The 71,199-nt window shown below is 45.7% G+C and overlaps 1 protein-coding gene and 1 long non-coding RNA gene across 3 annotated transcripts; one reads left to right on the top strand and one right to left on the bottom strand.

Moving 5' to 3' along the window:
* The first annotated feature begins 18,279 nt into the window (after window positions 1-18,279).
* TMEM268 (transmembrane protein 268) lies at window positions 18,280-48,151 on the top strand. 2 transcript variants are annotated; one of them, XM_060251488.1, is made up of 9 exons: window positions 18,280-18,492; window positions 24,209-24,404; window positions 27,561-27,670; window positions 34,033-34,140; window positions 35,122-35,271; window positions 38,825-38,935; window positions 41,377-41,457; window positions 43,622-43,807; window positions 47,821-48,151. In XM_060251488.1, the coding sequence occupies exons 2-9, from the start codon at window positions 24,296-24,298 to the stop codon at window positions 47,998-48,000; spliced, it is 1,035 nt and encodes a 344-aa protein (XP_060107471.1). In that variant the 5' UTR covers window positions 18,280-18,492; window positions 24,209-24,295; the 3' UTR covers window positions 48,001-48,151. The 2 variants fall into 2 exon arrangements, with proteins under 2 accessions (XP_060107471.1, XP_060107472.1); XM_060251489.1 differs by lacking the exon at window positions 18,280-18,492 and having other exon boundaries at window positions 24,135-24,404.
* A 1,847-nt stretch (window positions 48,152-49,998) lies between these two features.
* On the bottom strand, window positions 49,999-59,208 carry LOC132580583 (uncharacterized). Its single transcript, XR_009556059.1, has 3 exons — window positions 59,017-59,208; window positions 56,248-56,337; window positions 49,999-50,347 (listed from the first exon to the last, which is right to left on the bottom strand). It is a non-coding gene; the product is annotated as an uncharacterized LOC132580583 (long non-coding RNA).
* Between the last annotated feature and the right edge of the window lie 11,991 nt (window positions 59,209-71,199).

The raw sequence follows: 71,199 nt of genomic DNA on the forward strand, positions 1-71,199 counted from the left end.
AATGCTATGCTGCAAATTTAGTGCCTCTACCTCAAAACACAGGCCCCCTCCCAGAGCCTGTATATCCATGGGTCAATTCTCCGTTATACCCTACGGGAATCGATCTCCATAGGGAATAATGAGTGCCCAGCAGACATTTCCATCCCCCACCCCACTTTCTGATGACCCTGAGGGGGAGGAGGGCTTCCAAACTGGGGGATCCCCTGCCCCCACCTGAAGATTGGCAACCCTACACGCACCCCTGCACTGATAATGTCACCAAGTTTCATGGGGGGTGCCCAATTCAGTGTCCCAAGAAGGCTGGCGCCCTAGGCAATTGCCTAGTTTGCCTAGTGGCAGGGCCAGCCCTGGCTCAAGGAGAGAAGTAGTAGGGGAATCCATGTTAGAATGCCTTTCACTTCCTTGGCCCTGCTTTTTCAGGCCTCAAGTCCTATGCTTTCCCCCTTCCTGAAACTTGAACCTGTAGTTCCTCATTTTTGTGTCATTTTCTGTTTCCTTACACCTAACTTTCCCTGTAAAAAGTACACATTCTCCCCCATTATCTAGGCATCAAGAAACCAGCATTGTAGGTTTGGGGTGGGCATTATACACACAGAGACACTGGGTTGGATCCAGTGACTCAGCAGCAGGAGGCGCTGACACAGGCTTTTCCAGCACTCCAGCAGTTTTTTCTAACCTCTCAGACAGTTAATTACCTCTTATGGAAGATTACACAGATTCATCTCTTTGTTCCCTCCTCGCTGCAGCCTCCCAACCCTGGGCCCATTAGTCCACATGAGTCCATTTTGTAGAAATGCAGGGGCCATTTTGTAGAAAAAGAGGTGCCGGAGCTCATTAGCACAACTCATTTGCATATGACACACATCCTGACATCACCAGATGGTGTACTAAGTTATATCAGCTGAGCATCTACCTTAAAATGCTTCTGGAATTATAATTGTCATCAGTTTGGTGTAGTGGTTAAGTGCACGGACTCTTATCTGGGAGAACCGGGTTTGATTCCTCACTCCTCCACTTGCACCTGCTGGAATGGCCGTGGGTCAGCCGTAGCTCTGGCAGAGGTTGTCCTTGAAAAGGCAGCTGCTGTGAGAACCCTCTCAGCCCCACCCGCCTTACAGGGTGTCTGTTGTGGGGGAGGAAGATAAAAGAGATTGTGAGCTGCTCTGAGACTCTTCGGAGTGCAGGGTGGGATATAAATCCAATATCATCATCATCATCATAAAATCTTACTCCCCTCATACTATTTAAATTACTTCCTCCTATGTGGCCACAGTGGCATGATGACGATTTCCATCTGTCTGCTTGATATGTTTTGGTTCTTTTTTTTGTGTTGGGAGGAATATTAGAAAGTTTGTCAAACCTTAGAGTTCAGCAAAATTCTCATGGGGGTTGAACAGTGGGGCCCAGAAGCAAGTATTTGGGGTGTGTGTGGTAAGAAAGGACACAATAAAATTTAGAGGTTCCAGAGCTCTGCTCCGGTGAGCTCCTGCCCAAAATGAGACCTGGTCCTGTGCCATCCAGAACCAACTTTCCTGGGGGTTGGAGTGGGTATGCCAACCTCCAGATAGTGGCTGGAGATCTCCTTGGACTACAGCTGGTCTCCAGGGGAAAGAGATCGGTTCATCTGAGAAAATGGCTGTTTTGGAAGGTGGACTCTGTGGCATTATACCCCGTGGGAGTCCCTCTTTTCTTCAAATCCTGCCCTCCTTGGGCTTAACCCCCAAATCTCCAGGTATTCCCCAACCTGGAGCTGACAACCCTTGGCTGAAGGGAGGAGACCAGAGGAAAGAGATGTGACCCTTGTGCTTGCAAATCACTAGATCTAGCCCAGTGTTTATAAAATTCATATTTTACCACACCACACAACTGAATCTATAAAACCGCAAGAGACTACGGAAGCCTGTTACATAAACCAGTGCGTATTAACTAACGATTTTGTAAGCAGCAAAATACCCATCAGTTATTTTGTAGCAAGTTAACAGGTGGCATTTGGTGGAGAAATTTGGCAGCTGAGAATTTTTCAAGCAACAATGAATAAACACAGGTCCGTGGCAGGAGGAGCCTACAAACTCAGTATTGACAGAGAGCAGGCAACAAAGGGAATGAAAGAAACGGACAAGGTACACTTTTGGGGGGAGCTAAATTATCATAAATATCTGTCTATCAGTCTTGCTATCAAGCAATCAAGCAATGTCGTTTCCCAGTGGCCTTTGCTGAGCTTCTTTAATTAATTGCATTGCCTTTATGATTCTGCTTATGCGACCATTCCACTGCTGATTTACTGCAGAAAGAGAACGGGCCAGGCCAGCAGCTCGTGAAAACAGGTATAATTCTACTGAGGTCAATTAAGACTCATTGATTGAATAGTGATTTAGGGAAATGCGACCAACCACACTGTTTCATTATAAAAAATGTCCCCGGGCTCGGGGGTGGGTGGTAAGAGCCTTCAAGGGAAAAAAAAAGACTTTACGTAAATCACATTATTTTAGCTTCTCATGTCACGGCTGCCTGGATTGGCAGCAAAAGAGAATAATTAAATGGGTTTTCTATTATGCTGAGCTGCCTCAGCTCATGAGGTAAGGAGGAATGAAATAAGGGATCGGTTTGGATCGATATCATATTTGCAAAGCTAGACCTGCAGAGCTGACTTTAAAAAAACGTAACTTTTCAGGTTTTGGAATTGCAGTGGTCCAAAGTAATCCAGATGCTTCTTAATTAACCCAAACTTGGCAAGGAACCGTGATGTTGCAGCACAAAAATACCAAGAACTGCATTTTTAAAATATCAGTACCAGAGCAGATTGGAGTATCTAATTTTAGTGTATAGTCTATTTATGTAGATCTTCCCTGCTGTTTTTCAGGATCTTGGGGTAGGCTTCAATTTGTCCTGATCTCATTCTGTCCTATAATAAAAGGAAGACTGATAGGGTAAAGGGCCTCTTAGCATCATTAAAACCTAGCTTAGGGCCGAACCACAAAGAACCCAGGTGTTTATTTTTTTGTATTAGAATATTTGTTTGGGACATTTTAGTCCTTCCTTTCTGCTACCAGTGAACCCAAAATTATGGTGACCAACCTCCAATCCATAGCTGATTAACTACCGGTGACCCCAAAACAGCTCACAATTTTTTTTTTAAAAGCATGAAGTTGTGACAAGATAGAGGCTAGGAAGGATATTTAACGCTTTAATATCTAAATATTTTCCATTTGAGAAGCAGAAAATAGTGTGCAGTTTTTACTGACCGACTGTTCCTAGTGACCCGTGGGGGCACTGAGTGGGGAAGGCTGGAAACTTTGTCTCTGCAAGTGCTGTTCCCCTCCGATTAAATCAGAGCTTTCTTTTGTAGCAGGAACTCCTTTGCATATTAGGCCACACACCCCTGATGTAGCCAATCCTCCTGCAGTTTACAGGGCTCTTCTTACAGGGCCTATTGTAAGCTCTTGGAGGACTGGCTACATCAGGGGCGTGTGGCCTAATATGCAAAGGAGTTCTTGCTGCAAAGATAGCCCTGAACCAGAGCCCTGCCAGAATATGGTTTTCTTTTGCCCAATCAGAAAGTGGGGGAGGGGCTCGTGCAAGTGTTCTTCCCCAAAGATCCAGGCCAATGAAATATTTCCGTAGGATCATGTGTGTGCGCTCAGCACTTTAGGGTTTATATGCAAAGGCAGGAACAGGGCAGGCAGGTTGTCACGGTCTTTGGGCCAGATGTATCAAATGAGGGAGACAGTGTGAGTGCGGTGGGACATGAAGCGTAGATGGGACACCAAGCATTGACCTCTTGCCATCCACATGGGACACTTGGTAGTCTCCTTGGCAACTCTCCAGGTGTCAGCTCTCCAAAACTTACAACACCTCTCCCAGTTCGTGACATGGAGTTTAGGTCAACTACAGTGCTCACAAGATGTGCCTTTGAAACCAGTAAATAGCAGCAGGGCGTTTGTTCATTATGGGCCTCCTTTGGACCCTTCCCAGCTTGTCAGTCTCTTGGAAACGTGGTGCCCAAACCTGATCAAGGAACTAAGATTATGGTATGTGAGTAACCGCATGGGAAGAAAAAAAAAAGACCGGTTTTATCTGGCACTGAAGGAGGTTGTTAAAACAGACCATGGGTGGAAGGGAATAAATAATCATTAGGTAGAATAATTGGTAGGTTTCATAGCAGTTCTCAAGTTTCTGCTTGTGTAGGAAGCTCAGCAAGCTGCTGCGTCAGCTCTTGCCAAATGCAAATAACGCTGTTGGCTTCAGTTATTTTGTGGCATGAGATATCAGGAGTCCTTCGGTGAGCGGAAGATGCAGAAGGACCCCTTTGGATCCCGCTCTTATGTGCCTTTCTAACATGACTGAGGAGGGGATTCCACATTTAGGTGGTGAATAACCTGACATTAAAGATCACCATGACAGTCAGCATGGTGTAGTGCTCAGAGCGTTGGACTTGGGAGAGCTGGGTTCAAATCCCTCACTCTGTCTGGAAGCTCAATGGGTGATCATTGCACCAATCATTCTTTGTCAGCCTCACCTACTTCAGAGTGGTTGTAGGAGTAAAATGAAGCGGGGGGGGGGGGTAGGATTGCCAAGTCCCCTGCATTCTCCAGTGGGGGGGCATTTGGGAGGGAAAACACTATTGTACCATAGAGTTTTCCCTCCCAAATGGCTACAGCATCCAGGAAAACCATAGAGTTTCCCCCAAAATGCCTAGAGTGGCTTTCGCGTGACATCGCTGGTGCAATGACATCACTTCTAGGTGACGTCATTGCACTGCTGATGTAAAGGGAGGGTCCCCCCACCAGCCCAATGTGGGACAGCTGGTTGGGAACCTCCCGGGCGGGGGAACCCCTGCCCGAACCGGGGGCTTGGCAGCCCAGGGGTGGGGGGAAGAGAACAGCGTGTATAACTCTGAGTTGACTGCACAAGGATGGGACAAAAAATGGGCAATGTACACATTTAAAGAGTATTTAGCTTGCCAACCCCTAGCCGGGGCCTAAAGTTGTCCTAGAATAACAACTGATCTCCAGACTAAAGAGACTGGTTCTGCTGGAGGAAACAGCAGCGTCCGAAGGCGGACTCTGTGACATCACCTCCCTCTGGCCTCTCCTCAAACTCCACCCTCACCAAGCGCTGCCCCCAAACCTCCAGGAGTCCCAAGTCAGAAATTCCGAAGCTGACAATCTTAACTTAGTTTTGTAGAAACAAAGTATGGACAAATAATTTACAGCAAATAATTACAGCTATTTAGAAGGGATTTGGGAAATGCGCTGGTGGTCTCCAGGTGCTGGAGAATCCTTTTTTCTTCTGAGGTTTGACGAGCCCCTGTCAATCAGAGGAGACAATGCTGAGCGAATGGTCTCATTTAAAAAGCCATTTTGTAACAGGAAGGCCTAATGCTCAGTGGTGAAATTAGATAATTTTAGACTCTGGACCAGGGGCCAAACTGCGGCTCAGGAGTCACATGTGACTCTTTCACAAACATTGTGTGGCTTTCAAAGCCCCCACTGCCCCATCGGCCAGCTTGGAGAAGGCATTTCTCTCTTGAAATCACTTCGCCAAGGCAGCCTGCGGCTTGGAGAATGCATCTAAAGTTAAAGTTGCTTTCTTTCCACCCCTCCCTTCCCAATTCCTTCCTTCATTCCCTCCCTCCCTCCTCTCTAACATCTGAACAACTGACATTCATGTCTTGTGGCTTACAAACATCTGATGTTTCTTCTATATGGCTCTTGTGTTAAGCAAGTTTGGCCACCCTTGCTCTGGAATGAATAGTCTTATGAGAGTCCAGCTTGTGATGATAACGCAAACTTCAAATGCAAAGCAGAAAACGAACAGTCAGCAGGCTAGTCTCATCCCAGTCTGCCATGTCTACAAATAAACACACATGGTGAGTTGAATTCAATGCCTACTCAGTGGTGGTGGAAAGTGCTGTTAAGTCACAGCTGACTTATAGAGGCCCCATGGGACAAGGCAAAAGTTGTTTAGATGTGGTTTGCCATTGCCTGCCTCTGTGTCACGTCCCTGGCATTCCTTGGAGGTCTCCCATCCAAATACTAGACAGAACTGATCCTGCTTAGCTACTGAGATCTGATGAGACTGGGCTAGCCTGAGCTATCCGGGTCAGGGGTAAGCACCCTCACTCAGAATTCACTTTCCCCTGTGCTCAGCCAGGCTTTCTAGCTAGCTACGAATTGCCTTTAATTCATAGACAAACTTTCTCATTGATACTTGAGTTGAGGCGGATCACACAATTACTATCAATGAGCAATCGGAACAGTGTACAATATACAACTAGGAGCCCCGTGGCGCAGAGTGGTAAGCTGCAGTACTGCAGTCCAAGCTCTGCTCACGAACTGAGTTCAATCCTGATGGAAGCTGGGTTCAGGTACCTGGCTCAAGGTTGACTCAGTCTTCCATCCTTCCGAGGTCGGTAAAAGGAGTGCTGGGGGAAAAGTGTAGATGACTGGGGAAGGCAATGGCAAACCATCCCTTACAAAAAAAGTCTGCCGTGAAAACGTTGTGAAAGCAACGTCACCCCAGAGTTGGAAATGACTGGTGCTTGCGCTGGGGACTGCCTTGACATTTACAACATACAACTGACCATGAAAAAAACTGGATTAGAAAAATAGAAAGAATGATTCAGTGAACAGTGGAATACACAAAAGGCATACAAGCAGTGCAACGCAGCTGGATTGCAAAACTGGGGAACAAGGCAATGAAACAGGATAATAAAATGGACAATGGGAGCTTCCTAAGATCCACCTTTGCTGATGACAGCCTGATTTGCTGTTAGAAAAATGCCCTCCTGGTAGAGTTGCCAACTCTGGGTTGTAAAATTCTTGAAGATTTGGAGGTGGAGCCTGGGGTTTGGGGAGGGGAAGGATTGCAGTGGGGCATGATGCTCTAGAGTCCACCCTCCAAAGCAGTCATTTTCTCCAGGGGAACTGATCTCGGTTGTGTTGACTTTGTTTGTAGATTTAGGAGCTCTCCAGACCCCACCTGCAGGGGCAGAGATCCTTTGCTTTTGCACCCCAGGGGTGCTAAAACCAGGGAGAAAGTCCCACTGCCCACACCTCTCAAGAGACTCTGAGAGGCCCACGTGGTGGTGGGGGGACTGGGGGAGGTGGCCAGGCTGTGCGGCAGTGTGACGTCACTGAGTCACATGGGGGGGGGGTTTGCCCAATTTGGTACCCCCAGAAGGCCAGCACCCTAGGCAATTGCCTAGTTTGCCTAATGGCTGGCCTTGAATTTAAGTTTTCCTGTACAGAGGCCCTGAGCTGCTCCCCCGACTTCCATCCCAAAGTTCAGCTTGGAGGAGGAGAGTGGGTTTTTTATCCCACCCTTCACTCAGAGTCTCAGTGGCTTTCAATCCCCTTTCCTTCCTCCCCCCACAACAGACTCCCTGTAATGTAGGTGGGGTTGAGAGAGCTCAGAGAGAGCTGTGATTGGACTGAGATTAGATTCAGATGCAGAAATTTCGGGCTCAATCCCTGCCATCGCCAACAAATGAACCCTTGTCTTCTGGAAAGTTGCTGCTCGTCAGAACTGATATCACAGATCTAAATGGGACAGTGGCTGGATCACATAGAAGGCAGCTTCATACCGCCATTATGACAGCAGGGCAGGCTTGGATGTACACAAGATACCATTATGTAGGATGCTGAGGTGGCAAGTAGGACCATTTCTGCTCTTCAGGGTACGACCAATGAAGCAGCATGGTGTAGTGGTTAGAATGCTGGCCTAGGATCTGGCAGACTTGGGTTCAAATCCCCGCTCTGCTATAGAAATTTGCTGGGGGACCCTGAGACAGCCACACCCTCTCCGACTGCTCTACTTGAGAGGCTGAAGCAAGGATAAAATGGAGGAGAGAACAGTGTGAGCCAGAGCTGCTGAACTCATTTCTTGCAAGGGCTGGATCTGACATAAATGTCACTTTGTCATCTGGGCCATGTAGCATAAAATGTGATGCCCGGTACGGGAGATATAAACTTATAAAGAACATAGGCAAACCCAATCCATGATACTATTTGTATTTAAAATTGGGGCTTTTTTTGTAGCAGGAGCTCCTTTGCATCTTAGGCCATATCCCTCTGATGTAGCCAATCTTCCTGGAGTTTACAGTAGGCCCGGTAAGAAGAGCCCTGTAAGCTCTTGGAGGATTGGCTCCATCAGGGGTGTGTGACCTGCTACAAAAAAGGCCCTGTTTAAAATATACACATGCTTAAAACATTAATGCTCTTGCAGGATTTCCTCAAAGTATCTCCCTGATGCCCACTCTCCTACTTCCACCGCCCATTACGCATTAGCACTGGGACAGTCAGGGCCGGCGCTAGGGATTCTGCCACTAAAGGCAGACTCCTGCAAAGTGTGTGTGCGCGCAGCACGATGACGTCAGAAGTGATGTCATCAAGCAGACCAGGGACATGGAGAGCTGAGGCTTGCGTATGCAAGACCCCACCCCCCCACTCAGGTTTTTTGCTTCGCAAGAAGCCTGATCGAGGCAGGGAAAGCTGAGGCTTGCGTATCACGCTCAGGAGCTAGCGCAGTACGCAAGTCCCCCCTCCCCCGCTCAGGTTTCTTTCTTTGCAAGAAGGCTGATTGGAGCGGGGGAAGCCAAGGCTTGCACCCCCTCCCCCACAAGAGCCGGGGCCCGAGGCAACTGCTGAATGTTGCCTAGTGGACGCGCCGGTTCTGAGGACAGTATACAGGGACCTAATGTACAGCCTCTGTCCTCTGGCCATAAAGGTAATGACCAGTTGCTCACGGGCCAGATAAGAGCCCTGGATGGACTGACATCCCTCCTGCTTTGGCTCCCAGTGGGGAGAAAGGCCGGGTAGAAAACGAAGTGCAATAAATGCATAAATAAAATCCCTCAGCAGAAATAATTTGTTGAGAGTCCTTCTGTGCAGAGACACAGACGCTAACTTTGTTTCCCCCCTCCCCCCTCCTAGGGGCAGAGATTGTGTGCCAAAAAAGGTAACACCCAGAAACAGGACGGTTTGCTTTTCTTTGCAGTTATGTAGGAAGCACATCGCTTCCGGCATTCCAGTAATCCAGACATTCCGGTGTGCTGTTTAACATCGCTGCTCTTCCTCCAAACATACCACTCCCTCTGTTGCACCTCTGCTTGCTGCATGTAGACTGGCCTGCTTTTGAAAAAAGAAACTGGCCCTCTTGCTGCTCTGCCTGTGGACTGATCCCAGCAGGGGATGAAGGTGATTCACCTGCTCTTTGCTGCCAATCACGCGGTTGCTAAAAGTACAGCCGCAGGGGCCCGGCTGTATAGCTGCCAACTGTAGCTGTTGGCCCTTGTTTAATCTGCAGTGACCTGCCGTGTGCAGGCTTCTAAAGCAGAGGGGTGTCAGGCAGCCGATCACAACGATATCCTTTAAATGTTTTCTAACCCAGTGGAAGAGGACAGCTGGTGCACTTTAAATAAGGCATCCTCCAAAGCCAAAACAGGAGCAATCATGTCCCAGGGCCAGGGACAAGCTGACAGAAACAACAGACAGTCCTCTGGTGAACAGCTGCTCGGAACCATCTCTGTGCTTACTTTGTACATGGTTGTCCTTATTCCCCCTTCCACCAAGGAGCTCAGAGCAGCATATGTAGTTCTCCCAGCAGGGCCAGATTAACAATTAGGCCAAGCAGGCACTGGCCTGTGGGACCCCATGCCTTTAGGGGCCCTGGGCTGGCTTCCCCATCCCCGGTTTTCACCCTCCTTGCAGCCCTCCCAGCCTGCACACACAACCAGCAACTGAGCCGCTCTTTGCCCAGTTTGCCTGGAGAAGCTGCTGCTAGCGTCGTCGTCAAGTTTGCCTCTCTCTGCCTCTCCCCTGCAGCTCTGTCAAAGGGGCTTTTGAGAAGGTGCCTGCAGGCTGCAGTGGGGGTGCTCCAACTCTGAGATAATCTGCGAGGGGCCCCCAGAGATTTTGACTGCCTAAGGGCCTCCACAGGGTTTAATCCAGCACTGTCTCCCAGCCCCATTTTATTGTCACAGCAACCCTTTGAGGTAGGTTAGGCTGAGTGAGGAGAATTTCAAGTTCAAGCAGTGAGATTCATGGCTGGAAGCAGATTCAAACCAGGGCCTTTCTGGTCCTGGGTATCATAAAACAGGGGCTGTTCAGAGTAAATAGAGACTATTGCACAGCATATATGATGATACCATGATGGAGGGAAAGCTCCAAAGTCCAGTAGAGGGTTGCCAGGTCCTCCCGGCCACAGGCAGAGGATGGGGGGTGGGGGGGTGGGTAGGTTGGCCAGATCCAGGTTGGGAAATTCCTGGAGATTTGGGGATGGAGCCTGGGGAAGGCATTGAGTCTACCTTCTGAAGCATCCATTTTCTCCAAGAGAACTCTAGTCTGGAGAGGAGCTGTAATGCTGGGGGATTCCCAGGCCCCACTTGGAGGTTCCTAGTCCATTGCTGTCTTCTAGGAATGTATCTGAATCTTGCAGTTCTTGTAGTTCAAATCTAAATTTGGAGTTACTTTAATGGGTCCTCTGTATTCTAGAGAAAATTGTGAATGTCTCCCCCCCCCCCCGCTCTCTCTCTATCTGTCTGTCTGTCATTAAAATACTGCAAAAGAACTGAATGCAATGGGAAGACTACCAAAGACAATAGATGGGACGAGAGCACAACAGATATACAGGAAAACAAAAAAGAACCAAAAGGCTTGGATTGAAGCCCTGCTGGGTGATGCCCTTTTGAGGAAGAAACCAAACTGAGGATTTGACAAGCACATGACTGCATTCCTTTGCAGCTTGCTGGCTTCTGCCAGGTTTAAGAAGAGGGGAAAGTATCACGACCTTAGACCCTGTCTTCCCTTTGCCTTAACCCAAACCTCCTTTGTCTGCCCCCGTCCTTCTGGTACATTCCAATTTAAAAGTAAAATGATCCTATGGCAAATACTCTTCAACGACTTCATACCCTGGCTTCTTCCAGTGGAAACCAGGAACCAGAGGCTGATAACAGAGCATGGAGGTAATTTGTATGCTGTTTTCTCCCCCTTACTCATGTCTGTTTATTTTAATTGAGGCTGTGGAAGAGGCTGAATCACCAGCAAGAGATAAGGATTATATTAACAGGGGAAATAAATTTGCCACGCACAAGGATTTCTCTAGAAGGATGGTCCTTTCCCCTCTCAAGCTTCAAAGTCCTTGGCTTTTTCTTTCAATGAGTTTATGTTGAGTCAATTAATAGGAGGTTGCTCAGTCTTCCATCCTTCCAAGGCTGGTCAAATGAGTACCCAGCTTGCTGGGGGGGAAGTGTAGATGACTGGGGAAGGCAATGGCAAGCTATCCCGTAAAAAGACTGCCATGAAAACGTCATGATGCGATTGGTGCTTGCACAGGGGACTACCTTTACCTTTTTACAGTGGTCATAGAACTCAGGTTGCCAGGTCTGGGTTGGGAAATACTTGGAGACTTTGGGGGTAGATCCAGAAGATGGCAGGGTTTGGGGAGGGGAGGGGCCTCAGCAGCATAGAGAGAGCGTGACTGGCCCAAGTTCACCCACTGAACTTCCATGGCACAAGTGGGGATTGGAACCCAGGCCTCCCCAATGTTTGCAATTGAAAATGAGGAGTATTCTGACCATAGTGCTTGTTTAGTGTCAGCATAGTTGCTTGCATTCAGCATTAGGGTTGCCAGGTCCAACGTGGGAAATATCTGGGGCTTTGGGGGTGAAGCCAGGAGAATTTGGGGATGGAGGCAGGAGCAAGGGTGTGACAGGCACAATTGGGTGTTCTGGGCATCACATTTAAAGGGACTGCCTCCTTTTAAATGCCTTCCCTTCATTGGAAATAATGGAGTTGGGGGCACCTTCTTTTGGGGCTCATAGAATTGGACCTAGTGGCTCAGTGGTAGAGCATCTGCTTGGTAAGCAGGTCCCAGGTTCAATCCCTGGGATCTCCAACTAAAAAGGGTCCAGGCAAATAGGCGTGAAAAACCTCAGTTTGAGACCCTGGAGAGCTGCTGCCAGTCTGAGTAGACAATACTGACTTTGATGGACCAAAGGCCATATTAAGGCAGCTTAATATTCTCATATGACCCCCTGGTCCAATCTTTTTGACACTTGGGATTTGCTTTCAGGAGAGGCACCAGATACTATACTGAAAATTTGGTGTCTCAATCTCAAAAACTGCCCCCCAGATACCCACGGAACAATTCTCCATTATACCCTATGGAGACCAAGACCAGTCTCCATAGAGTATAATGGAGTGCCCAGCGGACATTCAAACCAATTTCTGCTAACCCTTAAGCTGGGGGAGGGCCTCCAAACTGTGGGATCCCCGTCTCCAACAGGGGATTGGCAACCCTATCATTGAAGCTGCTGATTGGATAGTAGCTTGTGGTGTAATTCAATTTATATCCCGCCCTATCCTGCAAGCGAACTCAGGGAGGCTACCACATGACTGGATTGTTGATGTGGTGCGTTCCTTGGGGATGTGGTCAAAATCATGAGTCAATGAAAACCAGTTTTGCGTGAGTGTGCTGTTTTTACAAATCTAGAGTTCGGGAGCATAGATTCATCTGATGGCAGATGATACACATGTCTCTCTTTCCTTTGCATCACAATCCAAGGAGGCAATAGAAGTGGTCAGCTGGTGTTTGGATACAGTGAAGAACTGGCTGAAGGTTATTAGTGAACTTTGGCTTAATCCAAACAAGGCAGAAGGCTAGGAGTGGAAACTGGGACTGATCTGATCCCTTGACTAATTAGAAGAGTCCCTGCTGAGGTGACCTCAAGGATGCAACAACTGGATCACAAGATACCACAACTGGAGCCAGGGTGAAGCTCTGTCAAATTGATGAGGAGAAAACTTCATTTCTTCTGTAGAGTCAATACATTCTACTCTTTTCTGGTCAACCAGACTTCAGAATTCAATGCAGCTTAATGGTAAAAACAACTTCACGAAGCATAAACAACTTCCTGATAGGAAAGATAGGGAAAGTAGGATAAAATAGGACAGATACTAAGTTGTGCAAGCAACTTATATCTCTGTGTTTAAAAAGTGTGCAGTCAACATCAAAGATATCTCACTGCATTCCGAAGTCTTGCTCTGCCTCAGAATTTCAGAGGGGGTGTGGCTCTGCGGTAGAGCATCTGGTTTGCCCTGCAGAAGGTCCCAGGTTCAATCTCCAGCATGGTCAGTTAACAGAATCAGATGGTAGGTGGCGTAAAAAGAGACCCTGGAGAACACCTGCCATTTGGAGCAGGCAATACTGCAGTTAATAGATCCATGTTCAGACTCGCTAAAAGTCAGTGTTGTGTTTTCCAGATCCCTGTGAAATCTATTGGGCTTGCCTAGTTAAAATGGCCTAACAGCCTTGTTGAAAGGGAAAATAGAGTGGTCAGCTCCACTTGTAACATACTCATGGCTTCCTAATTAGGGATGAGCAATTGTTGTCTGTTTTGCTATTTTGTTTTTATTTGTATATATTTTGGCAATGGTTTTTGGTTCTCCATTTTTAGCAGCTTTGTAAAAAAAAAAGCAACCCTTTGTTTGCATTGCACATGCATGCTGTAAAATTTATACATCTTGCATTGATGTAATACAAGTGGGGACCCATTGAACTTGGGGGGGGGGGGGAATCCGTTCCTCCTCTATGCTTTTAACCCAGGAATGTCAAACATGTGGCGTGGGGGCCCAATCAAGCCCATGAAGGGCTCCTATTAGGCCCCCAAGCAACTGTCTCGCCTGCTTCCCTCTCTCTTGCTTTCTTCTGCATCTCAGCTTGCTTTGCAAGGCTTTTTCAATTGCACAGGAGCAACAGAGCAAAACTTCGATTTTCTCCATTGGTTGAGGCTCCTCCCCCTCCTGGTCCCTTGGGGAGGGAAGAGAAAAGGCAATTTTCCGGTTGGAATAAAAATGACTTAGAAATTATCCCTAGATTTTAGCTACGGTACTTTATTTCAATAAGCCATACCTTACTTCAGTTCATCCCCTCTAGATGTTCTATTTAGCCAGAAAAACTTGTGACTCTCAAAACAACTATTGTCTCAGGAAAGCCCCAAGTTGTTCCCTATTTTGTTTTTTGAAATATTCATTCATCATTTCCCCCAGTTCTAGTTCTTTGATTTTCCTTGTTGGTTCTGTTAGACAGGAGACTTTGGGGGTGGAGCCAGGAAACATTGTGGGTGGAGCCAGAAGCAAGGGTGTGAAAAGCATAATTGAACTTCAAAGGGAGCGCTGGCCATCATGTTTAAAGGAACTGCACACCTTTTAAATGCCTTCCCTCCATTAGAAATAATGAAGCATGGGGGGACCTTCTTTGGAGGCTCATAGAATTGGACCCCCTGGTCCAATCCTTTTGAAACTTGGAGGGTCTTTTGAGGAAAGGTATTGGATGCTTTGCTGCAAATTTGGTGCCTCTGCCTTAAAATTAGTCTCCCCAGAGCCCCAGATACCCACAGATCAATTTTCCATTATATCCTATAGGAATTGGTCTCCATAGGGGATAATGGAGTGCTCAGCAAACAGTTCCCTCCCCCCTTCCCTCCCCCTGCTTTCTGATGACCCTGAAGCAGGGGGAGGGCCTCCAAATTGGGGGGTCCCCTGCCCCCACCTGAGGATTGGCAACCCTTTGTGTAGGTCTGCTGTAGGGACTTTGTATGCCACTTGTGCATAAAATGTCTATCATTCACACATAGAACATCTAGATGTTTGGTGCCAGTGCCAGTCAGTTGCTCCCACCAAAGTTGCAGAGAAACATTTTCAAGAGGAGACAGCATTCCATTCCCCTCCTTTGCTGAAATTAAATTTCCATGACTCTTCAAGCCAGATCCTGTCTCACTTGTGAAATTTATGGTTAGATTGCTTGCGTTGCTTAGATTGCAAACTGGATCACACCCGTGAACACCCGAGGCTTCCTTCGACTGAGTCAGTCCCAAGGTCAGCACTGTCTGCTCTGATGGGCAGCAGCTCTCCTGGGTCTCAGGAAGAGGTCTTTCCCAGCACTTCCTAGCTGATGCTTTTAACTAGATATGCCACGGATCTTCTGCTTGCAAAACAGATGCTCTACTGCTGAACCTCAGCCCTTCTTTCTGGACTTTGGTGCTGGGCAGGTCTTTTTTTTTTGTAGCAGGAACTCCTTTGCATATTAGGCCACACAAACCTGATGTAGCCAATCCTTCAAGAGCTTACAGGGCTCTTCTTACAGGGCCTACTGTAAGCTCTTGAAGGATTGGCTACATCAGGTGTGTGTGGCCTAATATGCAAAGGAGTTCCTGCTACAAAAAAAAGCCCTGGCGCTGGGGAAGAGGGTATATTACAGACATGTCAAACTCACTGGAAGCAGCCCATCCTGGGCTCTTACGTGGCCCGCCAGCAACTAGGGGGAAGAGTAGTCCAAATGTGGACCAGAAGAGCCTATATTAGGGCAGGACTTTTTTTGTAGCAGGAATTCTTTTGCATATTAGGCTATACTCCCACCCCCGATGCAGACAATCCTCCAGGAGCTTACAGTAGGCCCTCTATGAAGAGCCTTGTAAGCTCTTGGAGGATTGGCAGCTTCAGGAGGGTGTAGACTAATATGCAAAGGAATTTCTTCTACAAAAAAAAAAGCCCTGTGTTATGGTTAGAGAGCCAGTTGGGTGTAGTGGTTAAGTGCACAGACTCTTATCTGGGAGAACCGGGTTTGATTCCCCACACCTCCATTTGCACCTGCTGGAATGGCCTTGGGTTAGCCACAGCTCTCGCAAGAGTAGTCCTTAAAAGGGCAGCTGCTGTGAGAGCTCTCTCAGCCCCACCCACCTCACAGGGTGTCTGTTGTGGAGGGAGGAAGATAAAAGGAGACTGTAAGCCGCTCTGAGACTCTGATTCAGTGACAAGGGCGGGGTATAAATCTGCAGTCTTCTTCTATTATATCCCCTGCTGAGATCTCTGTTCCCCAAATGTAGGTCCTCTCCACGGTCCTCCCCCTGATCTCCAGCATTTGCCCAACCATAAGGTGTGAGGAAAGCTGGTTTGGCCCTGGGCTTTGCCTGCGGCCCTTGGCCAAGCCAACACTCCACTACTGCTGCCTCCTTCTCTGGACTGAGAACATTGGGCTCCTGCCTGTGCCCCCTGGGTCATTGGAGATGGCTGGCTCTCTTTGGCCCCACCCCAAGCCCAGCCCAGTGGCTTCTTACTTGCAGGCAGCCCAGGGAAGACGCCTGCAAGCACAGGTACCTGTGGAAAGCCCCTGGATGCGCCAGCAAACATGCCCACTCGTGTAAGCATGTGAACACAGTGACTGGCTGGGCTGGGCTGGGCTGGGCTGGGCACACCGTGTGCAGCAGCCTAGGTGAGAGAGAAAAGCCCAGTGCTTATGTCAGGAGTGCATCACATGCAGAATGCCAAAGGCTGGGGGTGGAGGAGGCTTGCCAAGTTTGGTGAGCCAGAGCTTGCTACAGTGCCGGATTAAACCCTGTGGAGGCCCCTAGGCAGTCAAAATCTTGGGGGCCCTCTTCCAAATTATCTCAGAGTTGGAGTGCCCGCCCCACCACCTGTGGCCCCTGCTGCAGGCACTTCCCCAAAACCCCCTTTGACAAAACTGTGGGGGAGACACAGAGAGAGGCAACGACGCCAATAGCAGCTGCACCAGGCAAGTTGGGCAAAGAGCGGCTCCGTTGCTGGCTGCACATGGAGGCTGAAATCAGGGGGAAAAGCCAGCCAGGGGCCTCAAAGGCTTTGGGGCCCATAGGCCTAATTGTTAATCTGGCCCTGGTTTGCTAGCCTGCTGCCCCAACTGTGCACGGCTCCTCTCTTGCCTCCCTCTCTCAGCAGCACTGGGAGGATTAAAGAAGAGATAAAGAAGAAGAAGATGATATTGGATTTATATCCCGTCCTCCACTCCAAAGAGTCTCAGAGCGGCTCACAATCTCCTTTATCTCCCTCCCCCACAACAGACACCCTGCGAGGTGGGTGGGGCTGAGAGGACTCTCACAGCAGCTGCCCTTTCAAGGACAACCTCCGCCAGAGCTATGGCTGACCCAAGGCCATTCCAGCAGGTGCAAGTGGAGGAGTGGGGAATCAAACCCGGTTCTCCCAGTTAAGAGTCCGCACACTTAACCACTACACCAAGCTGGCTCTCAAAGCTGAAGATGCATCAGCATTCCCTGAGCTCCCTGCATTCAAGTGCTGCCTTACGGAAGGCTCTGAATGGAAGGGATGGGGAGTAAGGTGAAGGGTCAGGGCTGGGAGCAGGCATGCAGAAAAGCACGCTGGGTTTGCACATGGGGGAGGCAAGCACTGGATGCGCGTCTGTGTGCTCGCAGATGCAGAATGATATTTTGGGTGGTTGGATAATGCCATGGAGTTGGCAGGAAATAAAAGTCTGCACAAGGCAATTAAAGTGGCACTGGCATCTTTGGTTTTGGTTAGTTAGGTGCTGAGGAGGGGTACAGGCAGGGCTTTTTTTGAGCAGGAAAGCACAGGAATGCAGTTCCAGCCGGCTTGGTGTCAGGGGTGTGGCCTAACATGCTGGGCTTTTTCTTTCTTTCTTTCTTTTTCTCTCCCCGCCCCCAGTTCAATAGTTTTATTGAAAAATAAATCAATAGTTCTACAGAAAAGCCCTGCGCGAAACAATTGTGATGTCAGGGGGTGTGGTCTAATATGCAAATGAGTCCCTGCTGGGTTTTTATTTTTTCATTTCTCTCCCCCCCCAGTTCAACAGTTTTATTGAAAAATAAATAAATAGTTCTGCAAAAAGGCCCCTGCGTGAAACAATTGAGATGTCAGGGGGTGTGGCCTAATATGCAAATGAGTCCCTGCTGGGCTTTTTCTACCCAAAAAAAGCCCTGGGAACAGGTCATGGTCAGTGGTAAAATCTCTCTGGTACCTGTCATTACAATTTTTGGCGCACGTGGCCCGGCCGGACAATGTGACGTTTATGTCAGATTCGGCTGGTCCTCCAAACAAATGGATTCGAAACCTCTGGTTGCTACTTCCTTCCCTCATAATTTCTCTGAGAGAAACACCATCCTTGAAACAGGGTGAGGCAATCAAGGCCGAGTGAGGGAGTGGCAGAGGGGATTGATAAAGGTGACAAGCAGGCAGATGGACCGAAAATTAATCTTGGACTCTGTCGAATACCAACATCCTTACAGCTCTGAAGGAAAAATTCCATCTGTGTGAGGTATTTTGCGACTTGACAGGAGTTGCGTGCAAATAAAGGCGAGTGACAGCTGCAAAAAGAACCACTGGAGTTTAAAAGGCAGCCATGCCAAATGTTCACCCCCACCCTTACCCCTCCCACCCCGTGCCAGATTTTTACTCTTGCTCCTTTAACAGTGAGCTTCCTCTTCTTCAGGCCCAACATTTTTCATCCTCTACGTGATTCCTCTTCTGTTGCAACCGTTTCCGCTTTGGCTGGCTGGTGTTAATTACCAAGGCGAAGTGGGTCTAAATATTCTTTCTGCGAAAGGCAACAGTTAAACATCCCCCCCCACACAAAAAAAAGGAGTCGAAAGGAGCACATCTTTCGCAAACTCCCACCAACAATGGAATCTGAGAGTTTCACAAGCGGGTGAGTCTGGAAATGAAATGAGACGTCTAAAATGGTTAACGGAACACAAAGTAAAATAGTCTGAAAGGCACAAAAGGAAATACTTTGTGTGTATTTTTAACAGCCTGTAGGATTGCCAATCCTCAGTTGGGGGGCAGGGGATCCCTTGGTTTGGAGGCCCTCCTCCTGCTTCAGGATCATCAAAAAGTGTGTTTGTGAGGGGGTGGAATGTCCACCTGGCAGTCCATTATTCCCTGTGGAGACAGGGGCTCCCTATGGAGATCCGTGAGTATCTGGGGCTCTGGAGGGGCTGTAGTTTTAGGCAGAGGCACCATATTTTTAGCATAGCATCTGGTACCTCTTCTCAAAACACCCCCCAGGTTACAAAAAGATTGGGCCAGGGGGTCCAATTCTATGAGTCCCAAAAGAAGGTGCCCCTATCCTTCAGTATTTCCAAAGCGCGGTCCCTTTAAATGTGATGGCCAGAACTCCTTTTGAAGTTCAACCATGCTTGTCACAACCTTGCTCCCGGCTCCACCCCCAAAGTCTCCTGGCTCCACCCCCAAACTCCGCAGATATTTCGTGAGACGGACCTGGCAACCCTAAACCTGGGAAAATTGAAAGGGGCGTGCCGCCCTCCAGGTAGGTCTGGAGATTTCCTGAAATCCTCTGGAGAAACTGGCTGCTTTGTTGGAGGGTAGATTCTATGGCATTGTACCTTGCTGGGGATCCCTCTCCCCAAAAAAGCCTGTCCCCCCTGCTTCCTCACCCCAAAACTCCAGGTGACCCTGGAGCTGGCAGCACCAATTGAAGAGATGATTCCTTTTGAATAATCTGCTGCAATCTGGCCCAAGACTAGGCAGACCACAGTTCAAATCCCTTCCTTTCTGCCTGTTTGTCTCTCTGCCGGTCTGCCTAGTATAGTTTAATCGCAGCTGCATATTGTCACTGGGGTTCCCCTGTTAAAACTCAGCAGAGCCTGCCTGGTGTAATGCTCTGGGCTTATTTTTGTAGGAAAAGCCCAGCAAGAACTAATTTGTATATTAGGCCACACCCCCTGACAGCACCATTGTTTCACACAAGGCTTTTTTGTAGGGAAAGCTCAGCAGGAACCTATTTGCATATTAAGCCACACTCCCTGGCACCAAGCCAGCTAGAACTACGTTCCTGTGCATTCCTGCTCAAAAACTGTCCTGGTAATGCTTAAGAGTGATCAGACTTGGGTCGAGGAAAGAGGAGTTGAAGCATGCCTGGTGATCTCAAACCAGTCATTTTTGTCAGCCTAACCCACCTTACAGGGTCATTGTGTGCAGTGTTCCCTCTGAACTGAGCTAATGTGAGCAAGCTCACAGTTTTTTAGCCTCCAGTTCACATATATTTGTCTTAGCTCAGGGAAAACGGCCCCAAAGCAAACTAATTTATGCAGGAGCTCACAACTTGAATGCCAGTAGCTCACAAAGTAGAATTTTTGCTCACAAGACTCTGCAGCTTACGGGGAGCATTGCTTGTGTGAAGCTAAAATGGAGGAGATGAGAATCATCTTAGCCATAGATTGGGGGAAAGACGGAGCAGAAATAGCTAAATAAATGCATTCCAGACATATCATTGGGCTCTATAAAGCAGTTCTCGGAAGCTGGTGTTCCAGTCTGGATTGGGGCCACAGCATTAGAAAAGAGGGGATCAACTCTGCTCTTCTTCCCTCTGCTGTTTCCCCAGACTGAAATGCCTTCATTCCTGGGGTTGCCAGCTTGAGGTTGGGAAATTCCTGGAGATTTGGGAGGTGGAGCCTGGGCAGGGAGAGATTCAGGAGGAGAGTGACCTTATGGGGTATCATGCCATAAACTCCACCCTCCAAAGCAGTCATGTGCTCCAGGGAAACTGACCTCTGCTGTCTGGAGATCAGTTGGAATTAGGGTTGCCAGGCTCTATCTTGTCTCCGGCTGGGAGCTTTGGGGAGCGTTCCAGGAGGGGAAGGAGACATCCCCAAGGTGATGACATCATGCATAAGTGCATCATGCAGCCCCTTGGGAGGCACTGGCAGTGACTGCTTGCAAAAACCATATTGCTTTAAATTATTTTTTGCAAATGCATCTGAACTCCAAGCAGCAGATTCGCCACTTGGAGTTTGGGCATGTGACCAGTGGCCTCCCCTCTCCTTCCCTTCCTGCAAGATTTAAAGGGCCCTCCAGCTGCAAGGCCCTTTAAATCTAATGAGAGGGAGAGGGGTGAGCAGGAGCCTGTGGAATCATGGCTCGCCCACTCCCACCTGGGGACTGGCAAGCCTAGTTGTAGTCCTGAGAGATTGCCAGACCCTGCTTAGAGGTTAGGAACTGACTCCTTCCCAAGTTGCTTTAAGCCCCCATAAAGAAAGAAGCCAAGTGCACTTGACTGAGTTCTTCCCCTTTTAGGATTGAAAGCGGCCCAGAGAGTTATTTCCTATTGGGGAAATAACCTTGAAAAGATAACCCAAGCCTTGGCCAACATCTTTGATACAGATCGGGGCTTCCTTTTGGGTGCATTTTTAGAGTGGGGGAAAAAAAACCCTCTGGAGTTCCAGTCCAGGATTGTGCAAGATTCAGCCATGAACGCTTGCGGCCGAGGCCACATTAGGTGCCAAAACTCTGTTGCCCTGTTAATTCCAGCTTCACTTTCTAGCTGCTTCTGCTCAGGCATTTAACCTTCCTGTTGGTTTGAGAATGCGGAAATGCCTTTGATGGCAAACTGTGGAATGAAGCATTGGCTGTTTGTTTAGATTGCTAATGCCAAACAAGAGCTGGCAGGTGAGCAGAACGATGATGTTACCAAGCTCTCTCTCCGTATTTCCTTCAGTCCATTCTGGTACTTGTAGAGGGATCACTTAAGAGCAACCAGCATCTTACAGTGGAGGAAGCCAGTCCTTGGTATGTTGGGCAGTGCAGTGCCAATCCCTACTTGGCCATGAAGTGCAAATCCCTGGTGCAAATACCTACTTACAGCTGGGAATTCCTGACTCCTGAGACAGGTGAACAGGGACCTCAGTGGGGTACAATGCAATAGACTCCACCCTCTCAAGCATCCATTTTCTCCAGAGAAAGTGAACGCTGTAGTCTGGAGATGAGCTGTAATTCCTGACTGGAAGCTGGGTTCAGGTAGCTGGCTCAAGGTTGACTCAGCTTTCCATCCTTCTGAGGTTGGTAAAATGAGTACCCAGCTTGCTGGGGGGAAAGTGTAGATGACTGGGGAAGGCAATGGCAAAGCACCCTGTAAAAAGTCTGCCATGAAAACGTCATGATGCAATGTCACCCCAGAGTCGGAAACTGAGAAGCTTGTAGTCAGCAAGTAGAAATCCTTGCACCTGTATAAACCCTGTGCTGCATTCAAGCGTTGGTTCTGTAGTTTTTTGTTTGCATTGCATGTGTTTCTTGTGGGATATTTAAAATACAATTTATATCCATACTATATACAAAGACATTTTTCACTGAAGAATTCCTGCATTCCAATGTGTTGACATTTCTGACATATTATTGTACTCTTCATTCCAGTATGTTGACACACAATTTTTTTTTTTGGGGGGGGGGGGGTGGGTGGGATCATTTTTGAGCAGGAGAAAACAGAAAATGGTGCAGATTTTTTTAACAAAACTCCTGCTGTTTTGATCTGTACAAGTGGAAAGCAAAATGGAAACCAGAATTTTGGGCTGAAATAGCAGCAAGGCCACACAATTCCAAATCAGCTCAAGTTGTTATGAGGAGAAAACAGAGAAGGACTGGGGATTCTGCCTTATACTTTTTAGATGAAAGCTGAGGTTAAAAATGTTGTAGGTCTGGGGTTTACCCGGGGCTTTTTTGTAGCAGGAACTCCTTTGCTTATTAGGCCACACACCGCTGATGTAGCCAATCCTCCAAGAGCTTACGGGATCTCCTTACAGGGTCCACCGTAAGCTCTTGAAGGATTGGCTACATCAGCGATGTGTGGCCTAATATGCAAAGGAGCTCCTGTTGCAAAAAAAAAAAAAAGCCTTGGGTGTACCCTACCTTTTGATCCTGTGGGCACCTTTGGAATTCTGACATGGCGTGACAGGTATGGCCACAAAATGGCTTCCATAGGAGGAGGAGCCTAGGGTTGCCAAGTCCGACACAAGAAATATTTGGGGGTGGAGCCAGGATCAAGGGTGTGGCAAGCACAATTGAACTCTGAAGGGAGTTCTGGCCATCACATTTAAAGGGACCACACTCCTTTTAAATGCCTTCGCTCTATATAGAATAATGAAGGATATGGGCACCTTCTTTGGGGGCTTACAGAATTGGACCCCCTGGTCCAATCTTTTTGAAACTTGGGGGGTGGGTGGGTTGAGGAGAGGCAACAGATGCTGTGCTGAAAATTTGGTGCCTCAACCTCAAAAAAACAGCCTCCCCCAGAGTCCCCGATACCCACAGATCAATTTTTCATTAAACCCTATGGGAATCTATCTTTATAGGGAATAATGGAGTGCCCTGCAGATATTTCCAACACCACCCCCCTGCTTTCTGATGACTCTGAAGCAGGAGGAAGGCCTCTAAACTGGGGGATCCCCTGACCACCCCCCCCGCCCCGGGGGGAGCCAGACACAAAATGACCACTGTAGCTTACCTTCCCCCACACAGTGAAGATCCTTGTTCTTTAGCGGCACCTGCTGCCAAAGCAATTATTGTAAAACAAATCTGCACAGACAATCAAATCTCTAGTGGCCACTCAGAAGCCCTGCTGGACAAAAGCCCCGCCTGGCCCCGCCTACTTCTAAAAACATTTGGAGGGTGCTTGGAAAGGTGTCAGCATGTTGGGGATCCCTGCTGTTGAGAGGCCACAAGACTGTGATCCCCTGCAGAACCAAATTAAACCCTATGGAGGCCCCTAGGCAGTTGAAATCTCGGGGGACTCTTGCAAATGATCTCAGAGTCAGAGCACCCGCCCTGCTGCCCATGGGCCCTGCTGCAGCCTGCAGGCACCTGCATAAAAGCCCCTTTTACTAAGCTGTGGGGGAGAGGCAGAGAGAGGCAAACTTGGCGACGACACAACCAGCAGCTGCACGAGGCAAGTCGGGCAAAGAGTAGCTCAGTTGCTGGCTGTGCGTGGAGGCTGGGAGGGCTGCCTCCACGCAAGTGGGGGAAAACGGGGGGGGGGGGGGAGGGAAGCTGCTCAGGGCTCCTAAAGGCATGGGGGCCCATAGGCCAGTGACTACTTGGCCTAATTGTTAACCCAGCCCTGATCCCTTGCCCCAAAGAACAACCAGAGCAAACTCAGTCAATGAACAGCTGCGGAGAAAAGACTAGAGCTGCCAAGTCTGTGTTAGAAAATATCTGGAGACTTTGGGAGTGGAGCTGGGAGAAGGCAGGGTTTGGGGAGGGGCGGAGGCTGGCAACCCTATGAAAAGATACCAAAGGAACAGGAAAAACCTCACCTGTTTGGAAATCGGCTTGAATTTTCCAAAGTTGGCAGTCCTGAGGCCTATCTTGCATACATCAGTGGGCACCCAGCCAGATTTTGCCCCACCCATTGCTGGTCTGAACATAACATTGCTTCAAAGAATTGACTCAAAGAGGCTGCGTGGCGAGGAAAAGAAGAAGAGAAACACACTGGCAGAGCTCTTGGATGGGGCTGCCAAAGAACCCTGATTTACCTGGGCTTCCTTGTGTTCGGGGCTTTCTGCCATTTCTGACTTCAGCTCATCGCTTCTGGGATGGGGAGGAAGTGACACAATTGGCTTTCTTTCTTTTTTCAGAAGCGCAGAGTAAGGAGATGCAATCGCTGAAGGTTGGATCTACCTCCGTACGGTAACAGGCGTTTTGAAGCAAAACTTGGAATCGCTATGGCCCCTGGCAAAAATCAAACTGCGACGGACAAAAAAGACGAACTGTCTTTCTCAGTATCATACTGCTGGAGTCAAGGAGAGGAACACTCAGCTCACAGGAGGGAAGGTAAAGTGAATAACTTGCTCTGCCGGTTATCAGGTGGGAAAAAATAATAAACCAAAAGGTGAAACTGAGCTGAGAGAGACCCATTTTCCTCATCACAGCAAATCGTTGGAGCTGGCACAGGAGATTTAGAAAATGACACCTGGAGTAGAGTATGGATGTTTTTACCCTGACAGTTTGTGACTCTCTATCACCGCATTGGAAACTCACCTTTTACGTTACCTAACGTTCTCACAACTGTTTTGCATTGTTGGTGCCCGAAGAATCTACATTTGTTTCGGTGAGATGAATTCTGGCGCTGCTGCAGCAATGTTTTTCTCAAAACTAGTTTTGATCCAGTCATTTCTCTAGAGGCGTTTCAAACTTGTATTGTAGAAGTTTTCACGCGTTTTAAAAGACTCCTCCAAAAGCCACATGGCGCAGTAATTTGCATGAGAACTGGCAGCACTTGAAATTTTTACGTATCATTGCTTGCCTCATCTTGTAATTGAAATTTGTATTGTTTTTGCAGTGTTGACACGGTTTCCGAGAAATCGTATTCATTTAACTAAGCACTGGTATTCCATCTGCCTTATAATCAGAGACCTCCCCCCCACCCCACAAACTGAAATGCTTTCAGCAGGAAATATAGAAGTTTGGCTATGCAAAATGAGCAAGCAACTCCACCGATGTAAAAGGAAAATAATTAAAGTGGAATGGTGGCAGGTGATTTGAAGACTCTAAAACTCTGGATCAAACTGAATGTAAAAACACCCAACATGGAGACAGAAAATGTTGTTTCTCTTCCCAGTGGCACTCAGTGTAAGGGCAGGACATTCATGATAGGAGAGGCAGAACTTCTTTAAGCAACACCAGGTGATGGAGTTGGCTGCTGCAGAGGTGGTTACTGTAGAGATTGGGTTAGATGGCCTTTAAAAGCAAATCCAGAGAGAAGAGGTCTATCAATAGTTATGAGCTATTGTAGTGGAACCTCCCTGTTTAGTGACCGTGTCCCTCTGAATATGAGTGGGGAGCACAAAAGCAAGGAAGGGACATTGTCTTCTGTTTTGCGGCTTCCTGCGGGGAATCTTGTTGACCACAATCAGAAGCTATGGAATGCTGGACTGGATGGAACCTAGACAAGATCTTATGGTCTTCTGCAGGGCTTTTTTTTTGCCAAAAAAGCCCAGCAGGAACTCATTTGCATATTAGGCCACATCCCCGGACATCACCATTGTTTCTCACAGGGCTTTTTGGGTAGAAAAAGCCCAGCTGGAACTTATTAACATATTAGGCCACACCCCCTGATGCCAAGTCAGCCAGAACTGCATTTCTGTGCATTCCTGCTTTTTTTAAAAAAAGCCCTCCTGTTCTGACAGTGTGCTTATTTTATATTTGTTTTACATTTCACTATATTTCCTTTGAGCCAAGTAGCAGATTTCAATAGGGAATTTTCATTCTTTTTTTTAAGGGAGAGATGTTAATGGGAGCCACGTGGCCAGGCCGAATGTCATACTTTGGTGTGAAGGACCAAGAAGAAGTGTTCTCCCAAATGTATTATTTAGGCAATTGACATCCTGCCTTTCCTTTTTTCTGAAAGAGTACCCAAGGTGGCTTATAATTGTGAATAATAGAAGCAATATTGTCAGATCACACTGATAAAGTTGCAGTATAAAATAAATAGCCATAGTAGTTGGCACCAAAAACAAGCCAAACACAACCTAGCAAAACCAAAACTCTGTACAAAAAGCCCTTCGAGGAAGGAGGGAGCCAATGTATAGATTGCTTTTCTTGCTGAATCAGGGGTGGGCAAAACTGAACATAATACGGTAGTTCCAGCATGGCAGATGCCTATCAAGGCTTAAATGCTGCCCTTTACAACCCCAAATTACTACCGTTCTCTTGGAGCACATGGATCCATCTTACTTTGGTCCAGGGGCCATTTCATAGAGCTCTGCATAACTCATTTGCATTTGCCAACACACCCCTGACATCACCAGAAGGTGTACTAAATTATATCAGCTCAGCATCTATCTTAAAATGCTTCTTGAATGATAACTGTCATCATAAAACTTTTCTCCCATCATAATTCTTAAATTACTTTCTCCTATGTGTCCACAGTGGCATGAGGAAGATTTCCATCTGTCTGCTTTATATGTTTTGGTTATTTTCTCTTTTTTGTGGGGGTGGGGTGGGGTGGGGATATTAGACTGTCAAATCTTAGAGTTCAGCAAAATTCTCACAGGGGGTTTGAACAATGGAGCCCTGAAGCAAGTATTCTTTGGGGGGTGGGTAAGAAAGACCACAATAAAATTTAGAGGTTCTGGAGCTCTGCTCCTATGAGTTCCTGCCCAAAATGAGGCCAGCTTTGGCCAGTGATTACTGTCTGAGAAGGAACTGATTATTTTTTTTAAAAAAAAATCTCAGATAATTTGTGGTGAAAAATGTGGGCCTTTCTATGCTTTTCCTGAGGTAAATTGTAAAAGCCAGGGGAGATCAACTTCTCCCCATCAACACCACCCCTGATAGTCCCTTCAGAACAAATTTCCCCTTCCAAAAATGTGGAGGAGAGCTGTCCGTAACTGACCTAGATTCTTCTGAGTATGCAAGGCCAGCTTTTCCTGACAGGATTATTGGGATTTGTAGTTTTCTATTCCCCCCAGTTCACAGTGGTGGCTACTGTGAGCCAGGCCTGAGCTCAAAGTCAGAGTTCTAAAACTGTGGGAGTTAATAGTTGGGGAAGTATCTTTCAGTGGGCTAGATTTGGTTCAAGAAGCTTAACAGTGTGAGAGGTGTGGTGACTGGACATGGATCACTGGAATCCCTTGTCCCCTTTTGGGCCATGAAGCTCAGTGGTTGTCCATGGGCTGGTCACTTTTGCCTAACCTACATCACAAAGTTATCAAAAGGGGGAAACAACAACAAATGGATACCACTCTGAACTCCTTGGAAGTAAGATGGGGTAGAAATGTATGAAGTGAGGACATGAGGGGAGGAATACCCAGTATAATAACAAGCCCTGTCAGGGACCAGTGAGCCAACTGAACTAATCAGCATGATAGCAATCAGGTTTTTTTTCTTCCCTCATGGGAGGATTAAATCCTCCACCTACACTGGGCTATGAGACATTGACTACTCCTCTTATCTTGATGCTGAGTCTTCTCTACTGATGCTTTCCAGAACTTCTCAACGGCCAAGTCCTCACGGTCCTGTCTGCTCGCAAGGCCTGCTCGCCTGCCCGTTTTGATATGAATCTTTGTGCAGCGAGACTGAAGAGCTTGGGAATCCAGGTGAGGTTCCACGCCTTGGTGAATACCTGCGGAGCAGATGCTTGGCTGTTTTCCTAATGCTGTCTGATGCAATGCCATGTGCTTATCTAGCCTCTATGCCTGGAGAAATCGGGATCAACCAGATTGGAGTGCAGGAGTAGTCATTTTGCGTGGGCTGACTACTTTTAGAGTTGCAGCCGCTTCCCTCTTGCTGGCTGTCATCCAGCACAGAATGATTTCTGCAAATTTATGTGCGCCAGAGCTGGATTGTGGTAATTGAATCTAGCGCAGAATGATCCAGTGTGGAGCCATCTCTTTTGCATGCAGCTCATACTTACCCATGAGATCCAGGAGTCAGATCCACTTACGCTAACTTAATCCACTGCTAAAGATAATGTATTGCTTACTGCTGTTGTTGTGATGTTATCAGATAGCTTTTAGTTTGAATTGGCTAATTGAGTGGCATTATTTCATTAGACTGGATCTTACCATCTCATCAACTCAATCTTACTTTGGTCTCCTCCTTGCTGCTGTCTACCTCCCATCCCTTTGGGTGGGCTTGTTCTCTCTCCAAAGGGAAAGATTGTAAGATTCTACCCATTGTTGTTTTTTTCACCTTGGGAATAAAGAGAGTTTTAGTCTCTTCCCCTGTCCCTGACCAACTCACTAGACAGAAAATAAAGTATAAATGCCTTTCTCCATGTTGCATCATGATCACTGAGTTTGGCAATACGAGATGACTGTAGTATGAAACTCAACAGCCACAATCCAACACAGAATTAGTGTTTCTTATTCTTCGTTGTCATCTTAGTATCTATATATTTAATTTTGAAATTGGGGTGTAGTTCAAAAGATCCACACAATGGGGCTAGGGCTGACAATGGAGATTTTTGTACAAATATAAAGGAAATTTTAGGTTTGCAGGAAAAAAATCTGAAATTAATACACGTGTGCATTCTCTCTCTCTCTCTCTCTCTCACGCACACACACACACACACACAAACATGAGATTAACTCCCCCATCATAGAAAAAGTGGTTTGGATTCAGCCAGTGTTTTTTTTTTTGCTTAATGTCAACCAATTCCATTTCGTACTATAGTCCCCGCCCCATAAAGCTTTTGACCATGAAGGTACCATAATCCCCAGCATGGTTTTTCTGGAGGTCAAATGGGACCCCATCTTTCCTTTTTCACCAGGCAAAAAACTGGCTGGATCCAACCAAATGTCTTCTGGTTAGTGAGAATACTACAGAGATCTCTGTGGCCATTTGGGAGGTTGCTAAGAAATGACTTCCATGTTTTGGTTAGTGTCCGGAGAGAGACTGGAAAGGATTTTTTAAAGGAGGAAAAAAAGGAAGGAAGCAAGTAAAGGGGAGAGGAGGGAGGTAAAGCTGAAAGGGGAAGCAGAAAAAAGATAGGTGGGTGGAATAGAAGAAAAGGGGAGAGGCTGCAGGGGGAAAGGAGTGAAAGCTGAAGATGGGGGTATAGGTAAAGGTAATTATGTAAAAATGTAGATGAATCAGAAATGCAAATCTAGCAGAGAAAGAGAGATAAGGACGCAGGAACAGGAGAGAGACTGGGGAAAGGGAGCTGCCAGGATGGGGGAAAGAGGAAAAATAGATATAGTGGAGAAGGGGATATGAGGGAAAAGAAATCCCCCATAAGCCAGCACAGGTCTCCCACTTGTATTGACTGTTTCTCTGAGTACAAGAAGACAGGTCCTTGCTCTGAGGAGCTTACAGTTTGGCCTCCTGGAGACAAGAAAGAGAAGGGAGGCAGGGAGGTGGAGACAAATAGAAGAGGAATATTCATTCATTCCATGGCATGCACTTCGGCTTAGATCAGTGCTTAAGGAAAGAGGCTTCATTAAAAAAGAAGGCGTGCCTGGGGAGGATACCTAGCTCAGTACTTCAGACCCTGGCACCTTCAGTTAAAGGATCTGAATTAGCTAAGCTGGGGAAGATGCTTCTCTTCCTGAGATTTGGAAAAGTCTCTGCTGACCAAAAGAAATGGAGCTAGGTGGAACGGAGGTCACTCTGAATCCATACAAGGCTTCTTCATGTGTGTTCAACTAGCTTTTTTTTTAAAAATAGAATGCTTATACCCAGGTCTCAGATTCAGCAGGAGCTCACAGGAGCGCAGCTACTGAATCTTTCTGACGGTTTCCCCTGTTTGGTGTAGTGGTTAGGTGTGTGGATTTTATCCGGGAGAACTGGGTCAGCCATAGCTCTCATAGGAGTTGTTCTTGAAAGGGCAGCTTCTGGGAGAGCTCTCTCAGCCCCAACTATCTCACAGGGTGTCTGTTGTGGAGGGAAAGGAGATTGTGACCACTCTATGAAATTCATAGTATAGGACGGGATATAAATCCAATATCATCATCATCGTCTTCTTCTTCCCCACCTACCTTGTCCATTGAATAGTAGGTACAGCTGCATAACAATCCCTGGATTCGAAGAGTGGGCAGCCAGCCAGCCACTAGGGGCTTTGCCACACCCCCCAGCAGCTCTCATTAACCCCTGGAGAAGTCCACACCACCCACCCCAGCAAGTGGGTGGCTTGCTGGCCTTTTGACTTGGTGGGCGAGCAGCCAAGGAGAGCACCAGGTGAGCGAGGCCTACTTGGGCTGGATGGATCTCTAACCATCTCAAGCAGGCCTCACTCGCCTGGGGCTCTCCTTTGTTGCATCGGGTTGCTTTTGGCTGGGGGCGGCAGCATATGCGAATGAGCTATGCTAATGAGCTCGACCACTTATTTTTCTACAAAATGACCCTTGCTTATATCTCACCTTTCTATTTAAAACACTTAAGACAATTGAAAATACTGACCTGGGTAGCCCAGGCAAGCCTGATCTCGTTGGATCTCGGAAGCTAAGCAGGGTTGACCTTGGCAAGTACTTGGATGGGAGACCTCCAAGGAATACCCAAGCCAGGATGCAGAGGCAGTAGCCAAAACAAAAGGACTGCAGTGTGGAGAATACAAAACAAAAATACACAGCTCTAGGTCTAACAAGAAGCAATATAGTAATAGCCAATGTTCCCTCTAAGCTGCAGAGTGTCGTGAGCAAAAATTCTGCTTTGTGAGCTACTGGCATTAAAGTTGTGAGCTATTGCATTAATTAGTTTGCTCTAGGGCCATTTTTTCCTGAGCTAAGACAAAAATGTGTGAGCTGGAGGCTAAAAATCTGTGAGCTAGCTCACGCTAACTCAGAGGGAGCACTGGTAATAGCCAGTTTTTGGTTTTTTTTTACAAATACACAATATACAAATGCCAGATATAAAGTATGGACTATGGTGGGTCAGTCCTCAGGTCCAAGGATGCATAGGTTGCTAGTCTTGCTATCACTTTGAAGTGGAACCTAGCCAGATTCCAAAGAGCTTACAAACTTAGTAACAAGAACTGGTGTTTACATGGAAATCACTGCCAACATTCATCAGGAGCCGAAGCCTGCGATAATTATACAGGGAAAGACGGGGGAACCTACTGACTATCCCCGGGCCGAAAGAGGTAAAACTGCAGAGTACCCGGCCCCGCAGCTATGGAACCAACTTCCAGAAGATATGCGGGCCCTGCGGGATTTTGGACAGTTCCGCAGGGCCTGCAAGTCCACCCTTTTTCGGATGGCCTTCAGCGACTAAACAGAGAAACTGCTAAATCAGGGGTCCTCAAACTACGGCCCGCGGGCCAGATGCGGCCCGCTGAGGACGTTTATGCGGCCCGCCGGGTTATGGCAAAATTAGACCGGAAGTGACATTCGACCTAAACTCGCGTTAGCAACACACGCTTCCGGCACTGGGCTGAGGTGGCGGAGACAGAGTGTGAGGTGATACCGAGGTGAGGTGAGTTCCCAGGCCGGGGTGTGTGGTGTGGGGAAGGGAGAGAGACGCAGAAAACAGAGAACTGACGGCCCGCGGCCTTGTACAGTAACGGCAGTCCGGCCCTCCAACAGTCTGAGGGACAGTGAACTGGCCCCCTATTTAAAAAGTTTGAGGACCCCTGTGCTAAATAAATGTACCATCCAATGTACCATCCACCAGCATACTAATTTTATTAAAGTTTGAATTTTAGAATTTTAATCAATTGTTAAATACTTTCGTTTAAATATCACTGTATAATTTAATGTATTGATTCATGTTGTTAGCCGCCCTGAGCCTGCTTCGGTGGGGAGGGCAGGATATAAATAACATGATGATGATGATGATGATGGGAATCTTTGTAAGCTCTTTGGAGTCCTACGTGGTCTCACTTCAAAGTGATAGCAAGACTATACATTCTTTAGATTCATTCTACTCATCCTTGGGCCTGAGAATGCAGAGGCAGGCAAGCAAGCCACCTCTCTGAAACATCCAAGCCCCACAAGGGGTTGCCAGAAGTCAGCCATGACTTTAAGGCACACACATACAGAGAGAGACAGACAGAGACAGAGAGATAGAGGGACAGAGACAGACAGACACAAACAAATTCTCACACACAAAAATTGAAAATAAGGCAAAATACTTAGGCTGAGGCTGTCAATTAACAGTATCTGAAAACATTTTAAAAGCACCTGGAAGGCTTGAATCTTAAAAAAGGCCTTACAAAATGGGGGGAAAAGTTGTTTATTTTATTTTTATTTTATTTCAACTAACTCTGAAGGCCAGAAGCAAGGAAATCAGCCAAAGTGGTGGAGCAAGCTCCACAGAAAAAGAGCAGTCATTGGCCCTTGTGCAGCTTTTCATTGGTTGAAGTTCCCTGACCAGTCATTCCCACAGGAAATGTCCCCTGGCGAACCTCAGAAGATGAGTCGAACCATGCTGATGGACTCGTGGTGGCAATGATTTGGACCAAAACTGCTTAGGGCTCTATGGGTTAGATCAAGCACGTTGTATGGTTACCTTCAAGAGGGGTTTAGATAAAAATATGGAGCAGAGGTCCATCAGTGGCTATTAGCCACAGTGTGTGTGTGTGTGTGTGTGTGTGTATAAAAAATTTTTTGGCCACTCTGTGACACAGAGTGTTGGACTGGATGGGCCATTGGCCTGATCCAACATGGCTTCTCTTATGTTCTTATGTATTGGGCCTGGAAGCAAATGGGCAGACAATAGGCATGATTTGCTCACTGGAGTCAGATTCTCTTAGCATCCTGATGACTGCATTTTGAACCTCTGAAGCGTCTTTAAAGGCAGCCCCATGTTGGGTGCAATACAGTAGTCGATCTTGGATGTTACCAAGGCGTGTTTGACTTCAACCCCCAGGTTTGCCTTTCCCAAAAAGGTCTGCAGCTGGGAGACTGACACAGCCTAAGCTGAAATAATGTGCCCAGAATGCACCTCTTGCTACCTTTGTCACCTGGCACCCAATGCTAGTGAGGTGTAGAGCAGCACATGCCTTGGCTGTGAACTTCTTCAGGGAGAGCACAACCCCATCTAGGGTAGGCTGAATACCAGTTCCTGGATGAACTTGGCCCTCAACTCAAGCCCCTCCAGTTTGTCGGGATTTAATTTCAATTTTTTCACTCCCATCTCCGTCTTTCTGAGCCTCCGTAGTCTGGTTTTGCTGGTTCCTAGCTTCCTTTGATCTTGATGGAAAAGAGAGATAATGGGGGTGTCATCTGCATAAGGGTGACACCTCCTTCCAAATCATCAGATTATCTCTCCCAGTGGTTTCATGTAGATATTAAACATCAGGCACAGAGGTGTTGGACAGATATTTAACTCTAGTGTTTGAGTCCAGTGGCACCTTTAAAACCAACAAAGTTTAATTCACGGTATAAGCTTCAGACCAATTTCCCACTAGCCTTACGCTGCTCTCCTGCTTCTTCTCTGCAGGGCTTCTGTCGGATTTCACACGAACGGTCCAGGGGCTGCAACTAACTTTTCCTTTTTCGCGCGGCAAACAGGAACTGGTTTTTAGAGGATCTTGTTTGCTGCAGGAAAGAGGCGGAGCGAGTTGCAGCCTCAGGGCAGCTTGTGCGAAATCCGACAGAAGCCCCACGGAGAAGAGGAGAGTGAGAGCGAGATAGTGAGAAATTGGTCTCTGTGTGCATGCACACTTCCTCAGATACAGGTTAAGCCAGGGCTTTTTTCAAGCAGAAACGCGGTTCCGGCTGGCTTGGTGTCAGGGGGTGTGGCCTAATATGTAAATGAGTTCCTGCTGGGCTCTTTCTACAAAAACCCCTGTGTTAAATAATGGTGACATCAGGGGGTGTGACCTAATACGCAAATGAGTTCCTGCTAGGCTTTTTCTACAAAAAAGCCCTGGGTAAAGTATACTTGTACCTGGAAGCTCATACTATGAATAAAACTTTACTGGTCTTAAAGGTGCCACTGGACTCAAACTTGGTTCTGCTGCTTCAGAACAACATGGGTACCTCACCTGAATCTAATTCTAGTGTTGTTACCTACACAGATGACAACCGACCAGTGGAGAAATCTAGTTCAATCTGCAGTTCTGGAGCCAGAAGTGAGAAAGTACATGTTCTACAATTCCAGAGCATTTGGGATAGCCGTTGCTGTGGTAAGGACCGTAGTGCATCAGCGAACGAGGAGGAGAGGGCAGGAATGTATTTTTCGGAGATCCAAAAATAACTATACAGTATCATGGATTTTCACCTGGTGCAGAGTGGTAAAGCTGTGATACTGCAGTCCAAGCTCTGCTCACGACCTGAGTTGAATCTCGTCGGAAGCTGGGTTCAGGTAGCGGGTTGAAGGTTGACTCAGCCTTCCAACCTTCCGAGGTCAGTAAAATGAGGACCCAGCTTGCTGGGGGGAAAATGTAGATGACTGGGGAAGTCAATGGCAAACCCCTCTGTAAAAAGCCTCCCGTGAAAAAGTCGTGATGCGATGTCACCCCAGAGTCGGAAATGACTAGTGCTTCCACAGGGGACTACTTTTACCTTTACCTTTATCATGGATTCGAGCAGAACTTGGCTGCGGCAGATTGCCAGTTTCTTGACAGCAAAGAATTGCAGACCTAATAGCTGCCTTGGTGAATCTGACCAAGGTCCATGGAAGCCAGACACTTCGGGGAGTGGGCCAAGGAACCCTTGACTTTCAGCCTCAGCTGCTCATCATAGTATAACTTGCAGTTTGCATTGACCAAATGCCAGAACCAATGGCTCAATGTGGTTCAGAGCACTGAATGAGACCTGACACAGAGCACCATGGGAGGAGGATGGAGGGAGGCATGACTCCTCCACTGCCGTCTCTGCCAGTCTGATGCTCCAGGTGGCCACTGAGTTGCTTGGGTGGTGAACCGCTCCTGCCCATGAAATCTCTGCCACCCATTCCAGTCCCGACTCTTTTCCTATCACTGGCTCTGAGGTCTGGAGTGATTTAGGTGGGTTAATTTTGCTGGTGGCCTGATGTCTTGAATGCGTTACAACAAACGACACTTAATTTTGCCGATATCATCTTGGCCAAATAAAGGTCCCCTGTTTATTGGCTGTTCTTCTTTCTTTTCAGAATTTCATTCATTCTGTCTCTGGGTCTTTTTCAGGTTTTCTATGTGACTCTCTGGATCAATCTTTTTTCCACTCTGCAAATATATTCCTTAGGACAGAGCTGGAAAATCAGTATTTTGGTGACCTTAGCGGCTCTTGTGGCTGCGTTGGTCATCAGGTTCATCATTCATCAACACCATGGAAAGGTAAGCTGAATGAAGTGTGTTTGGGGATTGTGGCAGCCTAAAGGGTCACCAGGTTTCCTTGAGGTCCTTTTGACCAATCCTCAGCTGCTCGAATAGTGCAACCCGTCACCAGAATTTTACCTCTTCACAGTGTAGTTCAGGGGTGGCCAAACTTCCTTAATGTATGAGCCACACAGAATAAACATCAGATGTCTGAGAGCTGCAAGACATGAATGTCAGATGTTTGAGAACTGCAAGACAGGAAGGAAGAAAGGAAAATAGATGGAGGAGGGAGAGAGAAGTTGAAAGAAAGCAACTTTAACCAGTCCATCAAAGTCAGTATTTACTCAGACTGGCAGCGGCTGCCCAGGGTCTCAAGCTGAGGCTTTTTCATGCCTGTTAAATGTCTAATAAATGCATTCTCCAAGCCGCTGGCTGGCTTGGCAAAGTGATTTAAAGAAAGAAATTCCTGCTCCAAGCCGGCTGACGGGGCAGTGGGGGCTTTGAGAGCCACACAATATGTGTGAAAGAGCCACATGTGGCTCCCAAGCTGCAGTTTGCCCACCACGATGTAGTTGGTCCAGACTGAAACTGGTTCTCAGAATCTTTTCTAAAAATGATCTATGATTTTACAACTTTGGCCAGTGCAAACTGAATCAAGATGTGTGGATATATTTTCCCCATTCCATTCAATTCCTTAATAGTTTTGGAATGTTGCTCTATATGGTATTTTTCTCTGCCTTAATTCCAGTTTAATGAGGAGAATTTCTAAAATTAATTCCAGCAATCGCATTGCGGCTGCCATAGGTGTATGATATGGATCAGGACACTTTCCCTGATTAAAACTGCACCCCCTTTCCAGATGGCTTTAATTTCCACGAGAGAGGTTTCTGGCCCTTGGAATGCTCTCTAGAGAGTAGCTCAGTCATAAAGAAACAGAAGCTATTCTTGGAATGTGCTGGATCTTCTCTGAGGAGTATGAGGTGTCTGAGCTCAATACAGACTGGTAACTTCCTCCCCACCAAAACCATTCCATCTAATTCATGCAATCTCATGAATCATGGGCGGGGGGGGGGGGGGGGCGGAATCTATTTTGCTTCTGAAATCACATTATATCATGGATCTACAACCAAGGCTGGGTCCCCTGGGATCTAAAAACATGGAGATGCCCTGCTGGATCAGGTCAGGGATCCATCTGGTCTAGCATACTGTTTCATGTACTGGGAAACTGGTTGTCCTGGACAGCTGACTAAGAAGGTTTAGCAACCAAAATCATCCCGTGATGTTGTCTTCTGGCATTGGTAGTCAGAGATTTGCTGCCTCTGAGTGTGGAGGTTCCCTTTAGGTCCTCTGTAAAGCATATCTGTCATTCCTTGCTACTCATAGTTGGACATAAGGGATGGCACAGTGCAGTATTGTGTCATGCGCTGAGCACAGCAGTGTCAGAACTTGAAGAACTTCAAACGAAACTCATTACTTTGTTGCAAAAGTATAAGACGTTTATTTGAGAACAGTGTTCATGGAAGGTACAAGTTGACTCTGATAACGGGCTCAGCGATTGATACATTTTTAATGCGGTTGTAACAGAAACAATAAAACCATTTCTCACACTCTAGGAGACAGTTGTCTGTTCCCAGGGTCCCTTATCTCCATGGAGGAGGAAGGAGCCCTGCTGTGATGCTCTAGCCGGCTAGCTTCAAAGGACACCTGCAGATGTTTTCCAGAGGCTATCTGTCACCCTTCAGTGGTTACAGTTTGTTTGAAATGCAAAGCCTTTAGTTAGTAGGCCTAGCTACAAGGACATGGGATTAGTAGACAGTTACAATATGGAGTCAGTTAGGCTAACATTACTAAGCTCAGCATACATAACAGATACAAGTTCTGACAAGCAGTCAACACTTTTGCACTGAACAATGAATTAAGCCTCTGCTGATGTGCAATACTCAGGGCTTTTTTTGTAGCAGGAACTCCTTTGCATATTAGCCACTCCCCCCCGATGTAGCCAATCCTCCAAGAGCTTACAGGGCTCAATACTGTAAGCTCTTGGAGGATTGGCTACATCAGGGGTGTGTGGCCTAATATGCAAAGGAGTTCCTGCTACAAAAAAGCCCTGGCAATAATCATCAACATTAGCATTGGAAAAAGTGCAGAAAAAGGGCAACTAGAATGATTAAAGGGTTGGAACACTTTCCTTATGAAGAAAGGTTAAAACGCTTGGAGCTCTTTAGCTTGGAGAAACGTCGACTGTGGGGTGACATGATAGAGATTTACAAGATTATGCATGGAATAGAGAAGGTAGAGAAAGAAGTACTTTTCTGCCTTTCTCACAATACAAGAACTCGTGGGCATTCAATGAAATTGCTGAGCAGTCGGGTTAGAACTCATAAAAGGAAGTACTTCTTCATCCAAAGGGTGAAATTCACTGCCACAGGAGGTGGTGGCAGCTACAAGCATAGACAGCTTCAAGAGGGGAGTGGATAAACATATGGAGCAGAGGTCCATCAGTGGCTATTAGCCACAGCTTATTGTTGGAACTCTCTGTCTGGGGCAGTGATGCTCTGTATTCTTGTACTTTATTGAGAACACAACTCTGGCCTTGAGGCTTATATAAGTCCCTAAGGTAGCTAACAAGGAAATTCTCTTAACAATTTAAAATGAACTTTAAACAGGGAAGGCACATCAGAACAGTGGCACCTTTAAGACCAACACATTTTTATTCTGGGTATAAGCTTCCATCTGCATGCAGGCTTCATGATGATACACTTATCTGGTGAAAGGGTTCCATGGTTTTATCATAGAGTTTTCGGTGATTCCTAGACTAGTGGACATCACTTCTAGTTTCCTCCAGAAGAGACATCACGTTGCATGCTTTGCCACCCCCATGTCTCTACCTCCCATCTCCCATTAGATGCCAGCCATCAACTGGTGACCCTGTATTGTTTTGTGATTGGATCCACAATCAGTGGCAGCCCACTAGCTATTCTCAAAATTCCAAAATTGTCTAGAGATGCAAGAAGGATGGGGAGTTTGGGGACCCCATCTTGCAACACCCCTATAATGTAGGCCAGTCATTATCCTCATATTACAGGGATGGAGACGAATGAGAGAGAGTAAGAGAGCCCTTCTTAAATCAACCTTCTGAGTTCACCCTGATTAATAGCTCATGATGTTATACTAGCTAGGAGCTCTGTTCAGTCTGAAGCATGTGTTAGCAGTGTTGTTTAAAAATTTTTTTGGGGGGTGGTATTTTTTGTATTTGTGCAAGTGTGTGTGCACTTGAAAGTCATGGCAACCTTTGGTGACTGATCCCTACTGGAAGTATGGAGAATATTCAGAAACATGGCTGAATAAAGCCTGCCCCTGTCTCCTGACTGCTGATATTCCAAGGAGGTCTCGCATCCAAGCACTTGCCAGGGCTAGGCCTGCTTAGCTTGTGAGATCTGACAAAATCAAACTTGCCTGGGCTATTCAAGCCAGGGCCATGCATTAGCAATGTTAGTAGGGCTGCCGCCATTCATGAGAGTCCAGTGGTTCACAAACACATTAACATCTCCTGGCCTTCCTTATGTATCAGATGGATATGAATACAGACATGAGGTTGGTGGCTGCCAATGAAGTTCTCATGAAACATGAACTGCTGGTGGGAGTCACGGACAAATTGGACCAGTTTCACAGCATCCCCCAGGTATGCTTCCATCTATCTCTGGGAACTCATCAGTACTAATTTCACCCAAGCCATGAGATGTCGCTGAGGCAGGGCTCCAGGCATTTAGATTCCCTATGATGAGAAAACAAAAAGATGTAAAGGTAATCTCCTGTGCAGGCACCAAGTTATTACCGACCCATGGGGTGACATCGCATCATGACGTTTTCTCGGCAGACTTTTTATGGGGTGGTTTGCCATTGCCTTCCGCAGTCATCTACACTTTCCCCCCAGCAAGCTGGGTACTCATTTTACTGACCTCGGCAGGATGGAAGGCTGAGTCAACCTTGAGCCAACTACCTGAACCCAGCTTCTGCCAGGATCTAACTCAGATTATGAGCAGAGCTGGGACTGCAGTACTGCAGTTTACCTTTCTGAGCCACGGGGATCCTATAATGAGAAAGGCTTAGGGTTAAATCAGCTGCTGGGAGTTCCATGACTGGAGTTGCTAGTGTCCCCCCCCCACACACACACACAACTTTTTAATGCCGTTATTGGGTGGGCAAGAAATCAGTTCTGATTGGGCCCATGGTGTGATGTGTGGTGATGGAAACTGTTGATTTATGGCAACCTCACAGGGTTTTCAAGGCAAGAGACATTTGGAGGTACTTGCGATTGATTTGATTCCCCACCCTTTCCCCGCATGAAGCCAGCTGGGTGACCTTAGGTCAGTCACAGCTCTCTCAGAGCTCTCTCAGCCCCACCTACCTCACAGGGTGTCTCTTGTGGGGGAAAGGAAGGTAAGGCAACTGTAAGCCACTCCAAGACTCCTTTGGGTAGTGAAGGGCAGGGTATAAAACCAACTCTTCTTCCTCCTCTGGGCACTGACTCTGGACTTTCTTGGTGTCTCCCATCCAAATATTAACCAAGACTGACCCTGCTTATAATGTTCAAATGTTTGCTTGTATTTGTATTTAGCCACAGGCCATTACAACCAGGGATGACAAGAGAATAAAATATGTATAACACAGTCATATATAATGAAATAAGATTTAAAATAAGGCCATTAGTCCATTGTCACGTCTGAATAAAAACATCATAAAAGGTAAACATCACTAAATATCCTCTGAGATCGATGCTCAAGAAATCCCTTTATAATAGCGTTAGCCCGTATTTTCTTTGCAGCCAGGGCATATAAAGCCATTTTGTAAGAGATGTCGGCATTAGAGTTAGCTGACCCTGTTTAGCTTCTGGGATCTGATGGAATCGGGCTAGCCTAGGCCATCCAGGTTGGGACATGGTGTGACAGAAGGATTACTAAATGGTCAGCAAAATGGTAAGGATGGAGGGAAGGTGTAGTGTCTTGTATCAGATGAGGGCATAGAGAATACTCAAGTAACATCCAGGCATCCAACAGAGCAAGCAGCTTAATTTATTAAGACAGGCGGGCCCGGTGTGACTTGGTCCTTGGGGTTGCAAAGAGTCGGACTTGACTGTGCGACTGAACAACAACAACAACTCTCCAGGAAGGAGACTACACACAAAATCAGGGCCAGCCAACAACTGGCTGCCAGTAAAACACTAGGGTAATAAATACTTGAATGAGCCCTGTGGCGCAGAGTGGTAAAGCTGCAGTACTGCAGTCCGAGCTCTCTGCTTATGTCCTGCTCCAGGTTGACACAGCCTTCCATCCTTCCAAGGTCGGTCAAATGAGTACCCAGCTTTCTGGGGGGAAAGCGTAGATGACTGGGAAGGCAATGGGAAACCATTCCATAAAAAGTCTGCCATGGAAACATCGTGATGCGACATCACCCCAGAGTCAGAAATGACTGGTGCTTTTACAGGGGACTACCTTTACTTTAATAAATACTTTGCACCTATGCTAGGTGATTGCTCTTGTTCAAGGGACATTACATCACAGAAGGCTTCACCCCTCCTCCCTTTGCATCCTGGTTCTGATCAGAATCAGATCCCTGTGTGGGAAAGAACCACATTTTAAAAAAGAATAGTGAGAACTGTAATCATGAACTTCCCAGTATCTTGTCAAGTTTGGCCCAGTCAGCACTGCAAACAATGGGGTGGGGCGGCTGATTTACCAAAGGGTGGTTATTGAAAAACCAAGACTGTCCTTGATAAACAGGTATATATATTCATAGCCACACTCCATGATGGAGTTTGCTGGTTCAAAATCAGTCCTAGCAAATTGCCCAGACCACGAGGAGGAAGGCAGACTCTGATTGCTGCTGGTTTCTCAGATTTTACCCGGCCTTAACCTTTCAAGTGTACATTCCCAGCATAAAAATTATAAACATTTATCTTTTTATTTAGTGAAATCTGAAACTCTTGGGGGACTGGTTTCTGTGCCCATTTTCTAATTTGGATGCTTGAGGATTATGATTACACCATGCGTACAGTCCCACATATAAGATGTCTGGAGCCATAAGGAAATCATGCTTTTTTGTCCTGTCTCCCATGTTCCTCAGCTGTGGTTTGTTCATTTCAATGTGGAGCTGTGTCTTCAGGCCTTAGAGGAGTCAATTATAGAAATGAAGAGGAATCAGGAGGTGAGTTATGCTTGGGCATGTTTGGGCTTGTGTCTGGGGCGGTTCCCAAAGCAGGGATGCTTCCAAATTCTCCTCGTACAAATTTCTCACCAGACTTTGGAGCTAGGATTGCCAATCCCCAGGTGGGAAACCTAGAGAAAACCGCGTTGAATAAAGTATATACAGTGCACTAGCAACTGAACAATGCTGCTATAATAAATTGCTTAACAGTAGGTTTTATGGAGAACTATTTTATACATCAATTACATACATGTATATCTTCGAATAGAATTAGTTTTTAGAATATAGTGTATTAATACCTACGTAGAGTACAACAACTGGTATAGATATAGAATCCACTAACAGACAAAAATGATTATATGCAGTACATTAAGTACTCGAAGGATGCTGGCATTCTTCTCCAGAATAATGAATGCAAAGTGAAAGTGACACGCTTCTGGTAGAGGGCCTGAAAAGTAATTGACAAGACGTTTGCGTGTTTAATTCATATTGAGCATGGGTTCCAGGAGTATTTATTTGCTGATTGTACACGGCTTTTTGCCTCTTGAGAGAACCAACTGTGCCCTATGAAATTGACCATTGTGTTTGTATGCACATTGAATGAGCACTGGTTCCAGAATAACTGAATGTTTGCCAGATGAAGGATGCCACCGAAACACGCCCTCTACCGGAAGCGTGTCGCTTTCTCTTTGCATTCACTATTCTGGAGAAGAATACCAGCATCCTTCGAGTACTTCGTGTACTGCATATAATCATTTTTGTCTGTTAGTGGATTCTATATCTATACCAGTTGTACTCTAAGTAAGTATTAATACACTATGTTCTAAAAACTAATTCTATATGAAGATATACATGAATGTAATTGATGTATAAAATAGTTCTCTATAAAACCTACTGTTAAGCAATTTATTATAGCAGCATGAAGAGCCCTGTAAGCTCTTGGAGGATTGGCTACATCAGAGGGGTGTAGCCTAATATGCAAAAAAGTTGGGACTAGTTTCCTGAAAATACTTTCCTTGCTTTTCATAGAGGACTAATAGAGTGGTCTGCTTTGAATATATATATAATTGTTTACATTGGTTGCTTTTTTCGTTTATTTGGAGGCTGGTTTTCACAGAAGCCTAGTGCTTTGTATTCCCCTGCCTATTACTGCCATGATTCTCTGTGTGTGGTTGCACAATCCCCAGGTGGGGGCAGGGGATCCCCTGGTTTGGAGGCCCTCCCCGGCTTCAGGGTCATCAGAAAGCGGGGTGAGGGGAAGAGGGAAATGTCTGTTGGGTGCTCCATTATTCCCTATGGAGACCAATTCCCATAGGGTATAATGCAGAACTGATTTGTGAGTATCTGGGGCTCTGGGGGGCTGTTTTTTGTGGTAGAGGCTCCAAATTTGCAGCATATCATCCATTCCCTCTCCTCAAAACACCCTCCACAAGTTTCAAAAGGAATGGATCAGGGGTCCAATTCTATGAGCTCCAAAAGAAAGTGCCCCTATCCTTCTTTATTTCCAATGGAGGGAAGGCATTTAAAAAGTGTGTGGTCCCTTAAATGTGATGGCCAGAACTCCCTTTGGAGTTCAGTTATGCTTGTCACATCCTTGCTCCTGGTTCTACCCCCAAAGTCTCCTGACTTCACCCCCAAAGTCTTCAGATATTTCTTGAATTGGACTTTGCAACCCTACCATTGGATGACAAAGGGCTAAAGGAAGATGCAGAGATGGCAGAGAAGCTCAATGGCTTTTTTGCTTCTTTGTTCACTGTGGAAAGTCCAGGGAAGGAAGAGTTTGAGGAGAGAGAGATTTCGGTGGGATGTGATGCTCCATAGCAGCCATTTTCTCCAGAGGAACTGATCTCTGTCGTCTGGAGGCATCTTTTAATGAGAAAAACTGTGTTTAATTTTCTACAATCCTTAAACTGTGTTTAATTTTTTACAATCCAGCAATTACAGAGCAGCAGAGAGAACAAGCCAACATTTCTCTTTCTCTGGTAAATTGCCCTTGGCAGGACACAGAGAGAAGTGCCTATATCTTGCAGTTACTGTTTGAGAGCCTGGGCACAATCCAGAAAGGTTTTTAGAAAATTAAACAGTTTTTGACAGAACAGCAGGATTGCGTGTGCTCATGTGAACAAGCTGCCCTAAGGCCTGCTGCCTTCCCTCCCTTTTCCAGGCTGTTCTGCGGCACAACCTGGACGAGCTGTGCCTTGTAACTGAGACCGCCATCTTCCCAGCACAGGAAGAAAAAGCTGAAAGCTCTTTGGAGGAGTCACCCTTGCTGCCCGATGCCAAGGTTAAAAGCAGAAGCACCCTGACATGCCGAGAGCTCCTCCAGCTTATCCCTGACGGAGCCCCCAAGGTAAGAGTGTCTTGACAATGGGGAGGTTAAAGCTACGTGACTTCTGTTTCCTCCATGACTCATCAGGGAGGCTGTCTCTGAGGTTAAGGCTGTCGGTTCTTTTGTTGATATTGCTCTTCTGAAACAATTCAGAGTCTTGTGCCTTTCAAAGCTGGCCAATAAGCAGGAAGTGTAGCAGCCACAAACTGTCACAGCTGTGCCAGGAAAAGCATCCCCTTTTCAGTCTGTGATAGCAGCTTTTAAAAATGTTGTCTCACAGCCAAAGACAGTCGAACTAGAGAGGACTTGACTTCACTGAGTGAACACAGTGCACAACTGATTACTTCAGCGAACAGCATCAAAAGAGCTTGGCTGGATTAGGCCCAGAATCCATCTTGTGCAGTCACTCAGGCCTGTAGCTACAGGGGGGCCTGACTTCCTGTCGGATGCCTCAACTCAGGTTCCTGCTCCTGGGTACCCTTCCTGTGCAATGTAAATCACACAGGTGGAAGGGGGCAACCCCTGACCTCTCAGCTTTCACCTCTGTGGCCCCTCAAGCAGTGGTGGGGTTGGGAAGGAAGGAAGGAAGGAAGGAAGGAAGGAAGGAAGGAAGGAAGGAAGGAAGGAAGGAAGGAAGGAAGGAAGGAAGGAAGGAAGGAAGGAAGGAAGGAAGGTCAGATACCTTGAGTCAGACACCCTGAATCACATCAGCAGTGGCCAGGGAAGGGGAGATGCTATGTGCCCCTGACTTTTTAACAGCCCCCCCCTCCCAACTTTTAAAATCCTGGCTACAGGCCTGCAATTGCTGGTTCTAGGGTTGGCAACTCCTGGTTGAAAAATTCCTGGAGATTTGGGGGTGGAGCTTGGGGAGGGCAGGATTTGGGGAGGGACCTCACTGGGTTCTAGTGCCATGGAGTCTGCCCTCTGTTGCAGTCATTTTCTACAGGGATCTCTGTCATTTCGAGATCAATTGCAATTCCAGGAGATCTCCAGGACTCATGCGGAGGTTGGTGACCCTAGCTGGTTTCTACAGTGTCCAGCCAGATGCTCAACAAGCAGCAAAGTTCTTTTGTGGCTCTGCAGCAACTGGCATTCAGAGGTGCATTGCCTCTGGACATGGATATTCCACTGATATCATGGATGATTCATAGGACAACTGACCTATTAAGTTCTCTAAACCTTCAAAGCAAAACAAAGTGTAAGAAGATCAGACTAAGGGATTTCTAGGGTGCTGTCACACCTACCATTAAAAGCGGTTGTGTAGCGCTCAAATCTGAACTGCTGAATATTGTTTCGATGCAGCATCCAAGAATGCGATTCATTCTGTTGTGTGCGATCAGACATCCAATGCTATCACGCTCCTCTCTTGGAGCATGCATAATCAGATGGTGATTTCTGGGAGGGGAGGGGGTCCATTGAACATGCGCCCAGCTGTTTGGAGCTGGGAAATCAAAACTTTCTTCAGAGGCAGGGGGGAAGGGCGAAAGTTTCCAGAATTAACGTTGCCGATCCAAACCACGGAACTGCCAGGAATTATTTTCCTAGAAATTGGCAGTGACAATGATATCTTGAAATCCTCCACATTGAAAAAAAAGAATTTTTTCCTGTTCTGAATAGTGGGATGATTCCTCTCCCCTCCGATCCTGTGTTGATTGGAGAAGCAGAAGCGTCACCTCGGATTCCCGGTTGATCTGGCAATGCGCATGTCTGCTGGGGCTGTCTTTGAAAAAAAAAAAAAGGTGAGAGGCAGTATCGCGCGTGAGCTGTCCAAACAACAAAAAGCTGATCCTGTGCCGCTGTTTTGAAAAAGGGCCGGACTTTATGTGCTGTCAAATTAATGCGCCATTCATGCGTAGCAAGCCTGGATGAGCCCGGATGAGGCTCGATTGCCAGATGTGGATGTCTGAACGAACACATTTAATTCGTCAGCCAGACGGAGCTGTGTCATCACTAATGGTATGTGTGACCACACCCCTAGTGCAGCAAGTCCAGTTTTTAGCAATGAACAGCCAGATGTTTCTGTGAGGTCTCCAAAAAGGGCACAAAAGCAATCATCCATGCCTCTGGTTTCTCTCCAAGTCCTGTCCTTCAGAGGTATGCTATCTCTATACTGCCAGTTTGGTGTAGTGGTTAAGTGTGTGGGCTGTTATCTGGGAGAACCAGGTTTGATTCCCCACTCCTCCACTTACAGGTGCTGGAATGGCCTTGGGTTAGCCATAGCTATTGCAGGAGTTGTCCTTGAAAGGGCAGCTGCTGTGAGAGCCCTCTCAGCCCCACCCACCTCACAGGGTGTCTGTTGTTGGGGGAGGAAGGTAAAGGAGATTGTGAGCCACTCTGAGATTCAGAGTGGAAGGCAGGATATAAATCCAATATATCTTCTTCTTTTTCTTCCATTAGCATGACATGGCAGGCAGTCTTCAGTAGAATCCTTCTTCCACAAATTCGTCAAATCCAAACTGGGTGATTCCATAAGAATGGTAGTTCCGTGGTTTGACATGGGCAAGAGATCATTAATGTAATTCTCAGTGTCCTTACCAATTCCCAAGATACTTTGGGGGGAGCAATGGCTAGGGTTGCCAATCCCTTGGTCTGGAGGCCCTCCCCCTGCTTCAGAGTTATGAGAAAGTGTGTGTGTGTGTGTGTGTGGATGATGTCTGCTGGGCAATCCATTATTTCCTATGGAGAACAATTCCCATAGGGTATAGTGGATCTGGGGCTCTGGGGCCCCCTGTTTTTTGAGGTAGATGCACCAAAGTTTCAGCATAGCATCCAGTGCATCTCCTCAAAACACTCCCCAAATTTCAAAAGGATTGGACTAGGGGGTCCAATTCTATGAGCCCCCAAAGGTGTCCCTGTCCTTTATTATTTCCAATGGAGGGAAGGCATTTAAAAGGTGTGTGGTCCCTTTGAATGTGATGGCCAGAACTCCCTTTGGAGTTCAATTATGCTTGTCGCACCCTTGCTTCTGACTCTACCTCCAGTGTCAACTGGCTCCACCCCCAAAGTCTCCTGGCTCCACCCCCAAAGCCCCCAGATATTTTGTAAATTGGACTTGGCAACCATAGCACTGGCTGTTAAAAAGATTTTGATCTTGTTTGATCCCACTAGCCTAGTCAAGGACCATAACAGTATCCTGTGTTGATGTGCCCCATATTTCCTTCCAAGATTTATGGTGCAACAGACTATATTAAGACAGCCCTGACCTGGATTGCCCAGGCTAGCTTAACCTCATCAGATCTGGGAAGCTAAGCAGGGTCAGCCCAGGCAAATATTCAGATGGGAGACCGCCAAGGAAGTCCAGGGTCTCTACACAGAGGCAGGCAATGAGAAACCACCTCTAAACATCTCTTGCCTTGAAAACCCTACAGGGTCGTCATAAGTCAGTTGTGACGAAGGCCCTTTCCACACCTTTGTGCAAAATACTATATTAAGACAGACCAAGGTGGCCAAACCGTGGCTCAGGAGCCACATGTGGCTCTTTCACACATATTATTTGGCTCTTGAAGCCCCCACCATCCTGTCAGCCAGCTTGGAGAAGGCATTTAAAGTTAAAGTTGCTTTTTTCCACCTCTCTCTTCCACCTCCCGCACCTACCTTCCTTCCTTCCTTCCTTCCTTCCTTCCTTCCTTCCTTCCTTCCTTCCTTCCTTCCTTCCTTCCTTCCTTCCTTCCTTCCTTCCTTCCTTCCTTCCTTCCTTCCTTCCTTCCTTCCTGTCTTGTGGCTCTCAAACATCTGACATTTATTCTCTGTAGCTCTTATGTTAAGCAAGTTTGGCCACCCCTGAGACAGACTACCAGTCCATCTTGCTCAGTATTTTCTGTTCCTTGTGGAAGCAGTTCTCATCGTCAGCTTCCTGAAATCCTTCAACTGGAGATACAAAGGACTGAACTTTGGCAGCCTATGGTCCCTTCCCCCTTTTTAGATGGGTTATGATAGGTACAGGTGCCTGGTTTACCTTTTGCATCTGGTGACCTATCAGAAGCCTTTGAGACACAGTAGGCTGAAGGTAAATGGTGGTGGATGTCTCATTCCAGGTCATGGCTCTGCAGCTGTTGACGATCTACAGTGGCTATTACATCAGGCTCTTGGTTAGCAACGAACTGCCGGAGGTTCCCGTGAGACGGCATGTGATGTTCAACCACATCCCCTGTCTTTGCCAGTTTATTGAGTTTACTGTGCTGGGAAAGAGATGCTTTTCATTCAAACTAAGGTGACGAACGGAAGCAGTCTGCAGCCAGCACATCTTGAATCCATTCTCTACGTGAACATCAGCTGGCAGAGAAAAGACAGAGGCAACACCCACAATCTGCAGGGTGAGGGAAGGAATGCTGATTGTTCTCCATAAACCAGAGTGAGAAGCAGAAATTTTCTGGAGGCATCTGTGTTTTCACAAAAGGGATACGTTTTAATACTAAGTTAAGACAAGGGTCTGTCAAATCCAGTTCTCTCTCCCCAGTGAACAGTGTCAGCTCTCCAAAGATTTCCCAGATTTGATATCCTTGGTGTGGAAATGCTGGAAATTTAACCTGGGACCCTTTAGATGCAAAGCGGATGATCTACCACTGGATGGTAACCATTTGTGGGGAGAGCAGGAAAGCTGGTGGAACTGCCAGTTGGGAAAACTCTTCAACCAGACATCATACTCAACCTTTTGCCTAGATCCGCACCACTGTAGTACTGCTGTGGCCAAGCTTAATTTGTCATGCAATGCACACTGGAGACATCATCTCAGTGACCAAAAAACTAGGGATGTCATGGCCCTGGAGTGGACTGTTAACTAGAGAACAAACGATTGGGTCTCGCCAAACTCTTCTGTGGATGGGTGGCACAGTTTTCATTGATGTCCCCCCTGGGCTGCAGACATCCAACTTGTTCCTGGTGGTCCCCCATGTCCCAGGAGCAGCATTTCAAGGGGCATCTAGAACTACATGGGGTGTGTGTGAGAAAGTCACATTCTTTCAGACTACATAACTCCAGAGTTCAACAGCTGGAACTCCAGCATCATGTGATTTAGAACTCCTGAAATGCTCTTTGGACCAAAAAGGAGCAACTGCAGGGGGAAGGTATGGAGTAAGGCTACACATTTATGGTGTGGAGTTAACTATTCCTTCCAGTACCATTTCCCCAATCAAAAATGCTCTCCTCACCATTGGAAAAGACAACAATGCTAGGAAAAAAGGAGGCCCCGACATGAGATAGGTTGACGCAATCAAGGAGACTTTCGGTTGGCAAGACCTGAGCAAGGCTGTTAATGATAAGTACAGTATGGGTATCTGTCTTTCCCCCCATAATGGGGCTTAAAGAATCTGGTAAGGGGGACATTTTGGATCTAGGAAATAGTGCAAGGGGGTGTGTTGACTCCTTCTCCAGTATTGTGTGGCCTTGATCCAAATCACTCTGCCCAATGGCTGCTTTTTAGAGCCAAAGAACACATCTGAAATTCCAGTCATTGAATTTTGCCTTCCTGAGTAGTTCAATTCCGTTTCCTTCATTTACACTTTGGGTTGGAGAAAGAAGTGAAGCTTAAAGCAGCAGCCTATGGTGCTCTGGGGGTGATGGATGTTGGGGGTATCCCAGCTGGACTAGAGGATTCGGAGCAATTTCTCCTTGGCTGAGTCCAGACCGCCGACTCAGGGAGGCAGCATGCCAACCCAGAAGTGAGCTGGTGGAAACTGGAGCACCCCACAGCATCCTGATGGGCCTCAGAACAGGGACGGGCCACGGGTGCCCTGGGGGAGTATCCAGAGTGCTCGTGCACCCTGTCTGCCGCTCCCCAGTTGCTTACTGGGCACTTCCCAGATGGCCAGGGAGGTGCCTTGGAGGCACCCCAGCAATAAGGTATCACTTTGCAAGCAGTAACTTTTTGAGCTGGCTGGAGGTGAGTTGGGGATCGGTCGAGGGCGGGGGTGGGATGGCATGCAGATGTGTGCATTTGGATGCACTTTTGGGGGGCGCTTGCCTTCTGTCCCTGGGTGACTTAAACCACCCATCTGAACCCAGTCCTTGACTCCCTTTCCTTCCAAGCCTGTGAGCACACACGTATTTAGATACCATTGTCATCAACACTGTTTTTCTCTGGAGGTAACGACCCTGTGAACACTGTTTCGGACTTCTAGCTTCTGGGGGAGAGGGACCGACTGAAGTTTAGCTCTCTAGTGGATTCTCTTGATAATTCCCCAAGGGGAAGAGAATGACCCTTAATGACCAACAGCAATACAAAATATCTTTTAATGGTTGCAAGTATGCTTGCTTTTCACTCTGATTCAGCATTTTAGGAATGCCAGGTTATCACAGGCAGGGGGAAGTTCGGACAAGTTCGTCTCCACGTGGACGGGAGTTTGTGAACCTGTCTTCATAGTACTCTGTGATGAGGCAAGAGGAAGGTCTTGCAAATTGAGTGACATCCTGGTTTTTCAAAGGAGAGCTGCGCAGGAACCCATTCCAAGGATAGACCTTTACTGGTTTTACACTATTGTCATGTTCCACAGGGTCGTTCTGGTACTACAAAGGAAGTGGTCTCCCTTTTTCTGGGTGGGTCTTGGCATACTGGTTCTTTTACACCTGGAAATACACAAAGAATGAAAACCACAATGGAAGCAGTTGTTAAGCAATGAAATGGCACAGTTTTGACATGGCAGTGTACCCAAATTTTCTTATACAGGAAGGAGCACGTATGTATTAGGAGGGAAGGGAGGAGGTAGCTGGAGAAGAAATACCATGCAGAGGCTAAGGAACCTATTCCCCCAGTTAGTTGCAAGTCCTCTGTGGGTTTTGAGAAAGCTAGTGTTTGTTTGAAAAGTGGGAGGTATTGCAACCAAAATTTCATGGTAGCTCAGTCTGTCAATTCAGGATGAGCCCATTTTCCCAGTTCCATCCTTTTGCTATTTTACAAATTCACTGTTCCCTACATTTCCACACACTCTAAATGACATCTCAAAGAGAATTTCTAATGTTCAACCTAGAACTGGAATGTGTGCAGTTTTCTACATGTAATTCCCCCCCTCAATACTGTATTACCCAGGGCTTTTTTTTTGTAGCAGGAATTCCTTTGTATATTAGGCCACACACCCCTGATGTAGCCAATCTTCCAAGAGCTTACAGGGCTCTTAGTACAGGGCCTGCTGTAAGCTCTTGGAAGATTGGCTACATCAGGGGTGGGTGGCCTAATCAGGGGTGTGTGGCCCTGATGTAGCCAATCTTCCAAGAGCTTACAGCAGGCCCTGTAATAAGAGCCCTGTAAGCTCTTGGAGGATTGGCTACATCAGGGGTGTGTGGCCTAATATGCAAAGGAATTGCTGCTATAAAAAATCCCTGGTGTTACCAATGTGCATATTCAGCAGACATCTGTACCATCCCCCCCCCCCCCCATAACAAGGTGAACAGGTTAAAAATTGCAGCAAAGCAATCTAGATGTGGTCCAAATGTATGTTTAGATCAAGACTGCTTTTGAGTATATTCTTCAACATGCACCCATGAACATGTATCCATTAGGGTTGCCAGCTCCAGACTGAGATATATGTGAAGATTTTGAAGGTGAAACCTGAGGAGGGCAGAGTTTGGGTAAGGGAGGGACTGCAACGGGGTGTAATGCCACAGAGTCCGCCTTCCACAGCAGCCATTTTCTCCAGGTGAACGGATCTCTGTTGCTTGGAGATCAGGTGTAATCCCAGATCTTCAGCTACTGCCTGGAGGCTGGTAACCCTAGCGTCTGTGAAGTGGCACACTAAAACTCTCAGCCAGTCATGAAATTCACGCTGGGGTTGGACTTTGGGCGATGGTTTAGCAATATGGGCCTGTATGTCACACCCTTGTGGTTCAAGCTTGTTGCTGAATTTGGGACTTTAACACAGGGAGGTGTGAAATTTTACAGCTGCCTCACCCCTCTCCAAAGCTTGTTGGCTGTAGCAGTTTCTTCAAGGCAGGGTGTGACGGAACCGGCCCGATTCTGCCTTCAGGCCCGGTCCCGTCAGCTCCCTATTGAGTCGCCAACTCCTGGAGGAGCTATTTCTCCTCCTGCCCCTTGGGCTCGCTGCCACCACCTGCTCAGTCCCGGGGTTCAGATTGAGAGGAACAGGACTCCCAATCCCCCTCTCCAGCTGTGAGGCTAGGCCTCAAGGTCCTCTGCCACCCTGCACTTGGGTTTCACAGAGACCTCAGCGCTTCTTTGGGGCACCCCTGGAGGATTGGCACCTTATCCAACTGCATGCCTTCCCCCCTTCACCTGCGGCCCCCTTCTTAACACAGCGTGGTCTAAAGCGGTTTGGGGATCTATGTGGTACAGAGTTTGACTGCCAGCATTTAAAACAGAAAAAACATTTATTTAAAAGGGAAAAGGATAGGGAAAGAAAAACAAAACAAAAACAGTTGCATCTACAAAATTAGCACAGCACACGCACAGCAAACAGCCTGACAAACAAAATGTGTTATAAACGCGTCCTGCTGGCCCTGATCTAAACTTGCCCTGTCTTATGAATTACTTACTTAGTCTGCCTGCCTGGGGGCCTCCCAGGCAGGAGCCTCCATTGCTCACCACATGCTCGCTCGAGCGCCAGTTCAAATCTGCCTTCTCTTCCTGCCTAACACATGCAAGGAACAACAGCACTTCCTGCCTCTCTAGGAGATTTTCCCCCTAGCGTTGTTGGTTTGGCTCTGGAAGGGAGGGGGGGAGTGAGGGGAAGGCTACAAAGCCTGCTGAGGGATTTACTGACCCCTGCCAAATGAAGCACCACCACTGACTAAAATGGCGTTTCTCCACACTTCCCCCTCCTTAAATTCTGTACCACATAGATCCCCAAACCGCTTTAGACCACGCTGGGTTGAGAAGGGGGCCCGGGGGAAGGCATGCAGTTGGATAAGGTGCCAATCCTCCAGGGGTGCCCCAAAGAAGCGCTGAGGTCTCTGTGAAACCCAAGTGCAGGGTGGCAGAGGACCTTGAGGCCTGGCCTCACAGCTGGAGAGGGGGATTGGGAGTCCTGTTCCTCTCAATCTGAACCCCGGGACTGAGCAGGTGGTGGCAGCGCGCCCAAGGGGCAGGAGGAGAAATAGCTCCCTCCAGGAGTTGGTGACTCCATAGGGAGCTGACGGGACCGGGTCTGAAGGCAGAATCAGGCCGGTTCCGTCACACAGGGCTTGATGGGTTTCCTGGTTGATGCCACTCGGCAACTTACCTTTGGCTGCCACATCTGCAGCAACGTAAGGCAGCCTTTCATGCTCCAGCTCTTGGAAAGCTTCTGAAATGTACTCGTCTTTAAAGAGCCACAAAAATCTCTGGTTGCTGCACTTTGATTTTCAGGCTGTGCTGTGCAAAACCTCTTGTGCATATTGAGCAAAGGGTGGTTAGTTAGGTGCTGAGGAACATCTCCCCGGCACCTGGTGTTACATTTTATGGCACTTGTGGCCTGGCCTGCCGAAATGGCATTTATGTCAGATTTGGCCCTCATAACAAATGAGTTTGACACCTCATATGGTTGCCAATCATCAGTTGGGGGCAGGGGCTCCCCCAGTTTGGAAGGGTTATCAGAAAGCAGGGGTGGGGAAGGAAATGTCTTCTGGGCACTCCATTATTCCCTATGGGGACCAGTCTCCAGAGGGTATAATGGAGAATTGATCCATGAGTATCTGGGGCTCTGGAGGGGCTGTTTTTTGAGGTGGAGGCACCACATTTTCAGCATAGCCTCTCCTCAACACCCCTTCCCCAAGTTTCAAAAAGATTGGACTAGGGGGGGTCAAATTCTATGAGCCCCCAAAGAAGGTGACCCCATCCTCCATTATTTCCAATGAAGGGAAGGCATTTAAAAGGAGTGTGCAATCCCTTTAACTGTGATTGCCAGAACTCCCTTCACAGTTCAAGCATGCCTGCCACAACTTTGCTCCTGGCTCCACCCCCAAAGTCTCCTGGCTCCGCTTGCAAAGTCACCAGATATTTCCTGAGTTGGATCTAGCAGCCCTACACCTCAGCTCTAGAGACAGTCATTTGATGAATGTGGAGGGAATGCAAGTGTACACCCCCATTGCTCCAGGGTGCTGTTCATCCAATAGGGGTGTGACTAGTATTTTTTTTTTTACATCATTGTGAATTTCTCTTGAACTTCTGCTTATGAAGCTATGGGCTCAACCAGGAAAAAAAAAAGGGCCTCTCTGATGAACAAGGGAGAGTTTGCCTTCCCCAGCTGCAGCCAGTCACCTTCAAAAAGAGAGAGGGGAAGCCAGGAATGTTAGAAAAGGAGGAAAAGATACAGCTTAATGATTGACCAACTATGGAATGGGAAAAACGAGAGTTTTGAAGGAGAGGGACTGCAGGATATCCTCTTTAGGCAGGGAGTCCAGCAAGGACTTAAGGTGGTTGGTAGCTAGGCAGGGTCCGAGTGCTGTTTCTCTCAAGTCAAACACTGATCTATTTTGTGTTTACCAATCCAGACCTCTCAGTGCTCTTGAATTTTAGATGGGTACACTCTCTGGCCCCAGTTCTCAGTTACTGTGACACTAAGCTCTGAAGAGGGCTGGAGAAGATCCAGTCAGCCTTACCAGTTACATATTTTGTGTGTGTTATTTCCTGATTCCACTACATGTTAAAATGAAAAATGCTTGCCATGGTAGCATGTAAACAGAGGAGCTCTCCTGTGAATGTAAGTTGTGTCCCTATAAGGATCATGTGGCCCAAATATATATATATTTACTTCACAATTGAGAATCCTGGACATTACAAAGACAGGGTGGGGCTGGTGAAGAGGGACACCCCATTTCAGATTGAAAAGAAGTGAGAGAGAGACAGAGACAGACAGAGAGACAGAGACAGAGAGAGGCATGGATGAGGGGCAGGTTATGACAGCTTCTATATTTTAACATACGAAACAGTAACAGTGGGTCCAGATGATGATCTGAATGAAGAAATGACGATATCAACATTGTTTCGCCTATGGAACTAAAAAAACCAGGGGTTATTTGTTACCTGGAAGAGACAGAGTATACAAGTGAAGACAATCTACAGACATTTGCTGATTCTTGCACAATCTGTTCTGTCCCAGGTAGCAGGTTATGAATGTGTGAGGGAAAAATATTATTGGCAAGGTATTAGAACTAACAAAATCCCTACAAAGGCAATGGTTTGACAAAATTTGGGACATAGTGGTTCAGGACAAAATTGCAGTGCAGCTTGTCCAGGCAGACAATTAATCGTTAATCAATACATTTGTTGGAAAATGATATGTTTTCTTTGAATACAAATTTGAATAATTCTCTACTGTATGTGCGATACTGAAGAAATGTTTCGCTTTTGTGCTGTACTGATAAACTACTGAAAAATAATTCTTGTGCATGTGAAATAAATTTTTGTATCTTCTTGTTTGTAAAAAAAAATGAAAACCTTAATAAAATTTGAGTTATTAAAAATGAATGTCTGGAGAAGAGCACATTTGTACTATCAATGTAGCTGACTTGAAGTGCCAGTCACAAAAACAGGAAAACAAGACTGCCTATAGACAAAGTTTGCTACATACTTTTTTTTTTGTGATGGTGGGGGTTGTATTTGTGTGTGTGCACCACCATGCACATGCAGGCCTGGAAGTTATGGTGACTTCGGGTGAACTCTACTGGGGCATGGAGGACATTCAGAGAAGTGGCTTGATAGCCTGCCTCTGCCTCCCACTCCTGGTATTCCTCAGAAGTCTCCCATCCAAGTAGTTGCCAGGGTAAGCTCTGATTATTTTCCATGATCTGATGAGATGGGCTTGCCTAGGCTATTGAGGTCAGGGCATTGCTACATACTTAAGGAAAACTTCCCAGTTAGGCAGAAAATAATGGCTTTAGAAATTAAGGAAGAAGAAGAAAAGGAGGAGGAGGAGATTGGATTTATACCCCGCTCTTTATTACCTGAAGCAGCTTACAATCTCCTTTCCGTTCCCCTCCCCATAACAGACACCCTGTGAGGTAGGTGGGGCTGAGAGAGTTCTGACAGAAACTGCTCATGAGCAGAACTGCTCTGAGAGAACTTGTGGCTGACCCAAGGTCACATCAGCAGGTGCAAGTGGAGGAGTGGCGATACAAACCCAGTTCTCCCAGATAAGAGTCCGCACACTTAACCACTACACCAAGAAACTATCCCAAGATAAAGAGTGAATGTGCTCTGAATGTTGAGAACAGTTTAGTATCTGCAAAGGAATACCCTCCCCTTATGAAATGAATGGTGACATTGGCCTGTTCAGACCTGTGAGACTATAGAATATTGGAGGAAAGATTTTGGGGATATGGGATATTTCCCATTTTGAGGAAATGGCTTATTTCCGCACCCTGCCATGTAGATGCTGAATAACCTGACAATGGGTATCAAGAGTCACTGCGGAAGGGGCTTCTTACCTGGTCCCCACTCACTTCTCTTCTGAGCATAACTCTGATAGGTCATCAGAGGAGAATGAGCTCACTGCCATGCCAGTCAGTTAGCTTTGCCCCCAGCAAGGTTTCCTTACCTCGATCCTTTTCTTGGGGTGAATCAGACTCTTCCTCTTCTCCTTTGCAGCAGCACACACGGGCAATTCTTGTACAGACATAATTGCAGGCTGGAGATGAAAGAAAGACAACTTGTATGGAAAAACTTGAATGGAAAAAACTTACCTCCTAGTGTAAGCCGCCCTGAACCTGCTTTGGCGGGGAAGGTGGGATATAAATCAAAGAAAGAAAGCAAGACAGCAAAGCCTGTTGTCTGACTTCAACCTTCATTTCACTTGGAGAAGGGAGAGCCATATATATACCCTGAACTCCTTGGAGGAAGGCTAGACTCAATTGATCAGACAGATAGGAACTCACCACCCCAAGATAACCACCAGTCGAGGACCAGAAATGCTGCTGGGAGACCAATGTGGACCTTTTAAATAACTGGCAAATGTTATTCCAGTTTGGATCACAAGGGGGGAAGGGTTTCCTGCGTCAGTTTCCTGACTGTTATTTGAAGATGTTTGTCCAGTAGGGCAAACTGCTGCCTTGCATGGTTGTTTTGGGGTAAGAAAAACATTTCAGGGAAAGGCTTGTAAGGATTAAACTCATTCTGGGAGTGGGGGGAAACAACACCATAGTCTCAGGCCTGTAACCAGGATTTTAAAAGTTGGGAGAGCATGTTAAAAAGTTGGGGGGCACTTAGCATCTCCCCTCCCCTGGCCACTGCTGCTGTAATTCAGGGGTCTGACTCAGGGTGCCTGACCTTCCTTCCTTCCTTCCTTCCTTCCTTCCTTCCTTCCTTCCTTCCTTCCTTCCTTCCTTCCTTCCTTCCTTCCTTCCTTCCTTCCTTCCTTCCTTCCTTCCTTCCTTCCTTCCCCTCCCCTATCACTGCCACTGCTTGAGGGGCCACAGGGGTGAAAGCTGAGAGGTCAGCGGTTGTCCTTTTCACACACAAAAGACAGCCTTTATTGGCATATATAAGAATATAAGATAGAAGATCGGCCAGGTTACATATTAAAAGACTACATAATCCATAAAGAATAAAATTAGGATTACAAGATAAAAACAAAGTAACAACATAGTAAAACCTGATACATAGTACAATTTATCAGGATGAGTAACCATAGCTCTATAAAAAAACCTTTTGCTACTAATTCTGTTCTTTCCAGATCAGAATTATCAAGCAAGAAAAGCACCTTAAAATCATCAGAGGTCTCTAAAATTTGGGCCAATATGGGGTATAAAATATCCTGGCAGGACACCAAATGGAGAGGACATTGGAGAAGAACATGGACAACAGTCTCAACACAATCCATTTTACAGGGACAGCACCAGTGTTCCCTCTAAGCTGAGTTAGCGTGAGCTAGCTCACATATTTTTAGCCTCTACCTCACACATTTTTGTCTTCGCTCAGGAGAAATGGCCCCAGAGCACACTAACTTATGCAGGAGCTCACAACTTTAATGCCACCAGCTCACTAAGTAGAATCTTTGCTCACTAGAGTCTGCAGCTTAGAGAGAAAATTGAACAGCACCTACTTAAACAGGGGTTGCCCCCTTCCTCTTCTGTGATTTAAATTGCACAGGATGGGTACCCAAGAGCAGAAACCTGAGTTGGGGCACCCAACAGGAAGTCAGGAGGCAGGACCCCCACAGGCCCCCCTGTAGCTACAGGTCTGCATGGTCCTAATTTCAATTGAGACCCTCATGCCAGCTATTTTAAAAAGAAAACAAAAACCCCAGCATCTCAGCTGGTTTTGCTCTCAGCTGGCTTTTAAAGAAGGTTTGGCAAATCCAGGGAAGAGATGGCCACTTAACCAGAATACTTAAATGAAACTTTTACAGTCCGAGACAAGATACCTCTGAATACCAATTGCTGAAGAGGGTGGGGAGGGGGAGAACAGCAGTCAGGTGTACCTTTGGCTCCCCTGTTTTGCTTTTAAGCTTTCAGGGTCACTTGTAAGCTTTCTGGGCTATTGTGTAAAATAGGATGATAGGCTAGATGGAATATGCATCTGACCCAGCAAGTGCCTTCTGACACTCCTTATGGGACCAGATTCCTGTAGGGAAAAAGGGCTCAGAATTTTCCTCAGAAAGGGGGGAAATTGTGAAACTCCAAGTAGAAGTGAAGAAGTGAAGAGTCTGGATGGAGGGTGGGAGGGAACAAAGAGGGGGGTCAAGAGCAAAATGCAGGTTGTAATGTCAGTATTTATTTTTCATATTTTTATCCTGCCCTTTCCCAAATAGGCTCAGGGCAGATCACAGCAACAGAAACAAATTCATTACGATAAGTTACATCAATTTAAAATCACTAAAACAATAAATCACAAGGTAGTAGCAATTTCAGAATGACCTATTAGGGCCACTAGATGGAATGTTTAGCTTATTCATAGCCTAAGCCAGCATTTAAAAGAGTAAAATCATACAAAATTAAAATTGAATGACCATAACATCGTACATAAAAAAGCATAAAATACTGTTGTAGAACTACAAACATAACAGAACATGGCAGTTACAGCAAACAGATTGGCAAAGGTGTTTAGTCATTTCCTGACTGAATTATTATAGTTTTCCTTATTCTTGTGACAAGACAGCCAAATTTTGCTAATTTGTATGTAACCTCAGGGTTCTTATTATCAAGAAGATTCTTAAGGAGTTGCCGTTTTTGACTACTGGTAAAAGGTATGGCCGTGGAAGTTGTAATGTCAATTCCCTTTGCTACCATGACCCACGGCCTTGGTTTCCATGCAAGCCCCTTGGTGGCCAATAATAGCCTTGCTTTAAGTAAACCCCACCTTAACTTACCACTGATAATCACTCAGACCATGTTTCCTTAGGCTATGGATAGTCTGCGTCTCTTCCTTTCTTTGCTACAGGTAGTCTTTCTGCTTTCCCCTTTGCCCTGCTGGCTTATAATTGTTATTCTTCCGTCTCTTATTACATCAGTTCCCTCCTGGGTGTTGCTCTAGTAACCTGAGTCAGGTGACAGATGAGCAGAATAGAGCTTTGTGACTCAGCTTTTGTCTCATTTTCAGGCTGGGTGTGTCTGAGCACCTGAACTCTGTAGTCAAAAGGTGCCGGCCGATGGGGAGGGCCAAAGGGCAGGCACACTGTGCTGCAACAGCAACCATTAACACTTTTCATCATGATGACAGGGACGTGCCCTACACAGAGCTAGGCCATTTGTCTAGCTCAGAATTATCTGCTGTAGCCAGCAGGGGGTCTTTATGACCTCTGGCAAAGAACCAGCCTCCCGTTTTCCTGGGAGTTGTGTTCCCAGCACAGAAGTCACAATGCTTGTCTGCCATTTCTCATGGTAAACCTGGAGAGGGTGTGAGGAAGTTGTTCAGCCCACAATATCATCTGTCAACTCTTGCAAGCCAGGCAAGGATACCAGCCTCCAGCTGGGACCTGGGAATCCCCCAACATTACAGCTTACCTTCAGACTCCAGAGATCAGTTCCTCTGGAGAAAATAAATGCTTTGGAAGGTGGAATCTATAGCATGGTACCTCACCAAAGTCCCTGTCCTCCTCAGGCTCCAATACCAAATCTCCTGGAGTTTCCCAACCTGGATCTGGCAACCCCCCTCCAATCTCCTGCCAGTGGCCAGGGGTACCTGGTAACCCTAGGGACCTGACAGCCCTAAAGGTGGGTTATTCTCTGCAAGTTTTCCCTTAGAATGTGCTGCTGATTTTCACTATCTTGGTGACATTTTAGGGTTGCCACTCCCCAGGTCTGAGTGGGAAATCTCCCAGTTTCTTTTCTCTGCGTGTTGCACAACATCCCTGCCCACCCCTGGAATGCCCCCAACTCCCTGCTGGAGTGACGAGAAGACCTGGCAACCTTTGGTGACAATCTGGCAGAATTGTCACTACCCTGGCATTCTTAAAAAAAAAAAAAGCAAACAAAAAAAAAACTGGGATCATTTACACTTGGAGCAGAACTAGACAATAACACATACTGCATTTTGTTGTTTGCAGCACACCTGACAAAATATTTCTATGGCATTTAGTCCTAACCCATTGCATAAAGGTGCAACCTTAGTGTATTATTCTTACCATAGGACAGCAGATATAATATATATCCTTTATATAATAAAAGCCCTTCTGTGGTAGCAAGACGGAGCAACCTGATTGCTTGGGACTATGCAGCATCAACCTTTGGCCCATCAAAACATCAATCAAGAGTACTTGCATGCCATTGGTTGAGTCAGCTCCTCTCTCCCACCCGAGTGGCTATTGCCTGCCAGCCAAGCTGATTCTATCAGTAAATGGCAACCAACTTTGGTTCTGGCAGTTTCTGGCTCTCCCTACTCTCCCACTGGCTGAGCCGCATCTTGCACTGCTTCAAAGAGGACATAAATCCTTGCCTCAATTGGCTGAAGAGAAGGGAAAGAGCCAAAGAAATACTTCCTTGATTGGCTGAGGGCTCTTCCCTCTTCTCCTGTGGAAGGGAAACAGCTAGAGACAGGGAGAAAAATGGCATCCTGTAGCAGCAGACAAGATACAGAGAGAGAGAGATAGGGAGGGAAAGCAAGAAGTAGAGAGAGATTGAAGTCCTGTGCTCAAGACCAACAATTAGAGAGAGTGGGTTGGTCTGAAAGCTATCACTAAAGGCCTCTGAGGGAGAACTCGTCGTGGTCAGTCCTGACTAGAGCTGCCAGTTTCAGGTTGGTGAAAAATTCCTGGAGATTTTGTCATGGATTTTGAGGAGCATATAGAAGTTAGGGCTTCAGAGCACTGCCAGACCCAAGTTCTTGCTGTGGAAGCTAACTGGGTGATTTTGGACCTGTCACAGACTTCTAGCCTAATCTGCCTCACAGGGTTGCTGTGCAGATTAAAGGGGAGAGGAAAGAATGATGTAAGCTACCCCCCCCCACTGTGGAGAAAGAGTGCCCTTTTCCTCTGTAGAGGCTGCTGGGAGGGGGAGGTGATGGAAAGTTGAAGTCAGAGGGGCAGATATAGGGAAGGAGATGGGGTTGCCATTGTCAGCTCCAGGTTAGCAAATTCCTAGAGATTTGAGGGATGGAGCCTGGAGATGGCGGGTTTGAGGAGGAGTTGGATCTCAGACAGGTACAATGCCATAGTCCAGGGGTGGCCAATGGTAGCTCTCCAGATGTTTTTTGCCTACAACTCCCATCAGCCCCAGCTATTGGCCATGCTGGCTGGGGCTGATGGGAGTTGTAGGCAAAAAACATCTAGAGAGCTACTGTTGGCCACCCCTGCCATAGTCTCCACCCTGCAAACCACCCATGTCCTCCTGAGGAACCAGTGTTGTCAATCTCCAGGTGAGGGCTGGAGATTGCTCAGAATTAAAATAGCTCTCCAGATGGCTGAGATCAGCTCCCCTTGAGCTGTGGGGAGGGGAGTGAAAGTCCTTCACTTGGGTGGGTGGGAAGACAGCAAGAGTTTGTGGGCACTCGCCCAGACTCTCTTTCTAGAGCCCATTGTATTTTTCTCCACAACACACCTCATTCCTAGTAATAATATTATAGTGTGGATTCAGACTAAATTAACATTTTCTGAATTTTCTCTTCCTTCTGCAGCCCACCAAAGTCATTCCTCAAGGTCTCTTATCCTCTGAGAGATGCATTTCCTAGAGATCAGTTGGCTGCTGTGGGAGGAGGAAGGCAAGGAAGTTCCATTCTGCTACAGGAAAACTGAGTCTGGATCCAACCTGATATGTACAATAGGGTTACACAGAATACAAACATAGTAATGAAGCATATTGCTATGCCTGAAGAGCTCTAGGTTTGGTTGTCCAGACCAAGGCTCGGCTTCAGCTATGCACAAGTAGAAAGGAAAATGTACTTAGTGCAGTTCTGCTTATGTAAGAAATAGCATGAGGACTGCAGCAACACGTAACAGTTCAATATAATTTTAATGGAAAAAATGATGAGCACATGGAGCAATATGAATGTACTATTTGCATGACTGCATTTAATTTGGTTTTGAAATTATATCTGAAGAAATGCCTTATGTTATGTCTTGTGCAGACAGAAAGGTAGTATGGATACTGTTGTCTTCACTGAGTGCAAATACAGCAAGGAATAAGATTCACTTCTGTTTGCACAAGGAATATTGTTGCACACAGAAAAATCTTCCATGGGATCCAGCCTCACAGTAGAACCACATGGTGTAAACTCACCTCTGCACTTACCAAGACCTCAAAGTTGTAGCAAGCTCTGCTTGGTCAATTGTCCACTGCATGGATTTGAACTGTAGATTATCTCAGCCTCACACTGTATATGTCAAGGTCTTCCAACATATCCTCATCAGTGTTGGAAATATGTATCTGTTTTGTAAGTCCTTTGCAGTGTTCTAAAGTTCCAGTCATTATAGGGTTAACACTGTGCCTGATTCCCTATTGTCTGCATGACCTGGGAAGAAGATACTGACTGCTGTCAATCAAGGTCTAGAAGCGGGAAAACCTGTTTTGACTGTTTGGTCAGTTAGTCAGGTGACTTCCTTTGTTCAGGCAGAGAGATCAAGAAGAAGGAGGAAGTGGTCTTCCATTAACCACATGATCTTCTAGTGTAAGCATGTAGTTCTATAGTGTTTGTCATTTTCACCTCCGTACCCTTTCCCTGTAGAAATAAATATGTTTTTGCTTTTTCATGTTAAATGCCTCTCAATGATTATTTGATCCAGTGATCCATCGCACAGGATAAAGAAATAGAATTGAGATAAAAAAATAGAATTTCAAACAGAATTCCCTAACAAAATTGATAGCAGCCCTAACAAAATTGATAGCAGAGCAGATGGTTCTTGGTTTTTGCCATCAAGCTGGTAGTTTATAGCATGGACTGTTTTTTGAACTTTAAATGATTTTTTAATCTGGATTGCCTTTGAGAGCATTTAGAAAGCAATAGAAAGCAAGCTGCAATGCTGTGCAGTCAAGCCTTAATTTTAAAACGACGTCCTTTTTTTTTCTCTGGCCATTACTGAGAGCATTCTGACTTAAATGAGCTTTGAATTCAGATTGTCTTGATCTGGAAATGCTGCTACTTTTGTCTAAAAGCCTCAAATGTGCTAGAAAGGAAATTTTTGGAGTTTTTTTCTGTAATAATAATAATAATAATAATAATAATAATAACAACTTTTATTTATATCCCGCCCTCCCCGCCGAGGCAGGCTCAGGGCGGCTCACAGACATGGAAAGTGCCATGATTACAATAAATACATTATACAATAAAATACATTAAAATAAGTTAATTAAAACCACAACAATTAAAGGTGCTATAGTACAACACAGTGTATATCAGATGGCTAGGTGTCACTTCAGTATTCCTTCTTGTAGGCCATTTGAAAAAGGACAGTTTTACAGGCCCTGCGGAACTGATTATAGTCCCGCAGGGCTCGAACCTCCGCTGGTAGTTGATTCCACCAATGGGGAGCCGTTATTGAGAAGGCCTGCTCTCAAGTTGTTTTCAGTTTGGCCTCCCTTGGTCCAGGGATTTTTAAAAGGTTTTGGGAGCTAGATCTCAGTGCTCACTGGAGGATATATGGAGAGAGGCGGTCCCTAAGGTAGGCAGGTCCTCGGCCATATAGGGCTTTAAAGGTAATAACCAGCACCTTGTAATGAACTCGGAACACGATTAGCAGCCAGTGCAGCTCCCGCAACCTAGGCTGCATGTGTTCCCACCGAGGTAGTCCCACCAACAGCTTGGCCGCCGCATTCTGCACTAGCTGCAGTTTCTGAGTTCGGTACAGGGGCAGCCTCATGTAGAGGGCATTACAGTAATCCAACCTCGAGGTGACCGTTGCATGGATCACTGTTGCTAGGTCGCTGCATTCCAGGAAGGGGGCCAGCTGCTTCGCCCTCCTAAGATGGAAAAAGGCGGCTTTAGCAGTGGCTGCTATCTGTGCCTCCATTGTCAAGGAAGGCTCCAGAAGCACTCCCAAGCTCTTGACCTTGTGCACTGGTATCAACGATGCACCGTCAAAGGCTGGTAGGAAGATCTCCTCCCCTGGCCCGCCGTGACCCACGCAAAGGACCTCTGTCTTCGCTGGATTCAACTTCAGCCCACTTGACTTGATCCACCCTGCCACGGCTTGCAGCGCCCGGTCCAGGTTTTCAGGGATGTCGCCAGTCAGGCCGCCCATCAATAGATAGAGCTGGTTGTCATCAGCATACTGGTGACAGTCCAGTCCGTACCTTCGGGCAATCTGGGCAATGGGGCACATGAAGATGTTAAACAACATCGGAGAGAGAACTGCCCCCTGAGGCACCCCACAATTAAGTAAGCGCCTCTGGGACAGCTCTCCTCCAATCGCCACCCTTTGTCCCCGACCCTCAAGGAAGGAGGAAAGCCACTGTAAGGCTAGCCCCCGGATTCCTGCGTCGGCGAGGCGGTGGGTCAGCAGCCGATGGTCAACCATATCGAATGCAGCCGATAGGCCTAACAACAGTAATACTGCCGAGCCGCCTCGATCCAGATGTCACCGGAGGTTATCCATGAGGGCGACCAACACTGTCTCCGTCCCATGGCCCGGACGGAAGCCGGACTGGTATGGGTCTAAGGTGGAAGTGTCATCCAAGAAGCCCTGTAACTGCAACGCCACAGCCCTCTCAATGATTTTGCCCAAAAAGGGCAAATTTGAAACTGGCCAATAGTGAGCCAATTCGGCCAGATCAGATGTAGCCTTTTTCAAGAGAGGGTGGACCACTGCCTCCTTCAGGGGCGTTGGAAAAGAGCCCTCCAAAAGAGATCTATTTATGATGTCCCGTATAGGACATCTTAGCCCCTCCCGGCAGGTCTTAATTAGCCAGGAGGGGCATGGGTCCAGATCACAAGTAGTTGGCATACAGTGACAAGGATTCTGTTGACTTCCTCCAAGAAGAGAGGGGTCGAAGAGGTCCAGGATCAAACCAGAAGACACACACGGGGCCTCGAGTTCACTTACTGTATCTAATATGGCGGAGCGACTGGACTTTGTCTGCAAAAAATTTCGCAAAAGCCTCACAGCCTATCTCCAATTCCTTAACATTTGGTTTGCCTTGTGGCAATGTGGTAAAGTTCTGAATTATCCTAAATAATTGTGCTGGGCGCGAATTTGCAGACGCAATCTTAGCCTCAAAGTATATTTTCTTTGTGGCCTTGACTGCCATCTCATAGGACCTCATAAACTCCCTTTAAGATGTTATAGCCGCTTCGTCACGAGTACGCCGCCATTGCCTCTCTAGCCGTCTAAGACCTTGTTTCAGCTGGCGTAACTCCTGGGTGTACCACGGAGCCAGCCTAATCCGAGGTCGTAGAGGGCGTTGAGGTGTGATCTCATCAATGGCCCTAGAGAGCCGGCTATTCCAGGTCTCAACCAGGCCATCAAGGGGATCGCCAGAGGGCCAGGGAACCGACAGAGCCGTTTGGAACCGTTCCGGGTCCATCTGGCTCCGCGAGCGAGCCATAATAGGCTCGTCGCCTAAACAGGTTTGGGGTGGCGTATCTACACGAGCCTTAAGGGCAAGATGGTCCGACCATGGCACCACTTCAGTGGCTATATCGTCCACCATAACCCCGGTTGCAAAGATCAAGTCTAACATGTGCCCGGCCTGGTGAGTGGGAGCTGTAACAAATTGAAAGAGTCCTAGTGTTGCCATGGATGACACTGTTAAAACAATTTTATTTGGTAACATATGGTAACAAATTATATTTCTTGCATCATTAATAACTTCTTTTATCTATCCCATATATTACTTTCTACCCACCCCTTCCCCCGTTACTTGACCCCCGCCGGTGTTATTTACTTAAAGTACTAATGTTTAAAGGTACCCTTAACTAATAAAAATAAAAATTAATATTCTTCTTTTTTCTAAGACTTAATCATTATCAAAAATTATCCAATGTCCTTTTATTTTCCACTCTTTTTCTACATATAATAATAATAATAATAATAATAATAATAATAATAATAATAATAATAATAATAATAATACTTTTTATTTATATCCCGCCCTCCCCGCCGGGGCAGGCTCAGGGCGGCTCACAACATAAAAATACAATATACATCAACAGTTATACTTATAAAATCATCATTAAAACAATTTACAGATTATATTAAAATTAACATTATGGTGCTATATCTTCTGAACTTTTCCCACTCCATCTTAAAAAACTTCTAAATCATAGTCTCTTAAAATTCTTGTTAATTTGTCCATTTCACTCCATGTCATAACTTTTACAATCCAATCCCATTTCTCTGGTATTTTTTCTTGCTTCCACATATAATGTCCTAGCAGCTGAAAGCAAGTACCAAATTATAGTTCTATCTTCTTTTGGAAATTTTTCCATTTGTAATCCCAACAGAAAAGTCTCTGCAACTTTCTTAAATTCATATCCCAAGATCCTAGAAATTTCTTGTTGAATCATCTGCCAATACTTTTTTGCTCTTTCACAAGTCCACCACATATGGTAGAAAGAACCTTCATGTTTTTTACATTTCCAACATCTGTCTGGCATCATCTCTGCCAATTTCTTAGGAGTCATATACCATCTATACATCATTTTAAAACAGTTCTCTTTAATACTATGACACGTTGAAAGCTTCATAGAGTTCTTCCACAAATATTCCCAAGTTTCCATCTGTATTTCTTTATGTACATTCATTGCCCACTTAATCATTTGAGGTTTCACTTCTTCATCTTCTGTAGACCATTTTAAAAGTAATTTATATAATTTTGAAATTAATTTTTCGTTGTCTCCAGGCAGAACTTTTTCCATTTCTGTTTGCTCTTTTCTTATTCCTTCAGTTTTAATGTCATTCTCCCTTTATTTGTTGCATTTGAAACCAATCATGTTTATTATTCAGCTCTTCAGCAGTTTTCAATTCTATTTTGCCACTTTGAATTTTTAATAGTTGATAATATGACAACCACTTTTCTTCACCCATCTCAGCTGTTATTTTTATCACTTCTGCTGGCACTATCCATAACGGTTTTCTCTCATCTCCATATTTCTTATATTTCATCCATGTATTTAGCAAGCTGTTTCTTATATAATGGTGAGAGAAAAAGTCATCTATCTTTTTTCCCCATAATACATGTAAGCGTGCCAGCCAAATTTATTTCCATGACCTTCCAACGCTAAGAGTTTTTTGTTTAACAACATTATCCATTTTTTATCCATACTAAGCAAACTGCTTCATGATATAATTTTAAGTCTGGTAATTGAAATCCACCTTTCTCTTTTGCATCTGTTAAAATTTTCATTTTAATTCTTGGTTTCTTCCCCGCCCATACAAACGCTGAAATTTTTCTTTGCCATCTATTAAATTGTTTACTGTCTTTCACAATTGGAATAGTTTGAAACAAGTACATTATTCTTGGTAGAATATTCATTTTAATTGCGGCTATTCTACCCAACAGTGACAAATTAAGTTTATTCCACGTTAACATATCTTCATCCATTTTACGCCATAGCTTCTCATAATTATTTTTGAACAAATCAATATTCTTCATTGTTATCTCCACACCCAAATATTTTACCTTGGGGTAACTTCACAGCCCGTTAGTCTCTGCAATTCTTGTTGCTTATTTATTTGCATATTTTTACATAGAAGTTTTGATTTTTCTTTTTTAATACAAAGTCCCGCCAACTCCCCATGTTCTTGTATTTTGGCTAACAACAAAGGTGTGACTTGTATGGGGTTTTCATTTATAAACATTATATCATCTGCAAATGCTCTGTATTTGTAAGTAAATTCTTTTACTTTTAATCCTTCTATTTCTTTATCTTCTTGAATTTGCATCAGTAATATTTCAAGAGTCATTATAAACAACAGTGGGGAAAGTGGACAACCTTGTCTTGTACCTTTACTAATTATCATGTCTTCTGTAAGATCAGCATTTATACATAGCCTTGCACGTTGTTCAGTATATATTGCTTTTATCATTCTTATAAAGCTTTCTCCCAGCTTTCTCCATTACTACAAACATAAAATCCCAATTTAAATTGTCAAATGCTTTCTCTGCGTCCGCAAAGAATAATGCTACTTCCTTTTCTGGATGTCTTTCATAATATTCTACAATATTTACAACAATTTTGATATTGTCTCTTATTTGCCTTTTTGGAAGAAACCCCTTTTGATCTTCCTTTATAAAGTTTATCAAATATTGTTTAAACCGTTCTGCCAAGATTCTTGTATATATTTTATAGTCATTATTTAATAATGAAATTGGTCTATGATTTTTTACACTCATAACATCTCTATCTTCCTTTGGAATCAATGAAATAACAGCTTCCTTCCACGTATTTGGTATTTTCCCTTTTGTTCTTATCATATTCATCAATTTCTGAAGTTTCGGGATTAACTCCTCTTTGAGGGTTTTAAAAAAATTAGCTATATATCCATCTGGCCCAGGTGCTTTTCCATTTTTCATTGCATTAATTGCTGCTTCAATTTCTATTTTTTCAATTGGATCGTTCAAAACTTTTCACATATTTTCTGCTAAGGGTGCTATTTTTATCTTTTGTAAGTACTCATCCATCTTTTCTTCCCTTATTTTAACACCTTTAAATAACTTGGCATAATACTTAAAGAATTCTCTTTTTATTCCTTCTTGATCTACCACCTCTCTTCCATCCACCACAATTTTATTAATAATTTTACTTTCTCTCTTTTTCTTCAGTTGTCAGGCCAAATATTTTCTGGGTTTGTTTGCTCCCTCGAAAGATTTCTGCTGCAACCTTTTCAGATTCCATTCCAGTTCTTTATTTAACAAATGTCTCATTTGCGTTTGTAATATTGTAACCTCCCTTATAAATTTCTTTTTCTTGGGCCTTTTTCTCAGTTCCCCTTTTTTCTTTATTTCATTTTGAATGTCCAACATCTACTTTTCTTTTGCCCTCTTATCTTTGTTATTCAATGTAATCAATATTCCTCTCATTACTACTTTATAAGCATCCCAGACCGTCTGAAATTCTATATCCTCTTTACCATTTTTTTTGGAAGAAAGCTTTAGTTTTATTTTCTAGAGATGTCACTATTTCTTTATTCTGTAGTAAATCTTCATTCAATCTCCATCTTCTCAACTTCTTAGACAATTTTGTAATCCACATTATTGGGTTAAGGTCAGCCCCAATTTTAGGTAAAATTTCTATTTTCTTTATTATAAGGCCTATGTCCTTAGTGCCCCACAACATGTCAATTCTGGGAAAAGTTTTATGTCTTGTTGAAAAAAAAGGTATAGTCCCGCACTTCAGGATTAAATTTCCTCCATATATCCTCCAAATTTTCTTGTTTGACCAATTCAAAAATTTTTGGGGGCAATTTTCCTTCCTTATTATTCCCCCCTCCCCCAGACCTATCCAGTGTGTTCTTAATTGTTCCATTAAAGTCCCCCATTATCAAAACTTGGCCATAAGTCAGTTCATTAAATTGTTGTATAATGTCTTTTTAAAAAGCATCCTTTGCACCATTTGGTGCATACAGTCCCAATTACAATGGGGTTTTTTTTGCATTTAATATTATTTCTACTGCTACAAATCTTCCATCTTTATCTTTAAACACTAATTTTGGCTCCAATTCTTGTTTAATATAGAATATCACTCCCCTTTTCTTCTGTTCAGCCAATGAATAAAATTCTAGTCCCAGTTGTTTATTCCATAAAAATTTGTAATCCTTTTGTTTGATATGCAGTTCTTGTAAACAAACTATATTACAATTTTGCTTTTTAATCCAATGAAATGTTGCCTTTCTTTTTTGTGGTGAATTTAGTCCATTTACATTCAAAGATAATAATTTGTGATCCATCATGGTGCAAATTCTTTATGTTCTTCATAAAACCTATGCAGTTCCTGTGTGCTTGTAATTGTAATCCTTTTTCCTTGCAGCTCAAAGCTCAGACCTTCAGGTATTATCCATCTAAACCTCATTTCATTGTCACGTAGTTTTTCTGTCAATTTTTTGTATGCTTTTCTGTCATTTATCACTTATCTTGGCAATTCTTTCATGATTCTTACTCTGCTGCCTCCCACTATCAATGTCTTTTCAAAATTTTTATTCAAGATTTTTCCCACCATTTCTTTTGTCATATATCTTATAACCATATATATATATATATATATATATATATCTTATAACCACTTATATATATCTTATAACCACATCTCTTGGTAGATTATTTTTTTATATACATATAGTCATACATGCTTCTACTTCCTTCAGGATCTTCCTCCAAAAATTCTGCAATTATACTTATTATATATCCTTTCAAGTCAGTCTCTTCATCCTCAGGTACTCCTCTCAGACGTATCTGGGTTTCCATCAATTTGCAGTCATGAATTGCCACCTTTTCTTGCATTTTTAGCAAGGTGGAATCATGTACTTTCAACTCTCTCTTCCATCTCTTGTACTTTCTTTGATATTACCACAGTCTCATTTCTGAGATCTTCTATATCTTTCCTTAGCTCTTCAATGTCTTTTCTAATTTCTTTTTTAGAAGCAGTTATCATGTCTCTCACCCCTTTCATCATCCTGGCTTCCATTGCTTCTAATTGCTCTTGCATTTTCTCTATTGAGGCAGTCCTTGCATGGGTTAACTTATGCTCTGACATTTAAAAAAACACCAAAAATTTTGACCTCTCCAAATTAAATTTAAACTATCAGGTTTGATAGAGTAAGACTTGCCCTTTTCAATAAGCCTAATTTCGCCGTCCTCTGAGCCTCCTGGGCTCAGATATTAATTTTTAAAGTTTTTATTTCTTCCAAAATGGCGGTCGCGACTTTCTGCTTCCCTTTAAAAAAAAATTTCCTTCAAAAGGCTTCTAAAATAATTATCAGCAATAATGTCCAATAGTATTTACCTTATAATTGTCACCTCTGTCAGCTTCACCAATTTTTAATGTCCCAAACACTTTAAAAACTTTGTTTAAATTTTGACCTCCTAGCAATGGCCGCCGATGTTTTTCTATGATATTATAGTCCTAGAGTAGGCTAGCTGCTTCAATGATTTCCCTCTTCCATCTGACACTTCCTGCTTTTCTTGCC

This window comes from Heteronotia binoei, chromosome 12 (genome assembly GCF_032191835.1).
Source record: "Heteronotia binoei isolate CCM8104 ecotype False Entrance Well chromosome 12, APGP_CSIRO_Hbin_v1, whole genome shotgun sequence".
Classification (NCBI taxonomy): domain Eukaryota; kingdom Metazoa; phylum Chordata; class Lepidosauria; order Squamata; family Gekkonidae; genus Heteronotia; species Heteronotia binoei.

What these genes read in the sequence shown, in the direction of transcription:
- TMEM268 (XM_060251488.1), top strand. Translation starts at nt 24,296, where the DNA reads ATGGCCCCTGGCAAAAATCAAACTGCGACGGACAAAAAAGACGAACTG. An exon ending in CTCAGCTCACAGGAGGGAAG is followed by an intron (nt 24,405 to 27,560) that starts GTAAAGTGAATA and finishes GATGCTTTCCAG; the next exon opens with AACTTCTCAACGGCCAAGTC. An exon ending in TGAAGAGCTTGGGAATCCAG is followed by an intron (nt 27,671 to 34,032) that starts GTGAGGTTCCAC and finishes TTACCTACACAG; the next exon opens with ATGACAACCGACCAGTGGAG.